General features: G+C 40.5%; 1 protein-coding gene across 1 annotated transcript; it reads right to left on the bottom strand.

Annotated features, from left to right (window-relative positions):
* Positions 1-4,998: 4,998 nt before the first annotated feature.
* SFMBT1 (Scm like with four mbt domains 1) lies at positions 4,999-39,053 on the bottom strand. Its single transcript, XM_010126115.2, has 20 exons — positions 38,918-39,053; positions 32,559-32,653; positions 27,428-27,668; positions 26,890-26,978; positions 25,710-25,956; positions 23,905-24,002; positions 22,967-23,068; positions 21,603-21,753; positions 19,686-19,768; positions 18,132-18,258; positions 17,314-17,427; positions 15,836-15,878; positions 14,507-14,571; positions 12,918-13,057; positions 10,911-11,020; positions 9,028-9,203; positions 8,102-8,280; positions 7,667-7,912; positions 7,021-7,149; positions 4,999-6,141 (listed from the first exon to the last, which is right to left on the bottom strand). Exons 1-20 carry the CDS (start codon positions 38,943-38,945, stop codon positions 6,001-6,003), a joined length of 2,604 nt encoding a protein of 867 aa, XP_010124417.1. The 5' UTR covers positions 38,946-39,053; the 3' UTR covers positions 4,999-6,000.
* Positions 39,054-64,982: the final 25,929 nt, after the last annotated feature.

Here is a 64,982-nt window from a genome sequence, read left to right as displayed (position 1 = left end):
CCCACTCCTATGCATTTTCTGCATCCGGTATCAAATCAGCTCAAGAGAAATGAAGTGTAGCCAAGAAACAAGTGCTGAGGAGCAGACGAGTACAACATGCTGGAACACCAAGGAAGGGAACAAGAACTTTGAAAGGCTGACCTGTTTCTGAAACATCCTGTGGGCCTTCATGTTATTCAGAGAAAGCAAAGCCAGCTCTTTTTAAAATTTCGACTTGCCAGGATAGTGTAAACCATTACCAAACCATCCAGAGGAGCAGCAGCATCTGCAAGGTTTGTTTTGGATTGTACCAAGCAGCTGCTTATGTTCAAAGAAAGCAATAAAAGCAAATTACCCGAACTCATAGGTTCTGTCCTCAGCTCCTGAATGTCAGCTTCAGCATCCTGTGAAACACAAAATCTGTTACCGCAGAAGGCAGCTTACAGAAATGGGATTCCTGCATTTGAGGGAACAGTATACAACCCAGTCAAGCTCTTAACATGAAGCCCGTGCAAGTGGCATTTACGTGGTCTGCATTTACTTTTTGTGCAAGTAACGGAACATACTACAGAGTTTTCCCCACACTTTTGCAAGACACACAAAAAAAATCGCTCATGGTAAGCAGCACTATTTATCATTATATTAACACCAAAGCCATCAGTAACAGTTTAAGTATCTTTTTTTTTTTTAATTTTCTTACAACCACTTAAAACTGTCATATACCACAAACTTATATACACTATTTACAGACAAAACAAGCAAAATATCAATCCAAAATATTTTTTAAAAAATCCTCTGATTAAATTGTTACACCTGCTCAAACAATGGTGGGACTTAATAGGCATATTTTCTTGTGCATGTTTCTCTTCCATGTAGTACTTCAGTCTCACTGCATATATATATATTTAAAAGTTAAAGAAAGATAAAACAACAAGCAGAAGGGACACAACACAATATGCATTTAAATCTTTGTTTAAGAACAAGCAGCTAATTAAAAAAGGCAAAATACAGGAAAAGTGCATCAGTTCCAATGAGTTAGTATAAGAAAGAGGCCCATAGGTGGAAAGCAGGTACCCTTTAGGGTAAAGTCTCCTAGAAGACCTCTGATTGTCTACAAAGATTATTTAAAATTTATTTTAAAAAGAAATTAAAAAAAAAAAAAGAAATTAAAGAGGAGGGGAGAAACACAACACCTCCAGAATTTTTTTTTTCCACAAGGTTTCTTGGAAACTGGTGCTCAACAACTTCCAGAGTGGGCAAGAATTGATTTGTGCCCGGACCTCACAGCTCATTCACGCAACTTGAGTGTCTCAAGCAGAAGGCCTGTTCCTCTTGAACTGTGCAAGGCTAGAGACTTCCACAGGCTCTGTGCCCACGGTTGTGCTACGTCAGTTAGACCTACCGCCTCTGAATTTTGTCAGCGCAAGACCTGCTCACTACCATGGCTTAAAGCTGAGCCAAACACTGCTGGCTTTGCACCTAATGGAGTAACTTTGTCTTCTCACCAAAAGTCCATTTATAAGTCTGGTGCATTTCAGAACAACAGAGGCGACACTGAGGAAGCTAGAAATTACCACGGAGACAAAGTGTCACTAACCTTAACTCATTTTTGCTATATTTCATACAGATTCTTATTATTATTATTTCTTTTTAGAAAAACACATAACAATAAAAGATACTTGTTGCATCTGGTGTTCCCAAGTCCCATTCTAACCCTTCACCCAAAAAGTTGCCTTTGAAAACAAGGCTACGTTTATGTTTGGGGAAGGCTGGCAGCACTCTGAAATGTGGGTTCAGCACACAATCCCTTTAAAATGGAGCCTTGAGCCAATATTTGAAGTCTCCTGACAGAGCCTATGTCTTTGTGCTTAGTTACTTTTAGATCATTTTTGCTCACAGTAGGCAGTAACCAGTCTGCCACTTTGTGACAGGACTGCTTAAGGAGTAGCTTTGTATAGGATCATCATATTTTTGGCTTTCTGCTAAGGCTACTTCATCTAGTAACTTCTCCTCTAACAATAGATTTGGTCCAAAGGTATCCAGTCTCCAATTTGAGCTTGATAGTTCCGAAGCCTATTCCATTACATTCAAAAATCTCGCAAGCCACTTTCCCTTTTGCTAACAGCGTACCAAGTCTTTGTACTTCACACAGAAGAATGGAGTGCTCAGTCCAATCCACTGTAAATATATTTACATTTCTGCGGACCTAGCAGCTAAATACTCCTTCCCTCCTTTAAAGCATCATTGGAGTAAAGAATAAACACTAGCAAAGCCTAAAACAACAACAAAATACTGGTAAAAGTTGTGACAAGAGAAAGTAATCTTAACCACCACTCACTCCCAAGCTCTGTATGTACTGTTTCCATTAATCCCAGGAGAGACTGCAAACGCTCCTGGAGTTCTATACAACACACAAGTGAATCTGCCTCTTATTTCATCCCTCAGAGTGCAACTTTCAGCAATGTCTAGCGTTAGAAAAAAGTAGTCTTCATTCACCAAGATCAGTGCTGTACCTCTCCTCTTCTGGAAGGACTGCTTTCAGTTTAGGACGGACTGCAAGCTGCTCGTGCTTTGGGGGATAATTCTATCACGTTAACCTTCTACGACATTTTTGGAGGTCAAATACTTCCCTATTATGGACTCCTTGTGTAGGTGCAGAAAGCATGCTACAGTAACTCAACAAAATCTTTCTGCCTAACAAGACTAAGCTTAGCACAGCATGAGCGCCATATGGAGGCACCACCAGGTTTCTAAAGCTATGATGTGCAAAACCAAGACTGTACAATGCAAATGAAAACAGGACAAGCAAGAATACAAACCCTCAATGGGTCACACCCAGGGGAAATCTCCTTTTACCATCCACATAAACAGTGCTCGAGCCCCAGCGGAGGCTTGTTTTCTTGTACTGAAGACATTTGTGCAAGACACCACCGCCTTTCTCTTGGACTCCAGCTTTGTTATATCTTATGGTGAATGAATGTGGTAGAGGATAGCACAAATCTCTGAAGCCTAAATTACTGCAGTCCCAGCAAGTCCTGCTGGTGAAACATTGCTATCGCCCAAAGCCAAGACTCAGCCATCACCTACCCAAAATCCAGTTTTGAAGAGACAGAGCAACTAAAGCAGCACGTGAGCTGATTTCAAGTCATGTTGGAATAAGATGAGCAAATATAAGTGCATTTTTTGTCATCTGCCACACATAGAGAAAGAAGAAGTTGAAACAGAGTCAAGTAGAAACACCATCCATCGAGACAAAGCCCCCATTTATCCCTTTTAAATCCAGCAATAAAACAGAGTGCATTTTTTTTTCCAGGAAACAGAGTGTACAGTACCTGCGTGCAGCATAAAAACATTACACAAATAATGAAAACATCCCTTTTGAAAATCTCAACAAAAACAGATCCCATTGGGACCAGACTGTCAGTGCCTCCCAAAACAAGGCAGAAAAATCCAGCCTATAAAACATGCCAAAGGGGACCAGTAAGAGTCCCACTAACCTCTGAAACTGCCGACTGCTTTAGTTACTCAGAAAAAGAAGTATGACACTTGTATTTGAAACCCTAAGCGCCATGTTATCAGGTTCACTAAATTACCCTTTAAGCTCTGTTCCCTCCTGACAACTACTTACAAAGACCTCTATCTGTCCACGTGGAGACGTGGAAGCAACATCTGTTGGCTATACCAGGTCAGTTCTGCTGGGCATCAGTGCAATAGAATTCTGGAAACCCTGAAGAATGATAAATATCCAAAAGCATCATCTTCCAGCCCATAAGTTCTCTGCTGGTCAAATTCTCAAGACAAGACGCAGACAGCAAAGCAGTAATGTTTCTTTCAAAAATTTTTTCAGGCCTAACAGCTTACCTCTGACCTTGCCCTACGGGAACGGAGTACAGGCAGATGACCTAAGCACAACATGAAGAGCCAAAAAGTCCCTTTATTGGCCACATATCTGGTGTGAGGAAGAAGAAGGGGCACTTTGATTTCAATTTAGTTATGTTTTCAGACAACCTCCTTGCTGAAACCTACAGCTCACAGCATCAGAACCACCGATCACACTATGCCTAAGGGACACCTGAATCAATCCATCTGACCCAAGTAACCAGTGTGTGTCAGAAACCAGCAAATGTGTCTTTCCTAAACAAATTCCTGCAGTAAGCACCTTCCTACCTTAAATGCCTCAGTATGCCACGGGCTTTCTGCAAAAATGTATTTGAGTAGGAGATCAAGGACCACAGCTGCACACAGAAAGCTCCTGCCTGTGCTCCTCCAAATACTCTAACACGCAGAGTGAATGAATGCAAGCATTTGAAACCAATGCTTATTTGATGCAGATCTTGAGCCTGATGCAAGTTTCCCACATCTTTAATGGAAAGTAAAGTAAGCCCTGTTACTTAAAGTGTAATGCACAGGTCTGCACCAAGTGGCTGATCGGGTTTTATAACCCTGGAAAATTAAAATCAGCAGTTCACCCTGCTGTGGGTTTACCAATGGAACTATATGTCCCTCTGTCCCCTTCCTTTTCTCTAAAAAAGCACAGAAACCCCTTCCCAACCCCCTACATCTTCATCAAGTCTGATCCTGAGCAGCTGTAAATAGTTAAAAATACAAATTCATGCTCATAAGATAGTTTCCAGTATGCAAACACCAGCAGAGCTAAGTTGCAGTCCTCGATAGGACGAGAGGTAATGGTTTTAAAATAGAGGGGGGTAGATTTAGATTGGAAATTAGGAAAAAATTTTTTTACGATGCGAGTTATAGAACACTGGAACAGGTTGCCCAGAAAGGTGGTGGAGGCCCCATCCCTGGAGACGTTCAAGGCCAGGCTGGATGAGGCTCTGAGCAACCTGACCTAGTCAGGGATGTCCCTGCTCCTTGCAGGGGGGTTGGTCCCTTCCAACCCTAACCATTCTATGATTCTATGATTCTACTGATTGCAGTTTCCTTAGTGTATTCTCTAAAAAGACATTCAGGTAGCAAAGCAGAAGTCTGCTGACAGGCTCTGTATACACGGCCCAATTGTTTGCTATAAGAAAAAGGAAGTAATTTCACACAATGAAAAAAAATATATCTGATAACCAAAATACAGAAAATGCAGAGGCACTTTCTCTTTCCTTCCTTTTTTTTCCTACAGCCCGTCTGTAAGAGAAGTGCAAAGTAATTGTTTTCTGGCATCTGAGGAAAAAGGTAACATCCAGGTTAAGCCTACACAGGTTTCAGCTAAAGCTTTGGATCGGAAGCTTTGTATGCTGATATTGGTTTGTACTCCTGACATGCCCACAGGAGAGAGACTGCCGTGCAGCTACAGACGATTTGTCCAGAAGTAGTTCCCTCCCTTTTTAGTTCATCACTTCTACTGTTCAGGCTACAGAGGTAGTAATAACAAAGCAAAAACCTAACAACAACAAAACAAAAAACCAAAACAAACAAACAAAAACCAAAAGGAACCACACTCTTGCTATACTGTACATTCAGAACCCTGTGGCCATGTTGTTGTCCCAACAATGAACAAATTCATTAAAAAACTCAATATAAACACACGAATGTGCAAAGAGCACATTCCAAAGCCAGTGCTGTGGGGGAAAGCAAGTGTTCGTCCACAGGGAGGGAAGGGGATTCTGTGAATCATCAGGAACAGAGAAAGGTTGTTTCTGGCAGCCTACATGCTAATGTAAACAGGATCCGTTCCTCCTTTTAAAGTTCCGTGCCAACAGAACTATTGAAATGTCATTTCCCACCAGAGGAGACTTTTCTGTAATCATTAAAAAATACATTAAAAAAGGGAACCATAGAGCAAGAGACTATTGTGTTCCCGCGCTGGCAGCTGGTAGAGTAGCCCCTGTGTTTGCATTGGCATTTTGCTCCAGATGTTGTCTTCCTTTTGTCAGAGTGAAAAACTGAGTCTGACAGATGCTCTTAGGTCACCAGGGCCTCAGTTTAATTTCATTTGGCTTTCCTTGCTAGAGAGAAAGGAGCATGTTTTCATAGTTGTGCTTCAAAGGTCCACTTCAATTTGGCTGCTCCTCAGTTAGCAAACTGCTGGTAAAAGGCAAGTTTGACCCTCTCAATGTGATGGCAAAGTTTAATAGCTGGTCCAAGCTTCAAGTCCATACACTCCTGAACGGTGGGCAGGGTCAGCAGCAGCAGTGCCTGGCCATCGATTTCCTGGCAGAAGACAAAAACCCTACAGTGAGTTTGCATTCTTATTTTCCCTGCTCCTCCAGCTTTCACTTACTGCAATTTCAGATTCATGACCAATTATGAATTAGACATTTCTTCTGTGCTACTTAAGGCAGCTTAAAATAATAATCTCTTTCTCATAACAAATTAGCTCCTTTCTTAAAATGTCTGCTCAAATTCACTGGCTAAGGGGCAGAACCTCATGAGATGCTATTTTTAAAAAATGAACCCAATAACAGAAACCAAGAAAATTTAATGCAGAAAGTCAGTTTCCCTAACCTCTCCATCTTTCTGGAGAACCAGAGGTTCTACAAGAAACACTACATCTTCTGAAACGTCTACCACAAACCATACTCATCATTAGTTCTAGCACTATAGTTTTGATTTTTTAATGGCAAATTTTAACCAAGATCCAAGAAAAATGTTAACTTGACTTATGTTTGTACTCTACTTGTCATATGTTAACACAAAAATGTTCACTTGTTGTGCAGCTGTACAACACACTGACACCTACAGTTAGTCTGCAGAATGGAAAACATTTATAATTTGGAAGAGTCAAAACAAGTGGCAAAACTGTATGTCCTAGAAAACAGGCTCTGGCCTTCATGGTGGTTGGCTGTAAGCATTCTCTACAGGTTTGGGATTTGGATGCTCCACAGATCAAAACATCCTTCACTGAGTACTAAGGAATCTGAAAAATTCTGGCCATTCCTTTAATTCTCCTCTCCCAAACTGCAAAAGGTTGTGCATGTGCTTGTTTCCTCAAAACCCTATTATAAAATTTAAACTAGCTTCTTTTTGTGATTATTAGAGGGTAAGAAGTGAAGTGTCAGATTCAACCTTTTAACAGACAAAAAATAATACCTGATCAAGGAAAATTCTCGCCAGTGGTGCACAGTCAGTGGATTTGAGGAATCGTACAACATCAGCCACGCTCCATTCCAGAGGGTTACTGTCCAGCTGCAGCTTTTCAGCAACTTCCAACTTTATGTCCTAGACAAACCACCCGGCACAAAAAGAATTCCCCAAATATTACATATGCAATGGACCAACACTCCTCTCTACTTCCCCACCCTCAAACATTCAGCTGCCATATAAGGCTCTAGTAAGAGGTCAAATTGTAGAGGTTTCTTGGTTAGCAGAGACGTGCAGAACAGCATTGTGCTGAGGGCGCAGGCTATAACATTGTTACAGCCAGTAAGCATGGATCTAAAACCAGGATTTGGTCAACACCACATCACTGCTCAGGTTGAACCAAGACGAGTGCTAACAGCTGGGAAATAGAAAGTTCACCACTCTGTCAACAGCCTCTGCTTAGTCTTTATTACAGTCCTGTAACATGACTGTAATAAAAATAATTACTTTTAATTCTTCTGTAGTGTCTTCACAGCACCCTTTATGGGGCAATGGAGTATTTTACGAGAACATATGTATGATGGTTAATATCCCAAGATATTCATGCTTGCCCAACAGTGAGCAAACTAGAATACAAATCCACATTCGAAGTTACCTTTGGCGAAGGAGGTTTATTTTCATCATCAGAAAAGGAAAAGGTCCTGAGCTTCCTCTTCCGCTTATCTCGGTCCTGAGCCAAGGAATGAGACAGTTCGCTCTGTGTAGGAGAGGATGACAGTGATTTCTTCTCTGAAACCTCTGATTCCTCAAGCATTTCGTCTTGGTGCTCTGAGGTACTATCCTCAGTCAGAGATTCTTCATCTACCTCATCCTGGTCATCCTCGTCCTCTCCACCACTGCCCTGAAGAGGCAGGAAAAGAAAATAGTTGGTGAAATTTAAAAAATGGGAAGTTGAGGACAAAAGCTACAAATTTGCCATGCATTTGTCAGCTGTAACCTGAAGTTACACAGAACAAACAGTTTACTGTTTCAAAAGAAGCCAGTTGAAGATCACATACCATATTTACTAGAGTTGTTGGCAGTCTCGTACCTGGGGAGATCCAGCTGGAGTGTTATCCACCGAAGTTGAAGCACGTTTTTTCTTATGAACAAAAAAATGTTTTCGTCTCTTCCGTCTTTTATTTGGTTTCTTCATGGCTACTTCCAGGTTACTGTGGCCACCAGGAGGCCTACCTATCCGCTTGTTTTTCCGCTTTCCATAATAGTGTGCTGCCAGGATAGAAGAAAAGAGCATCATGTTGAAATGCGCCTTCAATGTCACTAGTCATGTTTGTCCATCATCAGGACTGTAAAACCACTACAAGGGCATGTCTCAATAGAAATCCCAATTCTGCAAAACTTCAGAATGAGTATGTGCCTATATTTTCCTCTTCAATTTGGTTTAAAGAAGAAGAGTTACTAATACACTTGATTTGCCCTACAAAGATTTGCTTCCTCCATCTCTGAGAAGCCCCAAATTACCAGATTTTATACAAAAACCATCAGCTACAGACTTGGTCCAATTTAACAGTGCTTTCTGTGATGCTTTGTAGTATGTACTGTTTGTTCTCACAGTGTCAAATGATTAAAGTCAGTTAAAAAAAAACTAAAAAACCTAAAAGCTAAGAAAAGAGCTTGACATTATTTTGTTCCACAACAAAATGGTAAAAGCAATTACAATGCCACTTAAATTACAATATTAGAGTCAGTGCTTGTTCCAAAAGTTGTCTTAAGCAGATAAGAATTCTAAGCACACAGTAAGTTAATTCATGGTGTTACCACTTATAAAACTATTTTTTTTCTCCCCTGCATACTGGCACATGGATATTCTGTAGGCCTGAGCAGGTAGTGTTTGAGCACTTGTGTAAGCAAAAGCAATGTACTTTGGATCCCTTCTGCAGCCAGAGCCAGAAGAAAACCAAAACATAACACCCCACCCCAAGCCCCGCCTCAGCTGGCGATCAGCTGCCTACTCACTGTATTTAGTCTTTGTCAGGACAGAGCAGTTCTCTGAACACTTATCCAGCACCATCTGAGGGCCAAAGAGGTTTGGACAACATTCCAGCTTGATGCATGTTTTTCTACAGAAATCTGCCACTCGATCTGCCGTCCTCACAACTTCCACAGTTGCACGGTAGCTCTTCCCCTTGTACCTAACGTTAAAAAAAAGTGGTCATAATTCAGGAATCCCCCAATTACCACAATAAAAGTACTTCACTGAGAGACGCAAGAGAATATTGCTTTGAGATCAAACTCAGGGAAAATCTGAGCAATGAGCAACTTCATGGATTTACAAGTCTAGGAAACGGGTAGTCCTGTTTCTCACAACAGATACTCAAGCAAATTTAAAAATATAAGCACCAGAGAGACGCCTGCAGTACCAAACACAGCAACACTGCCCTGCCAGCGGCTATAAAATACCATCTGAGAGGAATATCCCAAAGTTCAGATGTTTTGTTTTCTTTCTTCACAGCTGGTTTGTTCTTTCTTTGTTTTTATGGGACTACAGAAGCGTCCACTGTGATGTGGACAGCTGGTCCCTAAAACCAAGATGGAGTGCACCAATTTAGCCAACAAAAGGTAACAGCAGACAGCTTCTAGCGAGCCATTCTATACACATACTATGGCAAACAAATAAACTACTGTCACATTTCCAATCAGCTTTCACCTAACTGCTGAATAATTTGTCAGGACAGTCGCTTGCCATGACACCACATATTGCTTCTGTTTGATTTAAATTAAGCAAAGATTTCTTTTTGTTCATCAGCCTTGCCATGACACAGACAGAGCCGCACTGTGAAATGTCTGCCTGAGTCATATATCATTTCTGCTTTGTTCTCCCAACACAGTTGCTGGCACATGCTGGTATCTGTTTGGGATGTCTCAGGCCTGCAAGTACCCAGTTAATGCACTGAAAGAAAGAGCAATATCATCACAGTCCAGATAGCCCTGCTCTCACTAATGTGACAAAAGAAAGCACGCAGCAACTGCAGTGAAATCAAACAAGGTATTTTTTCCCCCTCTATTTAGAAGGTACATTTTCTATTTACATTAACCTTTCATATGATCTTTCTATTGTGCAAATCCAGAGCAAACCTTCAATACACATGAAGGTGTCTTTTTACACAGGAAACTGATCCAACAAAAGAATTACTGACAAGTTCAAAACTGTGTAGGAAGTGTGCTATGGCACATCGGGAAAATCTAATCTCTAGGATGCAAACACAGGGACCTAATCACAAGACCATCACTAGACTATAAAGGAATATCTGGATTTATCAAATATACGTAAATATGATCACTGCTTTTTTTCCTTGCAAAGAAGCTCCAACCCGAAAAGCTCAGTGGGAAAACTAGGGAGTGCTTTAGGGTCGGCTGTTGTAGAAAGACTTCCATGCCAGGCCATTTCAGAGTACTGCTATAACGTAATTTCAGAGGAGTCGTCTTCCACTGAGAAATTTGTGTGCAAATGCCATGGAAGTCTGAGAAGCTTCCTAAGCAGTATGTGCTTTTGCTTTAAAATACTGACAATTAACTTCAGGTGAATTACTCTTAAATCTCACCTGCACATCTGCTAGTGTATATGCTACGTTGCACCAGTACTACACCATTCTTACTTCACCACTAGCTGCTTACATGCCAGTAGCAGAGCACACCTGGCATATTAAGGAGCATTAAAATCAGATGCACATCACCAGACCTTCATAAAGGAGTTTATAAATATTTGGAAGTTTAATCCCTCAGCATCTTCATATGCTATAAGCAATCCTTCCTTCTCTGAAATGTGAGAAGTTAAAGCATAGATTGCAGAGAACATTGCTACTGGGATCAAGCAAGTGGGGAACAGGACAAGAATTTACTTGGCTTTTAGGGTCTCTCCATGGCCATGCCATGCAGCCTCTTCATCCAACTGCAGCTCTCGCAGGACACGGCTAGGTTTGTAAGCTGCATTGATCAATAAAGTGAGAACCTATGGTGAGGAACCGAAGAGGAGAAAATACATTTAAGTTATCTGTACAATAAATCTGTTTTAAAGTGCTGCAGTAGAATAGGAAATTACTTCTATTCATCCAAATTATCTAGCATCAAAGCAGTAATTCACAGCAGGATTACAGATACTTTCTGATACTGCCAAAATGAAAACTGAGAGCAGTCGACACTTTGGACCTTGCCAAACCTTCAGAATTTATCTGCAGAGTCACGAGTGTATCTAGCAATTTCCAAGTCATTGCCCTTGAATTACATGCCACTAAATTAAACCCTGGGGCAGAATACTACAAAACTTGCATAACGTTGGATAAGTCTGAGTGATTATCTTAGAGACTGTTTGACACGTGAAGATGTGCCAAAAATGCTGCAGGATTTTGCTGCCTGCCAGCCTACTACTTCTTACAAAATCATACTGCAGAATCTTAAGCTCCCCTCTGTTTTGCTTTCGTGAACCATTATAAGGCCCACACTATAATAAAATCAGAATTTCTCTGCTGCTGTAAAGTAACTGAAAGTCGTGAGTAGCCTGAAGTTAGTGGGCGATAGCACAAAATGTGGATTCAAATGGTATTTCTTATTTCAGTACATGCTTCTTCAATTCCATTCCCAAACTGGGTGCATCAGAACACTGACAAAACAAACTCACAGCTTCAGTCCTACTAATGCAGCAGTCCAGAGGTCCCTATTTCAAAAGAAGCCTATTAAATGTAATGCAGGAACGAAACTCACTCTACGATTCATACATTGAGCAAGAGTAATCATTTAAATGAATACTACCAAGCATATTGGTTGAACTTTTAGTAACACTCAGCATCTTAACAGCAGCAGGATTTGTGCGTACTTTATGCTTTCAGGCAGCGAAGCAGGTTAAACCTTCAAGGTTAAATGAAACTGCCACAGAATTTCACACTTGCACTTTTGGAGTGCTTACATCAGAGTACTGAAACTTGCAGAAATAATGGGGTACTTTTCTGTATGCAAAACTGGAACTTTTTCAGTAATCAGTTTGACTCTTGTCCACTGGAGTCTTGTTTTACAGCATGTCTGCCAGAAAGTGTTTCTTAAGGTCTCTCCCAGTTATGATACATGGTAGGGAAGCCAAAAAATTCCAGAGATGTTGAGCCAATTTCTGCATTTAAAGTGATCGTTTCATGAGAGCTCATGTGTGCATATATAGCTAAGACTTGGGAGACTTTCAGACTCTCAGGTTAGATAATAAGCATCCCATGACCTTTCTGGAGACTTCAGAAAAATAATTATTGCATTAAAGTATCTGTATATTTGCTGTGAAACACCTTCTGGAAAAGAGGCTCTTTGGCATTAAAGAATGGCCTCTTCCTCCCCCCTTCCCCTCCCTCAGTTACGTTAGAAAGGAAAACCACAATTTCATCTGATCTTTGCAAATCATATGCAATTTACAAAACCCAGAGAATTCTTTTGATTTTCCAATTACTGAAAATAGTTTGTCATTTATACCAAGAAAATCTGTATTTCCTCTGTTCTAACATCAACAGCACAAACTGTAGAGGAATTTTGGGATTATCTGAAGCTAAATTCTGTTAATTAAAATTGAAGCATTCATTACAGCTATAAAAAGATATTAACTCCTTTGATTGCGGTAATTACAGGTTACTCTGTTTTAACCTAAAATAAAGTTTAGCAGTAGAAGGCTTACTGTAACTCAGATAAATGAGAGGCTTTTACCCTTTCCAGTCGTTCATAAACCAGTCCATGATTTATACCTGATTTTATACAAAAAAACCCCTCTTTACTTATTATCAGATTAAATTTATTAATTACCCATCTATAATTAGAGAGACACTCTAGAATTTAAGATATGCCGCTATACACAGATCCTCTATGTAAAACCACCTCACCTCTTTCAGAACAAGAACGCAGTTCCCGGGTCCCACAGATTGAGGAAGCTCTGCAATCCTGCCCTTGTTAAGGTAAGGCCCTGAGAAGCACCGGTGGTTGAAGTAGATCTTTGGGCAGCAGTACTTTCCATTAATTACCACTGAGAAATGAGAAAGCAAAGATTTAAATCACACGCTACAGCCTGTCCAGCAAAGAATGACTTCTTGCAATACGTAATATTTTGCCTGCTATAAAAAAGGAGGGGAAAGTCTTGCATGACATGAATTTGCAGCAGTTTCAGTGTCACATTTGCAATGACAGCACTGGTTATCCAATGTTGCCAAAGTATTTTTCATACTTCACAAGCATGCTTGCAAATTGTCAAACTACAGGAAATAACATTGGTCATTTATCAGAAAAGAAACATTTCTTCCTGGCTAGTCTGATGCTTCACGGTATTACACCAGTGCGAACAGGCGAGAAGATGAAAATCCCAACTTTCTGGTAGCAGAAGCACTTCCTACACAGCAATTGTGAATAAATTTTCCAGTCAAGTTGTTAACTCTCCCCAAAACCTCTGCCACTAGAGAAGCTGGCAAAGTTATTCTCCATTGAGAAGTTATTCTCCTAAACTGCAATATCACATTGCTTTGTGTTTTTAGACTCTTTCCCCTCAAACAGCAAACAGGAGATGCAGCAACTGAAGGAATGAAGGAACCTTTCATGAAGTGACAAAGTTTGCTAAACCTATTAAACAGTTAAACGCTCAAAATTAAAGTTATGTACAAAGCGTGTTGCAAAATACTTACGTATAAATAGAAAATTGTTTTACCCTAGCAGTGTTGTAGTTTTTCTTGATTGAGCAACACTATCACTTAAAGATCTTAAATTCAGTAGTAAAACTGGCAGATAAATAAACGAAGTCAAATTTACATTATGACTCCATTAAAAGCCAATTAAAATGCTAAGCAAGCACAAATAATTTCTATAAGGTGAAGCTTCAGATGTGAATTTCACTGTACAGAATACAACAGAAGAGGAATTTTGTTGCCAAACAGATAGATCTGTATGACTGTTTCACCAGCAGATGTACTTATTCATCATATTAATTCTTGCAACAGTTTAGAAAATTATTAGATTTCACCATCTGGCACACAAAGCAGTTTACTGTTTGAATTGTTTTGTTTATCATGATGATGAAATTATAAAAAACAGACAAACCTGTTTCCCCAAGCTAGAATGTAACAATTCAAGAGCACAGATGCAGTGCGCCTGCTATGTTTCTCCCAATATTCTTAAACATAACAGGTGCCAATAAAAAATCATGTGCATAGGTCACAGTATACATTTGGCTCCACAAATCCTCTGCTGCGGGTGGGATGTTCTGCTGTAAAAATCTAATTTCCAGGTTTAATGCACATATCAATTGCAGGCCAAAAGTAATTGCATGTTTTTGTTTGTTTCATTCTCTTTTGAAGTTCAACAAATCATCAAGGGATGAAAATCTTCAAACCCTTTCCTCCTTTTCCCTCTCCTAACAGAGGAGCGTTGAGGAAGCTGAACTGTCACAGAATTCTGTCTTTGTTAGCCTGCCCTCTCTGAGTAATACCTGAGTCAGAAGAGTTCAGTTCCTGGTTCTTTAGTCCATCATGAACTGTCCTTGAAGACAAAATTCTGAAATGAAAAGAAGATTGAGAGAAGGGACAGATGGTAAGGACAATCACCTCTCGGTTCCTAAAATCCAAACATTAGATTTTTTTCCTCTTTCTCCAGGTCCAGCCTTATTAATCTGCTTTCCATACTTCCCCTGTTTCACAATAACAATATGCAAGGAATATCAAATTGAATTTGGAAAGGACTACTGTCCTGCTACAGCTAGCAGCAATCCCTCCTGCTTGAAGTATATGGGCTACCATGCTGATAAACACCCCACACAAAGCTACCAACAATAGTTTACATTTTTTGCCTCCTTTTAACTTCATTTCATGGCACAAGGCAGTGCACAGTCTTACCTTACACATTTTGAAAAAGATAGATTTTAAACAAAACCCAACCAGAACGACCCAAGTACTCTGGTAAGAATTCCAATTACAAAACATGGAAGAACAGTCTGCTCAGTATTTTCGGAGCAATGAAAACATTGGCAGGACTACTGACAGATCTGGTGTTTGTAAAGCTGTAAGAGTCAATAAAACCAACTGTCGGGCATTTTACCGAGCATTTTTGAGCAGGCTCACATGAAGGAGTTTCATATGCATGACGGAGAGTTTATAAATGAATTTTAGATATTAGTAGAATTCTCCTTTTTGGCTAGTCTGGGCCAAATTTAATCTGAGAAGGAACTATCAAAAGTTCATCCACTAAATGACTCACACTACAGACATTTTCTGATCAGCTGTGCAGAATCACAGCTACGTGCTAAGGCAGCCACATTTTCTAAGCATGTTCACATTACAGAAACTGTATTATTTGAGAAGGGAACACAACCAAAAGGGAAGCCAGTAATTTTCCCTATCAATCACCACTGATAAAAAAGGTTCAAGCACAAACTTACAAACACAGTCTTAAGATCAGGCTAGTTTTTTCTTAAATGCACTCCAATAGTCACAGATCATGCAATCTTTTAAAAACGAAAGATGAACAATTTCAACCCCAGAATTTCAATGACTTGACCTATTCAATAATTCAGCTGAGTTGCACTAGCATTGTTAAAAAACAAATTCCCTGCTTTCTATCTCCTACGAAAGCAGTGCAAGAGGTCTTTTCCAACATCAACAGGAACTACTGGCATTAAGACAAATGGATTGTGGAATCTCAGCCCTCAGTACAGCACTTCTGTAAAGCTAAATCGCCCTTAAGACAACATGACTTACCAATCAGAAAAAGGAAAAAACCCCAAACCTTAACAAAAAATAAAAGTAAAAAACTTGTTACTTACTGTTTCTCTGGTTGAACTACTGCAATTTTTTTCTGCTTGTTTACTGAAAGGAAGAAGAAGGTATTATAAAGAGCAAAGTATGGAAACCAAACAAATGAAACTTCTAGTACAATAGGTATACTAGTCTCATTTCCTCTAAGTTATACACCAAAAAGAATCCATGTTTGAAGTCACCAGAATGGTAGACAGCCGACCCATCTGCCCTAGAGATACGCTGACCATGTAATTTGAAGTAACCCAAAAGGTTTACTTCAACTTTCACCAAAAGTTCATTAAATCAGGCATGCACAACCCAGTCTTCTAGGAAATCTCACCTTTTGTGCATCTTTGTTTGCATCATAGCCCCTAAACTACTTGTAGTATCAGACAAAAAGGAATGGGATGCTTTCCTTTTCAGCATGCAAAGGTGCTGAAACCTAACCAGGGGTTAGGTTCACAGGCCTAACTTGCCACTTTACTGGCACAGGGAACTTCAGCACTGTTTAACTTTAAAATGGAATTAAATTAGCTGTTTAGAAAATTGTACGACTTAAGCCAATTACTATGGAGAAAAACACCGTTGCAACTAAGAAAGTCAACTAGGTGATGGGTCCGCTTGCTAATTCTGCCTTTCACAACCAGGTTATAACATCAAACAAGGTAACGCAACACATGCCTTTTCAGCAATTTCAGGCTTTGTCCCCAGCAAACTTCTGGATTTTTTTTTTTAAAGCATCTTTTCTCTAACTAGGTTTTCTCCACTTCCTCCCCTGTCCTTGGCAGTACAGACACATCTCAGGTGAGTTTCTCTTGCTTTGACTTGCAGTAAATGAGAGCTCATTCCAATCTTACCATTTTACTATTTTTCTTAATAAACATTCAGGAAGTTCTTCAGTTTCTCCAACTCCCATTAAACTTTAATAAACAGAGGTCACTAACCAGTTGAGAGAAGAGACTATATTGTGCTACTTACTAGTGTAGTTAAAAGAGGCAGGATTTACTTTTCAACATTTTGTCATTAAAGGATCATAACCATCCGGCCCATTTAGAAAGCTAGTCTCCTTTATTTCAACCCCAAAACGTATACACACTCAACATTGCTCTGGTATGGCATTAATTTTACTTGCACAAGTGCAAGTGTAAAAATCAGTATCGGAGTCAGACACACAGCAAGAACAACTTAGACAAAAGTATATGCACAGCATGGGGGTGTGTGCATACACACAGGTACGATTTCTTTGTTGTGACTAACTGATCATTTCATACGCTCGTACATCGTGCAAGGGTCTCAAGCCAATACTGCCTGGTTTCGAGATGTTGCATGGATTCCAAGTGGACCTAAAAGCCAGAGGAACAGTTGCAGAGGCACGTGTTTTCTGTACATGGTGAATGCTTCCAAATTCAGTGATGCCAGCAATAATTCTGCGGTAGCCTGCTTTTGAAGGTCTTGCCATCTCTATCAACCCAGCCAACCACTGCAAACAGAACAGAACTGATACCTATTGCTTTGCGAGGAGGTCTGAGCTGATATCCATTCGTCTCACACCAACCTACTGGAAATATATTCATTGATTCCACGCTCACTATACATTCAGGGACGGGCTTCTTGGAGCCTGTTCAGTTTAGAGAAGCAAAAATTGAAACAATTCATAAAAATAAAAAACCTCATTTGGTTAATGCTTGCTATATGGTTGCCGGCGAAGCTGCTTTTACTTACGGCATATCTGGAACACAATATCAATTGTTTATTCATCCCCTTTTATTGACCAGATTCTTTCCTGACCTCATTTGCTTCCTCCTAAAGACTGGAGATAGGAATTTGCCGTCCACGGTTTAGCAGAGATGCATAGTGCATTGCAAGTGCATGCTGATGTACTGCTAATCAAGAAATGGGATTATAATGGAGAACAGCTGACACAGGCCTATTCTATCTTAATGAAGAACCTCTCTAAAAGTTTTCGTCCTAGGTTTGGTTAGAGCTTGCTCAGAATGCAAATCACTCATTTGTAAAAATGTTACAAGGCCCTTGCTTTCTAAAAGACACTGATCAGCACTTTGCACAGTGCACCAGCCTAGCACTGACACACTGCAATGCACAAACACCGTTTTTGCCTGGCTTAAATAAGCACTGTCATCCAAGGCTCAGTGAGAAACAGATAATGCAAATGCGATTTTGCTGTGTTTTCATTGAGGAAATGGTGATTTGCTGCCCATATTCAGCAGGCAGCAAGTTTACTCCAGACACTCTTCAAGTTTGATGACGATACTACAGAAGAATGAATGCAAGTGCTACTCTCCTCTCCCACATCAGGCTTACCCTCCAGCTGAAGCCAGAGGTAGGAATCTTTCAACTTGGTGACTGTAGCAATGCAGACTTCTTCAGGATCAACTGGGTTCACAGCCTCAAGTTTCATATTCTCCTTAAATCCATGGTCAGAAGTTAACTAGGATAAAGACAGAATACTTCAGTAAAATACCATCTGTCTATTCAGTATACGATATGAATAGCCATGAACAGGAGCAACACAAAATACCTCAGTGTTTGAGTAACATAGAACGATACTCATGCAGTCAGAGAAGATTTCCGATAATTAGCACATTGAATACAAGTAAGATACATTATGAACTACAAAGAATTTTAGTTAAAAAAGACTCTACAGACAGACCCAGAAAAGAACATCTTTCCATTCAAAAATAAGGATGCTGAGACTCACTGAAAGGATTGAGTGCATTTTTAAGCAACCAGGAATTCTCTGCTGCTTGCTACCTAAGTGATAAGTCTGACAAATAATCTGAGCAGGCTCTCTGTTCTATTATGTTAGCTTGGAAATCCATTTTACACATGCAAGTAACAATCCTGCCTCATCCAACTGAGTTCTGGCAGACAACAAAGGAATCTTTCTTTTCATTTCACATTTTTTGGTTAAGTAGAAATTTACTTTTTTCACCAATTTAGTCCTCATTTATTAAAAAAATCCTAAAATGTAAGAATGGGTATTTATCCAGCTCTGAAGCACCTGATTTAAAGATAAGAAGCTAACAACCAGACTGAGGAATCTTCCTCCCAGAGCCACTCTACAATATAATTACAGAATCAATCCACTACGATTTCTGGAACTAGCCTATAGTGATCAACTCTTCTCAGAAAAAGGATAATAAATTCAATGACCTGTTCTAAGATGCCACAGCTTACAAGACAGAACAAGGGCAACAAGAATTCATAGCCAGCAACACCCTCTTCAAAAAATGGTAATTATTCATTTTAATTTCTTCCCCTAAGCACTGCAATAGCCCAACTATTGTAAATGGAACTAGAAGGCAGTTAATAGTACCCTTTTCTGCTTGACAAGCTTTTCTGCTTTGGGAGACAGCAGTACTGTCACTGAACCAACAAAAGCCCAAAGTCTAGCAAGCACTCCAGGCAGTGATTAATGCAAAATGATTATCTGGTACTAATTTAAGATGACTTGGTATTGATTAATACAACGGAATGAATTTTTCAAGTTGAAAGGAAGGAAGATTGAAAGAGTATACTAAGTAAATTAAAGCAAGGTCTATTAAAAGGCCCTGTTTCCACAATTACAGGAGGGCTGTACCATTGCTGTGGACTCTTACACATTCCAGTTTTACAAAACACTCACTCCTTTTCAATCTGCTTTATCACAACGGAAGCATTTGGTCCACCACTTACTTATTTAGGAAGCTGGCATGCACCTACTACTGTTCACAAACATTTGCACTTCCTTAACTCTTCCATTTCCTCAATCACCACAGGCAATTCAACTAAAAAACATGCAAAAGGTTCTTCTCCCTGGAATCAAGAGTGTCATTCACCTACCAGAAGAAGAATTTTTCTGGAAGAGAACCTTACCAAAGGGAAGCAGCTTTGGGGAGCTGCCTCAGCACCACACTGTTTGAGGTAGTCTGCCCAATCGAAGTCCTGCCCAGGATAACCTAGGTGAAGAAAAGCACAGAGGTTAGTTTAACAGTGTAAGAACAAATGAGTCATTTCAAGGTGACATGAAGTACAGATCACCGAAATCGGTTTGGGTCACTCAACCTTGTCAGCTGACTAGGGCTTCACTGAGCCATGTGAGGTCAGCCCATAGCATGGTTCTCACATATTTGAGATATTCCCTCTATTTTCATTCCAGAGGGGCTTTTGATTCCCATTTTTGACTTGAAATGGCATCAAACTAGAAGTACTTCACAGAGAACAACCTGAAGTGTGAATCAAGTACACCTGCTAAGCAGACAAGGGCAGCAATTGAAATACAGCAAAGCGTTCGCACACTTTTCACAGGGTACAGATGAAATTCTGGCAAAGTTTCCACAAGATTACTTCATTAATGTCATGCCAGCTCTGAAACTCTTTTTTTTTTTTTATTTTTACCCAAATAAAGCACCCAAAATTTGGTCAATACCAACATATTACTCTCTCAAGCTTGTGTCAAATACCAACTCATTAATTGTTAGTTGTCCTAAAAGGCTCGTCAAGTCTGCTAACAGCTCTAAGTCTGCATACATGTTTGAAGGGAAGAGTCTTAAGGTGGAGTCCATCAGGAGACAGAGCACCTCTCCAAGAAAAAGACATATTAAGTTCTACTTAGAGATAATACTTCCCTTCCCTGTGATCTAATAAAAAGCAAATAACTGAAAGGAACAGGGTGCAGAAGCGTGCTGCCATTATAGTTCGAGGCTGGCAGTGCATTAGCAACAAGACAGCTGCAGCAGTTATTCCAGTGGCACCTTGGAAAGACTCCCCTACAAGTGATGCCTGTGGTAAGGGTTTAAGAAAACAAATAAAATTTTAAAATTAGTCTAAGAATATAGCACTAATGTGACAATCTAAAAACATTAACTTCAGCTACCCCTCAGTGAGGGCCTAACCACAGAAGAATCTATTTATTCTTCTGTTTTATCAGTGCCTGTAGGACTCTTGAGACAATTCAGAATGCCAAGCATTTCCAGGTGGCCTATGAGAAGAGAAGCTTAAAGTCTTTGTCAGCTCCAGTCACACGCCTAGAAAGTGAGTTTTCATCTTTCACATACAAAATTCTAGGTAATGCTGGGTCAGGCAAAGCTATTTTTTGCATCTTACCCAAGGAAATGCAAGAGACAAACATCTTATGCTCTTTGCTGCCCTGATGTCACATGTAGCTAAACCAAAACATTTTGAATTCTTTGGCAGTGAATAAGAGTACTGAGTCCCTGGTTTTACAATACCATTGACATTTCCATTTTGAGATAATGCATAAATACTTCAGTAGCTGAGGATCACTCCCTAATTCCCTTATGTCCTGAGGCAATGTTTCAGCAATCTGCTACCTTGCCTGATAGGTCCTTGGAAAAAAAGTACTTCATTAACTTCTAAGTGATAAGATATCCTAAAAATATTATAAGACATTGGATAACAATGTTCCATTTTGACTAGAAGCAAAAATTCAATAAAGAGACTACGGGCTTCTGCTATCATGTTAATTAATGCTGAAATAAATGTTGCCTTCAGCCTTGGAACACACACTCCATTCATCCAAGTGTTCTGGTTTTTATGCATGACCAGCATCCCCAGTCACTGCCATCTTCTCAAATCCAAGCACGTACCCAGGAAACTTCAGTTTCACTAACTCGGAACTCCTGTTTCTCCGAATTTGATCTTTCTTGTTCTTTGCTTCTGCTACTACTTGTAATTGTTTTGCAAAAGTGTTGTCCTAAACACAGCACTCTGGGGACTGGCAATCTACTGCCTTCAAAGAGGAGCGAGCATGACAAGCTTGCACAAACATACCTGGTGGGGGACTGAGATGCAAGCCGTTCTTCAGGCTCCACTGCACAGGGAAAATACCAGCACTGTTGACATGACAAATGTAAGTCTGGCTGATTGTACGCTCCGGTCTCAAGTCATCAATTTCTATCATGAAATACTTTTCATTGTATACCTGTAGTTAGCCAAAAGAGAATCATATGGTCTTATAAGTAGCAGATTCTGATCTGCTGCTCCCTCTCCACCATTTTGATAACTTTATTAAACACCAACACTGCACAATGAAAACCCTTTACTGTGAAATACTGTGAGGGAAAACAAACACACAAGCAATCTAGGGGATTCACAAACCAGCAGACTTCTCTGCATTATCTGGAAACTCAACAAAAATTAATAATAATAAAAGACAATGTACAAGTACTTTAAAAAATAAGGCAATCAAGTGCTATATGAAATTTTCTTATAAAAAATGCAGAGAAATTAGAGTTTGTGGTCTTATTACCACTCTGTAATAACAAAACTACTTATTTCAACAAGGCTGAACTGTGTCCTAGGATGGACTGTCATAAGTAAAATCACTACAGTCCTGAAATAACTACGAGTAGGACAAGAAAATGTCAAGAAAAGTAAATGATTTTGCTTTGCTTGGAACTGGTTGCACCTTTTTAGTAATAAGTGAGCGTCTTACTTGAAGAAACCGTACGTTAAGAGTTTAAAAGAGAGAGATCTGCAAAATATAAGACATATTGAGAGACTAAAGATAAACCAACAGCTCTTGGAAAATATACAAAAAAAAAAGATTTTAAAATATGTCTTAATTTTATGTTGTACAGCATCACTTCGATTTACTACATCAAAGTAACTCTTTAGAACCTTTCACCTGTTTACTAAAACAAGACAACAGAAACTGCTCAAAACCTGATTAAGTTGGGGAGTTTTCATTTCAACTTTAAAATCCCAGTATGGGCCCTTATTTGAAAACCAGGCTATTGAAATGTCACAGCGCATACATAGAAATTACATTAGCTTTTGCAAAAACAAAATCCCAAAAATCTATCTTCAAGGGGATAGTCAGATTATGAGGGTTTATACCCAATTTTTAAAAACTAGGTTTGACAACATCGTCAATTTGACCTTTTGAGCTTGTATCTTTATGGAACTTTTCCCCTACTTTCAAATCCAATATCTTCAACGTCAGCACTTCAGTTGTTTGTTTTTTTTTTTTTTCTCCTGACAACCTGTCTCCTAAGGGAGACATACAAAATATTTAATTTGAAAACTAGTTCAAGATTTTAAGATAATCAATTAATGCCAATTTCCTAAGCATTTGAGAATAGAAGTAGCAATTGAATCAAAACTCAGCAGGAGAAGTTAAAGAACCCTGGTACCTTGAGTACTGTAGCAGGAGAGATTACAAAAGGAGCCATTGGGTCCACAGCCTCTAACTTCATGCCTTCAGAGAATGAATGCACTCCAATCACAGGTTTATCCTGAAAAATGAAGTATCAGAGTGATTCAGCCTTTCTCCATCAAAAAGATGTGCCTTACATAATCCAGCTGAAGAGGATAACTTGAGTTTTTATCAGTTCATTCTAAGAAATAAACAAATCAGAGTAACAGCAATCTCTCTATAATGAAGAGAAAAGGCCAGCTATGCCCTCTGAGACTGACAGTTTTCTGTAAGTTCTAAAAAATTGAGTTCCAAAGACTTCCTCCTCTGACATTCACCACAAAGAAGCAAGATTTCACAATACAGGGTGGTCTGGTAAGGCAACAGATAACTTGGACTAAATTTACATTCGTACTTCTCAAACGTGTCAAGATTTTTTTTTTTAAATTAATTAATATATATTTAAATTCAGACTCATTAGTAACATTTGCTAACACTTAGGATACAACAGGACACCTTATACAGCATGTGTGACTTCATCAGGTTACAGATTTAAGTGTTACACGTTAAACTTTTCAATGTACTCACACAATTAGAGAAACTGCAGTAATCCTGCACTCCTCTAGAGGGACAGTAATTTGCAAGACCAGCTGGTGAACAACCAGAGATGCCATTATAAAGGATCAGAACCAGGGATTTTTCCCAGTATGACAACTAATGGCTCACACAGTTGTGATGGGTGCGTTGTCTAACTTAACAATAATTGTATCATAGTATGATTTTTTAAAATAGAGAAAGTAAAAAAAACCAAAACCCAAAACAAAACATCATAAAAAGTTTCAACAATAGTGACTGACTTCGCTGAATAGTTTCTCAGGAATACAGCATTTTCATGATATCATCCACAGCATTAAGCTACACATACTGTGTCTTCACCTTAAAGAGATCTGTAGGAACTGATGACTCCTCTTCCTCCTCTTTCACCTTCTTCAGGATCTCTTGCCAATCTGCTTCACTCTTCAAGGACCTAATGGCTTGAATAAAAAGAAAGGAAAACAGTGAATGGAGTAATCTTCTTTCTTCTCAGAAAACAGTTTGATTTGTGCTCCTCCAAGTGCTAAATTCACATCTGTTCAGAATCTGTGCAAACATCTTCTTTCTTAAACGCTTACTGTTTTCTTAGACAGTTGGATGTGTTACAAAAAGAGACTGAAGTCAAGCAGCAGTATCACCCGCGTGCTGCCCAGTCTAGTTTTTCTGAGAAAACGGAGGTCACATCAACACAGAGGAAAACTTCTGGAGAAACAGTACGCCCAGAAAACAAATCCTACCTAGATAACGCTAGTCTGTTTCATGCTTAAGCTCAATAAACGTTTCACAATTCTGTCCCAGTTGCATAATTTACTTTTAGCATCTCTAATTGCAGACCATACACACCTCTGATAGAGGGAAATAACTTGTATCAGTGCCATCACACACAAAGGATCCCTGAAGTCAAGCCTCTGAGTATATCAAAGGCTCTTACGGAAACATAAAAAGGAAACAAGTCTAGTAGCTACCCAGTATTTTTAAAAGCCATTATTCACTTAAATAGTGCTGTGAAATCCACTTATCTCATTTCTGTTAGTGATTTGGCATCTCCCTGTTCACAATCCTGGTTTCAGCAGCGATTGCTCATGCACTAGCTAAGGCGGTATGCTCAGTCATTTCAACAGAAATGGTTTTGTTTTCCTCAGTATGATTTCTTCTTGTCATAAGAAGAAAACATTTAAAAACTCCACAACAGAAACAACTGTTCTAAACAACCTGAACTTCCCAAACTAATAGTACAGAGTGTGCTAGAACTTTAGATGTATACCTGCCTTTGCAGAAAGGCTTTAGGGTAAACACTGAACATTTTCCAGTTTTAGCCCAAGGTTTCCCCTCATCAGGAAACATGTTACATCACCGCTCAGCTTATAAGCAATTCATTCGTGTTTCAGCCATTTTATGCCCCACTTCTCTGATGACCCACCCTGACATACACATGCCTGGAAAACATGGTAACCTGTCCCACCCTTGGCCTTCACTTTCCCACACTCATTCCCTGGGCACCCATTTTTAAGGACATTTTCATATCCCCGTAATATCTCTTTAGACAAGGCCTTAATTAGCCCAGTCGACTTCAAGCCCCAATTGCAAAAGCTCCCGTTGAGCAGTACTTCAAAAACAGATTATTTCCCCCCTGCCTAGGACGCAAACTTACCAAAAATAACCATGAAGGCAATCCCTTCCTCAGCTTCTCCCTTTCCACAAACAGGTAGAAAGTTTTTACAGTCAAAACCATCTAGCAACTTTTGAATGAGTCAGTGAAAAGTCTTGTTGGACTATTTACTGGTCTTTTCACTTACATTTCATTAAGCACAATATTTGTCAGATCACACGCTGACCATATACATAGAATCACAGAATGGTTTGGGTTGGAAGGGACCTTCAAAGGCCACCCAGTCCAACCCTCCTGCAAGGAGCAGGGACATCTCCAAACAGATCAGGTTGCTCAGAGCCTCATCCAACCTGAATGTTTCCAGGGATGAGGCATCAACCACCTCTCTGGGCAACCTGTTTCAGTGTTCCACCACCCTCAGCGTAAAAAAATTCTTCCTTATGTCTACTCTAAACCCAGAAGGCAGATTTAGAGCATCAAAGCAACAGGAGTACTCTAGCCTCTGGTCGCCATATAAGAGATACATATTTTGAAGTACCTAAAGGTGGTTGCAGGCTATATCCATGCTGATCTGCCCACCCCACTTGATGAAGGAAAGGATCCAAGTAGAACATCCATTGGTCAAATTTGTCAGAATCCTCCAGCCCTTCGTATCGCAATTTAAGTCTCCCACCAACATTTTCTACCACGTTGACTATCCAGGCTTCCAGGGAATCCCGGATGTTTTGCAGTTCTAGCCGTGAACCTGGTGCAATGAGATCCAACGGATTTTTCCCTCTGTGAAGCTACAAAAAGAACACAAATTATTCTGTACAAGAGACCAAAACAAATCCCATACTTCCACTTTTTATACACATTCTTTTTTTCATAACTAAAGTATGAATACAGAAGTAAAGAAATATAGGTCCCTTGCTAACACAGGACAACAGAAATGACAATTTTTAGAATTGTTGGTGCTCGCATCAGAGCTTCTGAACTGCTTGTAAATACAGCCATACATTTCACTTAAGTTCTCATCATCATTTTCAGAAGCATGATCACTTATATATTCAAGGTTTGAAGGAGACACGAAGAATCTCTTTCTAGAACTGAATCATCTAGCATACAAAGATGACTAGAAAGGAAAGATATGAAGATTAAAACGTTATTTGTAAAGAAGACGTCAATGGCATTTTTAAAAAAAACTATGGTCTGGACTTTACATCCAGATACTGATACAAGGTGCAAATATTGTTTTAAGTGCCAAGGAGGGGATAGAAATTTGGTTCTTCACCAGCAAAGATGCAAGATTTATGCAAAACAATAACCTGCCCATTAGTAAAAAAAAAAAAAAAAAAAAAAAAAAAAAAATTCAGTGAGTCAACTGAGAAAGGGGACAACACGAAAGCTAGATAAAGGATTATTTCCATAGAGCTGTATGAAGGAGGAGCAGAACAGGAGGAAGACTGAAACCTAAGGGAGTTTGAAAAAGGTCTTTCTTTTGATAGCATTAATGAACAGCTCAAACCTGCAGTGACAGATATGTTTCAGGATAACGCTACCAAAAGTAAATAGTGTAAACAGGAAACAGTAGAGAGTGGCATTTTAAGGTCAGCAGCATACTACAACACTCCCTAAACTTAAAAAAGGAATTGAACTGACCATCTGAGTAGCGGTTCCTTTAACAACAAATGGGAAAACCAAGACATATCCAAGATGCAGCATGCTGCAACACTTACCCCCTCCAGCAGGTTAGCAGGAGCGCTGCATGCTCCTTTCAGCACCCGCTGAAGGAATTCCTCCTGGTCAGGTATCTTGTCCTTGATACCTAAGTGAAAAGCAAAGAAGAAAGACTGTGATTCTTCCTGCCAGTTAAAGATTATTCAGACAAAAAGAAATTACCACACTCTTGTGCTGCCTAATTCACAAGAATCTGCCACACACTCGTGAGTAACACCTTAAAAGAAGAAACAAAACAACAAAAATCTTTAAAGGAAGTAACATAGCAGTAGAATTTGGTGGGTGATGATTAAGATAACCACAAGCCTCTGTACAAATAAGTCCTATTCTGAAATTAAGCTAACTCCTCTCTGGTGAAAGAGCAACCTTCTACTCTAAGTCACAGGATTTCAGAAAAACATGGCAGAAAACCTCAACTTGTCATCACAGCAATACCATCTGTGCATAATAGCAGTTATGAAGACTACCTGCCAGGCTTACAAAAGACAAAAGCATATTTTTGCACGTACTCCCCAATTCTGCATATAGAGCCAATACCTTCAGGCACTTTGAGAATCTTCTTGTTCTGCTCACACCAGCCGATGGGGTGTAAATCAGCTGTCATGATATCACACCAAAAGTCAGCCTTGCGGTCTTCCCCGTAACCATCGTAGCGCAAGAGGAGCAGCTGCCCACAGGTAGTGATGATGGTGGCTACCCAGTAGGTGTTCTGGTCGGATTTGACAGCAACTTCCAGCTTCATACCAGGGGCAAAACCATTCTGCAAACTTGTGTCCACCTGAAGAGGAGGAAGATCATCACATTTGAGCACCTCCCAGAAACTTCATGGAGCAACAGCGGGAACCATTTAGACATGTTCATTTGCAAAAACCCTCACGACAAATGCTAGCCAGCCTCTTCAGAGAAACAAGTTCATTACGTTATGTGACCCAAACTAGAACATACACAGAATCATCGTTAATGATTTACCCTTTGCATTTCAGGGTATCTTTTCAATCTTAAATCAGTATCTTGCAATTCATCTTCCTGCCCTGGACAATACCTCGCCCACCACTGAAAGGCTTTCCAACTCACAGCTGTCAAGCTAGGTAAAACTAAAGATCAAGCTCAGCAACACAACTTTGACTTTTTGGGCTAAACTATGTCTTTCAAACTGTTTGGACAAAGCACAAACACGTGCTTCAGATAACGGTGCCACTGTCTCTTCTGCCATGCTCATTTAAGAAGGCATGAATCTGCACAAATTGCAGAATAAGGAATTTTAATGTCTCTGTCCAAGAACCTAAATAATTCTGTATGTAACATTGTTACATAAATCACACAGAACACAAACAGTATGTGTTCTTTAGTGAACTCATGCTTTGACAACAATAAAGTACCCAATGCTGTATGCTGTGTGTGTGTGTGTTTTGTGTGGGTGAGGAATCTGACGGCACAGTACTCAGATACTGAAGCCTTAACATAAAAAGATAAACTAGAATATTAAGTTTCTCACATCCCTAACTTCCCAGCTCAAACACTCCTGACTCTGTTCTGCTCTCACTACAGAGAGAGCTGTTTCTGAGCTACATTTGATTCCATGGCCTCAGTCTCAACTACAAATCTAACATGTCAATTCCCTGTTCTTAGCTGAAGGTAACTGGTGTTTTCTTTCTTATCTGGTCCCAAGTTCCATTTCCTCTTTGAATCAACTGCAAGAAAGGTTTTCAGTATGATGCAGATGCAGTAGGTATTTCCTGGGTTATTTATTAGCAGTTCTGCACTGACGGTTCAGTAGCTGCTATAGCTATGATAGTCTCATCAGTCAGCACACACTGGTTTGCTAAAAATAAAACTAAGAGAACCACATCAGAAAGAAAAGCATATGCCTCTGCTAACTGTTCACATCCTTCAGGTTAATACCCTTCACTTAGAGAAAATCCTTCTTAAGAACAAAATCAGCAGGGCCCAAAACACGCAGATATTTCCAAGTGATATTACAGAGATCATCTCTTCGAAAAGACAGTTGTCTTGCTGAAGATATTACTAAAAACTTCATATTCTGATTCCTGAAAGAAAAGCCATGAGCTCGACACAAAGTCTGAGGAATTGGGGAATCTGTGCAGCTCTCCACGCCCGAACTTTCAGCAAAGCCCCTCGGTGGAGAGAGCTGCGTTGAAGGAAACCAACAGCAACAGATGGAGCCTTCCCCGAGTCAGGCGCATTTTTCAAACACTGTCATTTATGTTCCCCGGTGGATACAGCAGAGACCAAGAAGTTAGCACCCTCTCCTGGCAGCTGGGCAAGACGACACCACTAAGCAGTTTAAAGCACAAAACTTCGTTTCTTTAGGCTGGCTCACTGAGCAGACTGGCTAGCTGGAGATGCTGTGGAAGCTCTGAGAGTATTTTCCTTGGAGCAGTGGGTCTGAGAGCGGCAACCTCCTGCTGAACGTATGGCAAGCGGAGATGACCATGAGCGGTCAGTGACAGCACAGGTTGGGCAGCTCCCATGGAGCGTTATCTCCCCGCTTTGGGCCATGTCACAGGTCAGGACCGGGGATCTGGGTCAGCTCAGGAGATAATGATAAAGAACAGACAAAAGGTATTAAGAGCATGCAAGAACACACTGCTAATAGATGTGTTCAGGTGAGGTTAGTTTTAATATATATTTACACACATATATAAGTTGCAGAAAGGAATTTAAAAAGAGAATTAAGCAGTTCTAAGTAAAGTGTATTTAGACTTTGGGGGGGAGTGACAACACTGGCACCCAGTGCAACTCCAGGTACTTGGCAAGCTCTTTTTCTTCCTACACTGTATGCAAACCAGTTACTTGCATCTCAGTATTGTTTAATTTTTAAAATGCAAGCAAATTAAACATTAGAACATGTTTTGAGGAAGTAGCTTACATTTTCCAATCTGTCTTGCTTATAGTAAGAGCAAAAATTGCAGAATTAAGAAAAGCACACAAATATAAAAAGGACCTTCCTCCCATCAGCAGGTCTAGTTCTTTGCTATGACAGGCTGTGTAATCATGGATTACATTTTCCTAACCTCATCACGTACTCTCCTACAACATGAGTTAGGTATTTCTCATCCGCTACTCCTAATGGGAGGCTGGTCACAGTCTCACCACTCTAATATTTAAAAAGAACCAAACAAAAACCTTAAGCTTTCATCTAAAATGTATTTAAATTAATTAACTTAGTTATTTATACGCATCCATTTGCTCTTCTGCCAATACTATTTTTCAGCTTAGTTTTTTCCACTCTGTTTTTTCAAAGTAGTTCCCTCTTAGCTCTCCAGATGGCAGACGACAAAAATATGTCACTCCAAGTCAAGCAACTAGCACCGCAGACTCCAGCCGGAGAGACCACTAGATGCTAGCAGAGACATCAGTGCCTGTATGGTGTCCACTGAAAATCTCTCACCTGATAGATTCTGGAATCCCACTAACAATTTCTTAGGGCTTCGTCACATAGACAGGCTGTGAACTGTCCACTGGGAGGCACTGAGGTTCTCCTCCTCTACCTTTTCCAAACCACTACCTTCTAATGGACAGCAGAAATCCTGAGCATGTGACCGTGCACTATTGAATTTCTACTAACAGTGAGATCTAGGCAATGTGACGCTACTGTAAATATGCTCCTCTCTCTGCTTGTCAATTCAGTGTCAGCATTAACTTTCCAAAATTTTATGCCAAGCTCACTACAGAGAACAACAAAACTGGCTCGCAGACAAGGGAACTCTGCTAGCAAACGCCCAACGGTTCCCCTTCTGAACGTGCAGGCATCTACTTTCATGCTCACTTGTGACCCCCTGTGCAGTGCTCCTGGCATCCCGGGTCCCCCAGCCAGCTCCCCGAGGTGGGGTGCGGAGGGTGGCCAGCCCAGTATTTTTACTGATCATGACCACAGGATTCAGATCTCGTTTGACACAGACGAGTTGGCAAAGAGTGCAGTGCAGGGGTAACAAAGTCATTCAAAGTGTTTTTCCTGGCAATTAACAAAATAACAGCTGCAATGTTAATTCAGTCAGCCACCACTGGAAAGCCGGCATGACAATCAGTTTGTATAATGTTGAGCTATGATACCAAGCTTCTTTAACAGAGATTACGTGAGATAAACCACACCAGAGGAGTACTCCTCACACTACTGCCACTGCTGCGATTCCATACTGCTCTTCAATGTGGGCTGCGCGGGCACCACCACTCTGAGCAAGCTTGCTCTTGCTAGAGCCTTAGTACACTAAGGAGAAACAAAGCAAGCATAGGCCTCTCCCTTCCAGAAACGAGAAACATGCATGTTTACTCTGAACAAAAAGCTTACAATTACCTCCCACTGTATGGAAGAGCCTCTGTGAAGTCTATTGTGCATCTTTACTACTAACGCCATTACCATACTTTAATAGATTCTTTAAGGTTTTACACTTCTGCCGGTTACCTTTGGACTCAAAATGCTTTGTGATCCTTCATGAACAGACCTCAGTTTGTTTTCCTGCTGATTTAAGTCTCCTGTACTGAAAGTAGTGATACTGGGCCCCAAAGCCTGAGCACCATGGAGTGCTTCTTAAGCCACACACAAATCACCACCCTCACTGCCATGGTAAAAGACCCACAGCCAGACTTTGAAGGACTACTGAACAGTAACTTTAATAAAGTTGGTTATATTAGCCTTTCATAAGCCTCAGAGCTCAAAAAATTCAGAGCCTGAATATTACCATCACTTTTAGAGGATAATTTTTAACTTACTGAAGCGGCATTTTAACCTCAGTACACAAACCAAGAGGTTTGGAAACCAGCTCTATACAGCACACCTTCACTGATAACAGATACAAGGAAAAAATTTTTCACAATGAGGGTAGTGAAACACTGGAACAAGTTGCCTGGAGGGGTGACAGATGCCTCATCCCTGGAAACACTCAAGGGCTCTGATGGGGCTCTGAGCAACCTGATCTGTTGGAGATATTCCTGCTACTTGCAGGGGGCTGGATTAGACGGCCTTTAAAGGTCCCTTCCAACCCAAACTATTATACGACTCTATGACCCAGTACAAGAAGGCAGACTTCACATTCAGATCTCACTCAATGGGACAGTACACTCCAGGATTTTACCAACAAACATATGATTAAAGATATCCAAGCATAAAGACAAGGGCTTATCAAGACTTCATCCTATCCATTAAGCCTGCAACCAACAATTATCCTAATCAGTATTCTAACTTCTGCTTGGCAGAGCTCTAGTTTTCTCCTTGGCCTCCTTGAGAGTCACCATTAAAATCTTCTTTGAAAGCATATTTTAATTCTACTGTTCAAGAACTATACTACCAGCTTTCTAAAGCTAGCTCCTCCACAGCAGTTGCCCAGTAGCAATCACCAAATGAAGAAAGAAACTGGCCAGGTTGAGCTTTATGAGAAAAATCAAGCTTATCTTCTGGTGCAGAAAAGACCAGGAGCCCCTTAACTTTCAGCACTTGTGGATGGGATTACCCTGTGCTACGCAGAGAGAGGAAGATGAGAAACAGCAATAAAAAGGTGAAATTCCTCCTTTCTTGTTAGTCTAAGAAACATGATGCTAGTTAGTCTTCCAGATTTGAGAGCATCAACTCGTTCAAAGAAATCCAAAACACTCAGTGTATCAAAAAACACAGTGTAGGAGATGGTAAGCAAACACACACTCCCTTACTCACATGTTTAAAAGATCCATGGGGGGCTGCAGTTGCTCCTGTGTCTTCTAGATACTCATCCCAATTGAATTCCACTTCTTCCACACTGGAACCACCATCTGGAAGGGAAGCAAAAAACATTCTACTTCACAACCTGTTGGCTTAAGTTTTAGGCTCTAAGAATTACAGCAAAACCCATTTCAGTTCCAGATGACTGACAACACAAGTGCGCAGTGAACTTCAGTTATATGTTTCAACACACAGACAAAACTACTTAGCCTTTCTTTCTACGTGAAAGGCACTTTAAGTTGGATCTGGTCTGAAAAAATAGTGAGGTCCTAAGGATTTTGGCTAAGTATAAATTGTTTACAATTTGTGAGAAAAGAACATAAGCAGACGAGTTCTGTATTTGTATCAACGAATCTAAAAGACTCAAAACTCTGGGTACACCAGACCATCAGTGTATTAAATTAAAAACCATCCAGGAAACAGCAATACCGATAGTAAGAGGTTTGAAAAGACAGACTAAAAAAAAACTGAAATACAACTCTTCGCTCTTTTAAGTTAGATAATATTTATTTAGATGTTATAAATATACCACCAAAAGCACAGAGAAGGATTCAGGGTAGTTCTAAGGAAAACAGCTTGAGACACAACTGAAATCAAGAACACTTAAATTAATCATGTAAAAAAACCCAGCTCATAAGGTGTAACACCCTCTTTAGATGAGGAACATCTCATTTCTAGATGCAATTAAGGCAAAAATGTGCTAAAACCACTCAAGCCACAGTTCAGAACTCACTCAGGCTGTTAGGGAAGCAAGCAGCTGTAGTGAGCCACACTACCAATTAGTCACATTTTCTACTATTGTTGTCAACCCCGTCCCCCAGCCCCAGTCTCCCCTGCAGTTCTTGGCTCACTTCTCTGCTCCTCTTCTATTCCCGTTTTCTCCAAGCTGCTCTGCCGAAAAGATGTCACAACCAACACAGGTTGGATTTCTAGTCCCCTATTTAGTTCAGCACACAGCCACATTATATTTTTCCTGCAGGCACAGTGTGAGATGACCAGGGAGGGTCGCACCTCAGATAAGCGGCATTTTAACCTCGGTACACAAACTACAGCTTCAGGTTCAGCAGCAGAACAGGACAGCAGTGACACGACATAAAAGCAAAGCTGTTCATTTTCATTTTTAGCCCGATCCTACTATCTGCGCCATCATTGCCTTTATGAATGAACACAAGAGATTTCCATCTCTTAAGACCAGGAAACCTGATACCTTGTTTGTACTTGAAAACAGAAAAATCTCTGTGTATCACAAGCATGGAGAGAGCTCAGCAAAGGTTACAGGGACACCAACACTTCCTAACACTCAGCCTTTCCCAGGACAGGTGGCAACCGTTCTTTCAAGGAGTGGGAGCTGGAGTAGGAAACATTACATGTCCAAAAAAAATGAATGAAATACTATTACATGCCTTTATCAGACCCGTGGACATGCTGACAATCTGCTAAGTATGCTCCACAACAGTTCTTAGTCCTCAAGCAGAGAGGGGTAAATATTTGCCCAAAAGTCTGAGCTACGTTAAACAGTCTAAAAAACCTACAAGGCTTGAGTGTAAAGTATGTGCATTTTATCCTGAAACTGATTGCTAAGCTCATATTTGACTTTTCATTGTAATTCAAGGAATTATCATTTCCCAAAATTTAGAAATGTATATTCAGTTAGCTTTTTGTTTGCTGATGACAGTATCTCTTTTAAAGGCAGCTCTTATCTCTCCCAAACCCAATTTCATTTTGCTAGTTTTAAACAACCACAGTTGGTTATGTTAGCCTTTCATAAGCCTCACAGCTCAAAAAATTCAGAGCTTGAATATTACCATCACTTTTAGGGGATAATTTTTAACTTACTGAAGTACTATACCCAGAGAAGGACAGAACTAAGTAGTTTTATTTTTAAAATTTTGAGGGAATAAAGAGGTTAAGGTACAGACCACAGCTGTTTGCAAATTAGCGTGGAGTTGATCAAAGCTTTAGCTGCAAGTCATTCTAAGAAAAACATAATTTCATTGCAAAATGTTGTTAAAACAGATTAAGATTTCTTAACTCATTAAAACAACACTTTACGTTAATATAACCATTAAAATGTTTAAGTTCACAGCTGCAGAACCAAAGTGGGAAGAAATATCAGGTCGAAAACAACATTTATCAGTTAAAACCAAGAGCGAACTTTGGTTTTCCTCCTGCCCAGAGAAAGCAGCTCACCCTTTCCCACCGAAAAGCACCCAGCTGCTCAACAGCAGCAACAACCCCGCTTTCCCCCAGCTCCAAAAAGCACTTTGCGTGTAAAAAGAACTGCTTGCAACGCCTAATGCGTTCCTGTTCGAAGGGAAACATAAAGCAACGTGACTGCTCCGTGCTTTTTAACAAGTCTGAGAGCCAAGCAGCTCGACCTGGGAATACCAGGCAGATCTTGAGGCTTTCCAGCCATGCTCTTTACCAAGCTGCTTGCAGCCCCGAGTCTTCAATAACCTGTTATCATCAGATAACTGTCTAAGGGGTAGTTAAGCTCCTTAAATGAGGCACAGGTCACTTAACACACTGAAAGGGTCAATTAGTAACTTATGTTGCCACTTAATTGCTACAAGGAGCTCCTGAGAAAGTCAGTTTGCATGCTGCTCCAGCTACCCTTTCGCCTCTAACTACGGTTAAAACCAGTTCCCAACTGGATCAGCGTTACCACAGGTCCTTCGTCGCTCCACTAATCCGTGGGCTCTGCAGCCCGTATGTTTTCAAATCTAAAAAGAGCTGTTTCCCTCCTGGTCTGCGCTGCCGTGAGAAGGGCTCAGATTGCTTTGTTTTGTACAGCACCCAAATCTCTCCAGCACACCCAGAAGGTCTCTTGCAACTAATTTTTCATAGGAAAAAAATAGAATCAGAAATTCTTGTCCAACACTCATTGCAAATTTAATACTCTTCCTGCTCTATTTTGGAGAGTTTCGTTGAGTTAGAGGGATTATTTTAAAAACTTATTATAAAAAGCACCCAGAACTTTCACTGTTTCGTTCATTCAGCAAGAGGTCAACTCAGCCCAGCTTGCGTTTACACTTCGCTAAAGTTTTACAATCAAAACAGACCAGGTGATCAGCCTTGCACTTCAACCACCGAGCACACAGAGCTGGGGAGCTCAGGGCTCTCCTTCCTTCCTTCGGGAGGCTGACAGCCGATGGCTGTGCCGAGCTACAGGATTTAACAAATCTATCTGCTGCTTCTCACACACAGCCCTGCACAGCACCTACCAAACCAACGTGGGCATGAAAAGCTCATTGAATAAAGCTCCAAGCAAAAATGCTGTATGAGGTTTCACAGCGAGAGCAGTAAACTGCTTTTTTAATTGCAGGGTGTGGCAGGACTACAGAAACCATGAAAAATCTCAGAAATCAAGTATCTGTTTTTCAAGATTTGAATGCAGAAACACTCCAAGGTGAAGGACCATCTCTCTGGTAAGGCTCATGCTAGCTAGAAATAGTAGAGAGTCAGAACTCAATCGCTTTTCTGGTTTTATTGGCAGGATAGCTGCAGCAGAGCAGGGCCCTCTTTAAATCAAGCCTTTGATCTAGTCTGCTGGTATTTTTTGCAAGACCCTATTGCACAGCACCGTCCTCGTGGGTTAGCAGATCCTGGGCTACACACAGGACCAGTTTAATGAAGCTACATTCCTGAGGGGCCATATGTCTGTATTAAACGTCCTGATCAGCCTCAGCTCAAACTACTCAACAAAACCTCAGATATTTATACTAGAAACTCACTTGTACTGTGAGAAAACTCACAAATTAATATGACAGATGACAACAACCAAAACCTTATTTAATCCATTTAACCCCTAAGCACAACTTATTAATGTAATGCTGCCTGACTGTACATATGTATATATATATATATATATATATTCTCTCTTTTCTCCCCATATCCTTAATTCAATAGAACAAAATTGTTACAAGTCCTAAACGAATTAAACTTTTTACTACATGGAGATATATTTTTCTATATGAGACAAGATGCTTGAGCCACATCTGCTCAGTGGCAAAGCTCAACTTTGCCAAAGGCAGGGAAAGAAACCAGATGCGATTCTTATCTCTCTAGCCTCACTGCACAACTAGTTTTTGTCAGTAAAATTTTCAAGTCAAGCTAACAAAAATTTTCTCAAGAAAAGAGATCTGTGGTGAATGTTTATCCACTCTGGAGGTGAGACAACTGTCTGTAGAATGTTAGAAGTTTCTTAGGTAGCTACATCATTTCCCATTTATCACTATTTCTACTAGGATTACTCTCAACGCTAACTCCTCCTTTTTGGATTTTACCATCAATTCTGTCCTGGTGCTCTCTGCTAAATACAGGAAGAGAAAGAATACCAAATTACACCATTTGGATACAAGATGGAAGTGAAATATTAAGGATATTAGCCTTCAAAAACACCTGTAATGGAAACAGTCTATGTCAGACTGTTTTAATCTTTGGATTCGAGTTAAATTCTCACTGCAAATAATTTTCATGCATCTTTAATGTGATTTAGTTGAAGACTGTCATATTGGACATTTAAGTACATCACATTGAAGTCTGCAAGACCTTCAATTAAGGCTAAGCTAAAGGTTTCTCACCCCAAAACTTAGATATATTTCAATCTGATTTTAATAACAGTTAATCTTTTCCATCTACACCAGCTGCAAGACCATGAATAAATAAAGACAGGTTGAACTTCAGCAGCTGAGAAAGACTGTGACAAGAACGAAAGTTGTCTTTTCCCCTTGTAGTGCAGGAGAGCATCACAATCAACAACCCTGGCCACTGTCTGGGTTCTTGCAGGCAGAGAGCCAGTACATAAAAACGAAAAAGACAGAGGGGAATCTCCAAAACCTGCTAAAGGTCATCAAGTGGAAAAAATTACACCAGTCAAAGAAAATAAAGGGAATGTTCCAGTAGTGGTTGGGACTGGTCTAACTCAAAGCACTTCAGGAAATACTATTAGAGGGCACAACAAAACCAATGTGCTTATGCTTACACGGGTAGCATCTGCTGAAAAATATATTTGAACTCAGCAAGTAAAGCTCTCTTCAGTTATTGTTTGCTTTTCACAGCCACCTGTACTCAAACCAGGCACTAAAAGGATGCTCAAGAAAATAGCTGTTGAGTAATTTCAAGACAATATCAAACCCTTCCTAGTGATTCCAGAAGCACCCAGAGAAGACTGGGTGACCTCTGACACTTTTTGAGGAAGACGGAAAAATTTCAATATAGTTTTTAGTACAGAGGGAGGTACTATCAGACTGTGAACATCCCATCGCTGACCCTATATACATCTCCTTACTGTTCTCAGCTGCTCAAAGCCTTTTCTCTTTCTTACACTACGTGACAGAAGTTAGCAATTTCTACTAGGAAACAGTATTTGCATGTGCCCGGAGACATTCTGCGTACTTGTGCGCGCTGGTTTTTCTTGCTTATTTGAGGATATAATGTTGACAACAACTCGAGCGATTGGCTATAATTAATAATCAAAAAGCATATTTCAGCATCACAAAGCAGATCATAGCATTCTGCTAAAAGCACTGCAGATTAAAATAATCTTTAACATTTCTTGAGTAACACTGACAGCTTAGACTTCCATGAAGTAAAGGTACAAAAACCACCAATAGCAAATTGTGCTACGAGAAGAGCTGCTTGTGGGACAAGTACCAAAGGAAAGTAATACTCAGATAAAATCCTAACCCAACTGTTCACACTGTTAACTACAAAATAAAATTGACTTCATGTTAACCAGCACTATAAGTAGGGACCTCCTCAAGGAAAAGGAATAAACAATGCCAGGCAAGTCAGAAAAATGGATGGGCCTTAACCTCATTAAGAGTGTACAATCCCAGAACTGTTTGGGAAAGCTGTTAGCATCCCCAGCCACCCCAGACTGACACTCTTAGCCTGGTGTTTCAAGGTGAACCAAAATCTGAGCTAATTTATCATAATGCACCACTTTGCAGCAGGTTAGGAGTTGATATTCCAAAGGCATCAAAGCAGGCACACCAAGGCACCGCAGAAAACCAGGACAGATTACAAAGGCAGCAAATAGCTTCAGTTATCCAACTTTTTAAACTAGCAGCACAACCTTGTTGAAATATTAAGAACAAGATGAACACAAGGATAGAACAAGATAATATTAAGCACTTTAACAGACAAATGCCTTAAAATAATAGTGTTAAAGCCGCTGAGCTTTGAGTTTCTCCCCATAGACAGTATACAGCATCAGACACATGCACTATTCCCTGTGCTTATCTTTGTTCCATCTCATTTGCCAAGTGTTTTTGAGAGCTGCTAGCCACAGAGCTCAGCTAGGCTATTACCTGCATCATACTGCTGTTCTCCATTCATCTCCACAGTAGCCCAGTGGTTATTTCGAGCAGCCAGAAGCAGGGGAATCCCAGGCTGTCACGGTTTGGTGGTCATGAGTTGTCTCCCACCTTCAATCCTACTGGCAGCCAGAACATTCAAGAAGGGAACCTGAAAAAAAACCCAAAAGGAACAACTGGTAAGAAAATCTTTTATCAGATTTTAACTACTTTTAAGATATATTAAAAGTAAAAAGATATATTAAGATATATTAAAAACATTACTCCAGCAACAAGTCAAAACCAAGGGCATCTCTCTGCATTTATGTATGGTTAGCTATTCCACACTCATCTGCAGACCAAATAGATTCTAGCAAAAAAATAATATTTCCTAAGTCATTCAATTAGAAAGCTGATTTTCAACCCCCAAAAATTCCACCCCTCTCAAAAGCTCCTTCAACCCTTCACAAGGCCAAAGAGGCAGGGAACTAATCAAGTCATGGCTTAGGAACAAGGCAAAACAAGAATCAAGCTCCGTTGTCACCTGGACCAACGTAAGTGTCTGAAGTCAAGAAAGCCAACTGACACCGGCAAAGGAAAAGCACAACAAGGCTCACAAAACGTCTGCTCAGGCTGTGGGATTCTAATACTTTAGCCATTTGGTTTCCGCAAGCCTTCCAGTGATTTGCAACTCTGGTCTTGAATGGCTATAAGACAAATTTAAATATATGCATGCATTTTAAACTTACTCAATTCTTAACAGTTCAACCAAGGAGCCATCACTTCATCACTTTGGACTTGGAAGACACCAGTGAAACTGTTCTGCTATGACACAGTAGCTCATTTATTAGCAAAATGTTGTCTCATGTAAGTGGAAAAAAAAATTAACACTCTGTATGCCAAGATATTATCAAGAGATGTACTTTATTTTAATTTTATTTTATAGTATTTTGGCAGTCCTAAAATTTTCATTGGTTTTTATGGCAGTTCATAAGGCAAAACATATTTTGAGACATTCAACACAGGCAGTTACCTGTCATTCTGATACTTAGAAGATGTACTGACTTCACCCATGCCAATGGTTCTTCAAGAAGAAGCAGCCCTGTACAACAGCAGAGCACTGCTCCTAACTACATTACATTAAAATCATGATTCCGTGTTATGAGAAAAACAAGCAAGTGATAGAACTCCAGCCCACTCATAACACATAGTCCTTCCACTCTCCAAAGTCCTTGAGAATCACCTTCCTCTCCAAGTGACACCACTTCCCTTTACTCTTCTCAATACTCCTCTCTGTCAATAGAGCCCCAGATTGTTTTGGGGACAACAGGACAAGAAAATTTTGCAGTCTGTTTTGACAAACCCACCCTACAAATACAGAGGCTGTACAAATGCAGATGACTGAACTGTTTAATGTCTTATTCTGTTACCCCTAAACCAGAAAATATTGCCCTGTAGAATATCTGAGAATGGCAGGTGAAAAAATGCCCTGCAACTGGCTGGTTTTCACACTTTTACTACACACACACATGTGCACACACACAGTTTTTCTCTAGTTGTGCAAGCTGAAGGTATTCCCGCCTGGATGTGTATTCCCCCCCGCCCCCCCAATCGATCAGGTTTAAAAATAAAAGAAAAGAAAAAAGAAAAAAAAAGGTTTAAAAAAAGAGGAAAAAAAAAAGATAGTAGAAGTACACTCCAAAACATTTTGTGATGAGAAGCAGTAACTTCCAAAACTATTCCTATGAGCAACTAAATCATTATTTCATTATTAATGGTAGAAACCAAGGAAGCACAGGTCTAAAGGAAGCCGACTAGCTCACTGCACGTGCAAAGCACTGTGAGTATTTTTCCCTTACAAAATGCTCCACTACAGCAAAGTTGCATAGTAAAGCCTAGGTTACATATTTCTTTATTAATATCACACTTTGACTGACAACTTCATATGAATCAATGAGATGGAGCATGAGGGAACCCTGAAAACAAGATTATTGCCTTGAAAATTCCTGTAAAAAAAGAAAAAGATAGTCTTCAAATACCCTTTGCATTCTTGTTGAATGTCTGGGAAGCATCTGTTTGTTCTTTTTAAGGAAGATACCAGAAATCATGTAGAGGACTAAAAATCCAGTTTTAAAAAACACAGGCTGCACTTCTCGCCTAAACACATTCTGAATAACTATGGTTTTAAAAAAGGAAGTCCTACACATCTGAAAATTCTTAATTTTTTTTTTTGTTTTGTATATCCGTAGTGTCTATGGAGACTATCCAACAGAGGGTAGAGAGGTTTGGTGGTGGTGGGGGGTGTTATGGTTAAAAAGATCAACCTATTTTAAGTGGGGGGTTTTTCTACTACAGCATGGAAAAATCCATAAGAAATACAAGTTGCGTAGCAGATGGAAACACAAAAATCTTACCTCAGAATGAATATCACAAATGAGAGATATTCCAAGATGATATCACTTTTAAAGGTGCAAACCTGATTTCACTTTTGAAGGTATAACTGGACTGGACACCCGGTAACTACAAATGACTAAGCCACTATCCAGCCCCTCTCTCTCTGAAAGAGCACCTTCCACCCACCACAACTGCAAGCGGAGCTGAAGCAGCTTTAGGCAGTTGCATTTGTATTGTCATTCAAATAAGTGGCTTCTGAATTGCAGCTGGTCTGAAAAATTGTAACAAAATATTTTTTTCCTTTGAAAATTTGTCTATTTGTTAAAAATTCAAGTATTTTGAAGAAGTAGTTTTATTACAGTGAAGTTTAAGTGGGAGAGCAACCGCTTCTTCCCAGCTTCCCTGCCCAGTTCCTCAGCAGTCTGTCAGAGTCAGCTCCTGTAACCCCAGGCACACGGCAGGGACCAGGCGGACGCCCACAGCTGGGACCAGAAAGGGCAGTGTCCCTGTCCCTGTTGATAGCAGTATCTCTAGGCTCCCGTGGTCTGTGTGCAAAGCAAGTTTATCAAGATGTGTTTCCACCATTTAGACACAGAGAACTTGTAAAGAAGAAAAAACAAAAAAAAGTTAAAAAAACCCCAACTCTTCCCAAAGCACCCTAATTCCATTTTGTGAAGGATTTCTATGGTTCAACTGAAAATGCTAAGTGTAGCAGGCTGCAAATGTCCTGAGCACATCTGTGGAGCATCCAGGCTTGCTAGCTGGCAATACCACACAGGTCAAACCAAACTCAAGTTCTACTTCAACTGAAAGGGAGATGCCAAAGTTGTGCTGCAGACTAAACTGAAGTTCTTGGCATGAATTTTAGGGAACTGCAGTGCAAAGCACTGAAAAGCCTGCCTGAAGTCTCCTGCACACACCACCGGTAGCTTCACTCACATACAAATAAGACAACAAATCTGAACAGAATTAAAGAAACATCCATCAACAGTACTCAGCAGTGTTCTCAAGTACAACCAAAAAGATAACAAACTTAAAAAAATCCATGACATGTGAGAATAAAAATCTGTATGAGTGGCAAGAGGTAAGAGCTCATTAAAACCCCCTGTTGAACGGTAGCTAACACCACAAAAATCTACTGCGTAGAAGATATTAACACAGTTTTATTCATTACAGGTTCAGGAATGCATTTGGAAGGGAACTCAGCTGCCAACTGCTTCTAACCTACTCTTCTCCAGCTCAAAAAGACTGTGCTCCACATACACCTACAAGGTCACAAGCTAACACCCAATTCAGCTCTGTTCCAATGAGAAATTTACCAAGAAACCAAGCACACGCACCAATCTCTATCAATCAGCCTCCACTGGTTCCTCATGTACCTCTTCCACGCTCTCGGACAAAGCCATGCAGGGTAAGCTAAGGCACGTTCCCAGCCAACCCCTTCTGATGGCTTTCCTCCTGTAGACTGACAGTCTAAGTTTCCGTGCACTCCATCCTTTAGGAAATCATGTTGGAACACGACGTCACTGGCAACCCGCATGATGCTTGGCACACAGCAAAGACCTAACCAGCAAAGTACCTTTTAATCATTAATCAAAATATTTCTTGGTAATGGCCTATCGTAAGCCTATCAGCTGTCACACTGCTAAGCCAAACCATGGCAATGCTGTGAAAAACACCGAGCGAAGCATGTAGTCCAACAAATCGGGGGATAAGCCTCTGGTTTCTAACAGTGTAGCCCTGGCAAAGTACCCTCAAAATTTAATTGCAGTTAAGATATTTTCATTTTATGGGATCCAGCTCCAAATTAACTTCTACAACTGAACTAGCTGATGTAAAACTAACTTTACCTTTTTTTGCAGCATGGAAATATTTAAGACATCCCCCCATGCCCCCCCCCCCCCCCCCCAAAACAAAACCCCAAAAGAGTCTGTTTATTTAAAAGTTGCCAAATACTGGCAGCTTCTGTTGAAGTTGATCAATATTCTCCCCAAGTGAAGCTGGGTAGTTATGCAGGGTTTCATAAGCAGCTCTGGTGTTTTATGTACACAAAATGGAGAGCACTTGTAATTAGCACCCGCCATGGCTGATGCGGACAATCTGCAATCTGGCACCCCAAAGATTACCTTTTGATAAATCCTGAGGGGAGGGGACCACAAGTGCTGCCGGAACAGAGCTGATTTGGAAACAGTTTGGACTCTTCAGTCTCACTTCTGCATTTCAAACCTCCTTTCAGCACATGAAATATTCAGATGTTAGCAACTGGAGGCAGCATTGAAAACAGTTACAGTTCATTAAAGCCAGATGGCTCACTTGAATATGAAATCAAACATAAGTTGGATGTTGAATTAAAGTAAATCAGCTGGTGTCTGAAGCTTAATATTATTTTAAAACAAAAGCGCATGAGACAATGGGGACAAGAGACACCCCTACAGACTGGGGAAGAAGCTACAGAAAGGATCAGATTTCAACAAATTCCTTCATGCAAAGGCATCCAGTAAAATCTATTTCAAGATCCTGTGTCTACCATACAGAGCTTCACTCTGCACAGGCAGGCAGAAAACCTGTTGCAGGGAAGAGGTTTTTCAGTGCCTGAAACCTATAACTCTGCCGTTGAATACCAAGCTAAACCTACTGCTAACACCAACAAGGAAAGGTAAAGGTCCTCTTTGCTATTCTTGGACATACCCTGGAGGCAGGAGGAGAGGGAGTAAATGTCCCCTTGGTCCCTATGCCCATTCACACATATACCTGTGCTTTTCCACTTCAAAGAAATACAAACTGCGTGTTCCCTATGAGGTGAGACAGCACATGTAGTTCATCTAAAAACCTTCTGCAACAAATTCCTTGTTGTAGGACTCACAGCTACAGCACAAACAGTGCGCTGTTCAGCACATCTTCCAGTTAGGTCCAGTATTTGCAGTGGAGATTCTTGTTTGCATTTCATAAAGAAAAACTATTCAGGACAAAAGCACCCCTCTGCTACACACTTCAGTCTGAAAAATATTCAGAAAGAATAATGCAAACTACAAAACAGGTACAGACAAGTGCCCAGCAGCAGCAACCCTTTCCCAGTGAACAGTTATAAATAGGAAACAACCAGTCATTCCTGTGCTTCCTTGCACATTTTAACTTGGTGATCCTTTCAGTGAATATTCCCCATTCATCTTACTAACGCACAAGTTCATCACAAAAGCTCTTCTGCGGTTAAGATCTAGAAGAAGGGGGGCATTTTACAAATCAAGATTTGTATGTGACTGGGTACTTACAGGACACACACCTTACCAACGTGTAAGCAGATCTAAGCTTGCTGAATGCAGTTGCCTGGGGTCCTTTACTCTAGCACGTAAGCCAGGCGGAGAACATCAAGCCTTCTGAAAACACATTTGCACCCTCTCCAAGGACACAGAGGCTCCACCTGGCCTGAGTCTCTGTGAACTCCTCACTGGCAGTAGAAAGTCAAAAAATGAACAGAACCATCTAGGATGACAACTTAAGTTGAAACGTCTTAAATTCTAGTCGAATTTATTTCTTTTAAAAAAAAATCTAGAGCACAAACAGAACGCAATGTAATAAACTATTCGGGTAGGGCCAACTTCATTTAGGTCCACTTACAATTTGTAGTACTTGATTCCTCATAAACATTTCAATGAAATCCATTACAGGTACATCCGTGAGTTTTGTATCACAGTAGTTTGGCGTACCATTACTCAGTATTTTCTGCACAAAACTAGTAAGATACCTAGCAAGCAAATTTCTCAATCAGAACCAAAATCAACAGCACTGGAGAAAATTAACTTTCAAGCTATTCAGTGCAAGTTTCATTCACTCTTCTGTAGCAACGCACTTTCAGTACAGAAACACCCAACACCTCCATGTTAGGGGAAGCACATTTCCTTAGAACAGCCACATCCTTTTGGGGGAAAATGTCGGAGACTCTGGCTAGACACTGCTGCCAGCTCAGTGGAAGGATACAGCTGATCACCCGCCGTAACAAATCAGCAACCATCTCCATCAGGGCGCAATGGCAGATATTTGCCTCCTTTAAAAAAATCTTGCCCTTGAAATCAGGACTGAGATTTCAAAAGCAAACACTCAGAATAGCATTCAGTGTAAGAAATCTTTAATATCTGTGATGGTAAGGAACTGTTTAAAATTCACAGATCAGCAAATGTCTGCATGATCACTTCTACGACGCTTGGATAAGCAACTCACCAAAACCCCACTACGTCGTGATGCTGCAGGAGCGTGCAAGCCGCCAATGCTTTGCCCGCTCCCCTCTCCCCCACTCAAGGACTTTTTAACTCCATTCTCACTGTGCAAGAGTGGGGCAGGCATAAAACCAGCCTCTGTCTGATCTGCCACATGGAATATGACTCTCGCTTCTCGTGTTTTGTGATTCAACAACCACATCACTGCTTCTCTAAAGGCCCATTAATTGTTCTTCCATACCCACAGCACCAGAAGGACAGTACACAGCTGTACTAATAATTCCAATTATTTTATTGGGAAGCAAAGTATTTCACATGCCTACTTCTATGCTCTGCCCTCTTGCCCCATCCCCCTGTCATTCTCCCTGCTGGAGCCCTTGGCAGAGGTCCTGCTTGTCCAAGAAAGTCTCCAGAGTCCCATACTTCATGTAAGTTCTCTAAGCCTTTCAGAGTCAAAATAAGCTTCAAGACCTTTCTTGTAATTTTGTCTTCTCTTTAGTCACTAACAGTTGGAAGCTTGGATAACACTTAAGATATTTTCTAACTTTGTATAAACAAAGTAAGTATTTCACAAGTATATGCCTTCTTAGTATCTCAGTCTCCACAAACAAAAGACAAAGTGGAAGACTTCTCACAATCTCCAATTTGTGCTGGAATTCCTTTTTTTTCCAAGCCATTTTAATTCCTGTTCCGGGAGGGGCAAAAATAAATTTTAGTTCCTTCTGTAGGAAAGAAAACTACACGAGACCTTGGCTCAGCACTGTTAGCATTCTCCAAATCTTTCCAAGACTGCCCTGCAAGGTCCAGAAAGTAGACTACAGATAGGCAAAATAAAGTCTGATGTTTCTATAATAAAGTAATAAAAATACTACCAATTTCATTAAAGTCACAGCTGCCAAAGGAATTATCCTGTCCAATGTGAAGAACAGAAACCTTTGGCTGACTTGCAGTTCTTTAAAGCATTATTTTTACACGCACATATGGAACAGCGGGTCTGTAAACAGGAGGTTATTTGCTTGCTTCTGAAAGGATTTATCAAAGATAAACAGATCATTGAATTGCCCTTTATTGTTGGTATGATCACCAACATTTTCTTTAGGCCATCTTGATAGCATATTGGGTGCTCCAGAACTAAAGCAAAACCTTCCTGTATTATTCCTATATTCAAAAAATAAATAACAGGGCAGCCATGTTTCCACATTTTGCGCAGTTGCTAGACCAACTGTAACCAAACCTAGCCTGAGTTTACCACCTTCCCCCATCACTCCTCTAAGCTGTCCCTTACAATCACGTTGCACAATTTTGTTCTTTTGTAACAGGCCGCAGGTGCACGGTCCTGGTCACCAACCCTTTTTCAGCAGCTCTGGCTGCAGACTTCACCTTACAGAGTTACATTCTGACGAAGGACCACAGCAGGAACCAACAACCTGCTATCCTTCACGAGAAACTGTTATTTCATCAAAAGCGGTCACAATTTCTGAAGCTTCAAACCCCCAATATCTCTTCACCCAGTCTCTACTTTTGTCAACTTGTTCAGGCTTTGTCCTTGCAAGGACAAAAATTGTGCTCAGCTTAACACTCGACTCTCGCTCTTTGCAAAGAAAGCTTTCCTGAAGACACGGCACAGGATTCCTGCAGTCCCTTTCATCTTTTTGCCTGCTAAGAGTGTGCTCGAGTATCCTTATCTGAACAGCTTCTGTATGGCCTCTGAGAACAAAACCTGTTGAACACGGAGATTATATATGTATATATATGCAAATAGGAACTAGTATCACCAGAGCTGGATTAATTATTAAAATTTACTATATTCCTCTATGACATTTGCACCACAACCTCTGTTCACTGACCATTAGTCATAACACTTACACTCTTCAATTTCCCTGCTACCTCCATTAAATCTATTTTAGCAGAAGAGAACTCCAAGCTGTTCATCCCTCCCATTGCAACAGCAACACTGAGACTCCCCAAGAGAACTGCATTTAAAGAACACACCTTGAGTTCTTACATTTCCAAAGAAATTATCAGAAAATACAAAAGGGGCAAAGGATATAACAGGGCCCTTGCCCTGCTCGCAGCAAAGCAAACCCATCAGTGGCACCCCAGCCTGCACCAGGGACCGAGGCGGCTGGGACACCCCAGGCAGCTGCAGGACAGGCACGGGGTGCCCAGCACGCAGCCCGGGCAGACACAGCCTGCCTCGCTAGCAAACCTACGTCCGAGCCCCTCATGCCAGGTTAAATACAGCAAGTGGCTGGCACTGTACAGACAAATAAATAAAAACCTTGCAGCAGATTGAAAGGTTACAGCCTGGCAATTCTTTCTGCCTTGAACATGTGGAAATGTTGTCTGTGAACATGCGTTTTTATTAGCATTAAAATATTTACCAGAAAAAGGAGAGTCTGTTTTGTCACAAAATGAGACCAATGCTCATACCTTTAACTCAAGCTTTTATTAGAGCTCTCTGTACAACATCGAAAACAAATAATAATCTATTTAACACAATTCTGCTGATACAGTATGTGGTGTTTATTTTCTTTCACTTACGTTATGACAATTTATGCCAGTTTTCCAACCCCAAACCTGAAGTCCAGTTGCTTCCAGGATCCGACTTCCCACCTGCATATACACGTAACACACCTAAAACTGGAAAGCCTGGTTAATAAATGTTAAAAGAGTCAGGTCTAGCTCAACAAATTAGGAGATCTGTCTTTACAACCTGTGCTGTGCTACCCAGCTGCTAAAGCAATTTCCATGAGACGACATGTTAAATCCAGGTGAGAATGTAAAAGTCACAGCTCCATTCCCAGCCTATTCAGATGCCACCAGACAGCCGGACCGTTGACTTGGCAGGGGAAGAACACACAACAGGGTGTCCCAAAAAGTTCCTTTGTATTTATAACTGGTTGCAAACAGAAGCTATTAAGAATTGCTTATTTTACTCTTCAACATTTAAGACAGTGGGGTTTTTTTTGCCAAGTCATTCAGGTTTGGTTTTGGTTTTTAAATGCAAGATCTTGAGCATTATCCTGCTTTCTCCATCTACTATCTACAGCACACAGACTACAAGAATATTGGGCATTATCAGCCAAATAAAGAAACCAGACAGAACAGATTGTTGACTCTTTATTACTTCTGCTATAGCATGAACACAGCTGCCTAAAGTCACAAGCTGGATAAGAAGATGAAGGAAGAATGTGAAGATCCTGCGGCTCCCAAGTCCCAGACAACAGTTTGGCAACTTCCTATCCTCTGTACAAAGACAGGCAGCATGAGCAAGTAAATATTCTGCCAGTAACATATAGTGTTCATGGTGAGATAAAATAGAGTGCTCAAATGGAAAGAAAATGACTAAATGACTCCTACCTCTACTTCTGAATCCTTAGGGCATTTAAGTATTAGATCTCACACGACACGACACGACACGATACGGTGGCTGCTCAACAGAAGGTGATATGCAAGAGTTAAACTGCCAGCAGCAATGTAGCAGCCACCAGATTAAGGGACCCTTCACATTCTGAGTAGCCTTTAAGTTGAAATGTACCACCAGCACTATGAAATAACTGGTTTCTCAGCTTCCCCATAGTAACTATATTATAGAAATGGTACAGTATCCTGGTTTAGACTTTTTAAGTGAAACTACTACATTTTTTGTCAGAGTCACCACCAGTCTCGTTCTCTGGCTTGAAAAAAAAAGAACAACGCAGAACTCTCAGATGTCGTCCAAGAGACAACCCTGAGCCAATGCCAAGATTTGAGATGCACAGAATAGAGCCCTAGACAGCAACCTGTCGAGAGCCAGAGGGGGCAAAGCGGACTGCATAAGTGCTTAGCAACTACTAGCTCCAAAAGAAAAAAGAAAATCACACCATTTCCATGGTCTCAAGGAAGAGTACTTCCATTGCTAAGCGGTACAAGACAAAGCACCTGTGGATGAACATAATTAAGGACACAATACTCAGCTACCCGCCATGGGAGAGAAAGGTGTTTTAAACCAAAAGGTACACTCACTGCATATGTATCTTAGGCAATTAACAAAGATTAAAAAAAATCATCTGTAAGTATCTGTATCAGGAAAATTACTGGAGAAATCTGCAAAGATTCATCTGTTAGAACACCAGATTTGGAAACTAATTTCAATGCATGAAGGATGTCACTCCTGGAGATAAAGTCTGAAAGTCAATGCAGTCTTAACAAAGTTACAATAAATACTTCCATAATATTGCTAAGAGGCTTGATTTATTCAAACAAGTCCTCTTTGCCGACTCATATTCCATGCATAAGTTATAGGAAAGTCTTTGAATAAAATCTGAGCGGGACACTCAAACTGGCTGAGCACTTAAGTCAGGTAAAGGGGAAAAACCTCGCACTATCTTCCAAACTCTTTTTTGAAACTGAACTCCTATTCCAGAGAACCACCACTGCAGGCAATACAACAATTAAAGCGGAAGTAGTGGAGGGGGGACAAAGGTACTTCACAAATATAACATTTTTTTTAAGTTAATAATATAAAATGCTTTTAATACGTAAAAGCATACTCCTACTTATTTCCTTCCTTTGTCATGTCATTGAAATTGTACACAATACAGGAAAAGGTAACATATTACACCCATTCTCAGAAGAGCTCCTATACGACAAGCTACACACAGAAAGGGCAGCTCTCTCTCGAATGCCAACACAAGCATAGGACAAACTCAGACCCCATCAGCCAGTGAGGGCCCACACCACCTCCAGACGTTAGAGATTTACAATAAAGCCCAGCTTAACACCAAGGACATTTATTTCCAAGGACACTCTCCACCCCACCAATGCAGAAGTTTAAAGGTTAGGAGCTAAACCTATTTATCAGCACATCAACGCCTAGTTATAGATCACATTTTCCTGGAGCAAGCAGGAACTCCAACACATCTCCAACTCAACCAGTGCTCTTCAGTGCACATCACTTGTGAAACTTTAGCCAATCTCCTAGATTTAGGATTAAAAATAGACTTGCTGGTCTAACCTTAGGTTCCTATTTTTAAAATGCAAAGAGAGTGGCATCTCATTCATACTTCTTACAGACACAGAGTGTCAGGCTTCCTTCCATGAGCAAACAAACCCCTGCTAGTCAAATTGTCAACGGCAGGCTAGAGCGAACATTAAGAAGGAAAATGCCCGATTTCAAAATTTGTAGTTTTGATACTACGCAATTTCAATTTAAATAATTCCAGGGTTTTTTAAAAAATCAAACTTAAAGAATCTGTATTTGTTTCTATGCACACTAATGATACTTGAACATATAGTCTATGTACATGGATGCAACCGCCAATCAAACTGCTGTCCAACAGACAGAAAAACTATTTTAACAAGCAGTAGCACTAAAAAAAAAAAAGTATGATTGCAAATAAAAGCTTCAGAAGCAAACAGGACACAGTTTTATCAAAAGCACTCATCACAACACATCAAGTTGGATCAAATCAGACTTGGAATTAATAATTTTCCTTATGAATAAATTAACTTGCTCCTGGGTAGCCAGTGCAGGTCACAGAAGTGGGAAATAAAACAGGGAAAGCCTGTGGCTGCAGAAGTTGTCTTTGACAAGTGAAACCAAGTATCATCTTCCCCAGCAAGGACCCTGTGCTAGGTACTACCAAGAAGTAAGCCTCAACATACCAAGTGAATTTCAGTGCTGGAGCTAACACATTTAGAAAGTGATAAACCGAAGGAGGATTTTTAAAAGCGACAACCACACCCAACACAGATCGAATATGCTCTACAAAGCCACCTTAGCATCAAGACCATCAGCAGAAATGCTGTTCTCAGAAATGGTCACAAGCAGTTTTACATTTCAGCTGAAACCTGAGAGTAAATGAGACTACAAAATTTCCAGAGTCAGGACTCCAGGCCTGTTGTGTCATTTTCTTCACAAAACCACGGTTCAGAGCTCAGCATTGCTTCAGGACTTCTATGCCTCAGGTTTTTATTTTCATAGCTTAATCTCACAGTTTCATTACCGTGAAAGGCAATGTCTCATTACCACAGAAGATCTGGAATGCTACCAAACAGCACTGCAGATGGCAGGTGCCGGCACTATCACAGCATCTGCAACAGCCCTGCTCCACACTCCTCTCTCCCGACCCGCTCTTCGGAGCCAGCAGCGTGCATGTACCCCTCCTGTCCCACTGCGCAAGGCTCCAAGCAGGGGCTGCACCTCCTCTCCTCCTTCCAGCCGCTGCTGTTCCTGGGGCCCAGCAAAGCACGCACTGCTCCTCTGCAGCGTCACCAATTTCATGACGGTACCACGCAAGGAGAAAGAGGATCCACATCTCAGGATGGAGCGGACGTTTGTAGCAGCTGATACACGAAGGTATTTTCCCCTGCCAACAGTCCACCCCACAGAGCTCTCAGTGCCCTGCACTAAGTTAACTTGGGGCCAAGGAGCAGTGAGGAGATGCCCTTCCTCCTCCTCGCAGCTCCTGCAGCTTGTGTCTGACCAACTCTTCACAAAGTCCGCTACTAGCACAGTACAGAAACACCAGTAACACAGAAAATTAACTAACAGCAGGTTTCATTTCTTCTGTAAGGACATGTTCTCTTCTCTTTCCCCCAGCAGACCTGCTCAAGCACCATTTTAAAGCATGCTACCTGTATACCATCCAATGTTGGACCCTGACAGGACTACAGTGATTTCCTACTCTCATGTACGCCCTAATTTAAAAGCAAAAACATGACTGTAGTTGCCATCTTAAAACAGAGGAGAAGCCTAAAACAAAACCACGATTCCACCATGCATGGGAGCCAGCAAGGAACAGATCTCAAAGGCCATGTCCCTTTGCTCAAGTCTCCAAATGAGAACATAATAACTTCTGATTCCATTTTTATTAAATATATTCACTTTCCATCTCAACCATTTGAGTAAAAATTGCTACCTCAAGCCAGAAATCCTAGATGAGGCAAAATTCAACTTCCTACAATGCATATTTAAAGATCCCTTAACAAAAAGTTTTGGGGCAGGTTATTCTACATCCTAACCTCCACCAACTGCTCAAAAAAAGCCCTCTGCCATTTGAGTCTGGTAGTCGGATCTTTACTTTGATCCCTAACTTGTTTTACAGGTTTCCCATGCACTCTTAAACAACTACAGGGCTGTTACCACGAGAGGCATTCTGAGCTATGCATCTTCTAAAGGTAGTGTTGCTGATGAAATGTCATGGTCCCTGCAGAAGTAGGAAGTCTTGAGTATAATCACCTCAAACTAATCTAATAGAAGTTACTTTAAAACTGATTCAACAAGATTCATCAGCCCAGTGCAGGATCTATCACTCCCACGAGACATGATAAAAGACAATATTACACGATTTCCCTGCAGGTGCAGGAAAGCCCATGGTGGAACCAGGATCAGAAGCAGCTCAGCAGTCCAGTGTGTGGCTGTATAAGCTGCTTAGGTGGTCCACCTGTCAGATATTAACAGTGTTTCAGACTGTAACAGCAAAAATAAGTATATTTTTCCCAATGGTGACAAATACGGCTTTACTGACACTGCTCAAATGCTAACAGCAAAGCCAGTGATACTGAATAAGCAGACAGAAACATCTGAATTATTTAGCAGACAGTGTTGAAGCAAAAGCACAAACATGATCTGACCAAAAAAAAAAGAAAAACAAGAGAGAAAAAAAAACCAAAACAACTCACAATAGCAATTAGTCTTCTGTTGAAGGAAGAAACAGCTGAGCACAGGATTAGGACAGCAGTCACGGCAGAGAGGAGGGTGCGACTGCATGGCCAAGGACAGTGAGAAGCAGCACTGCTCCTTTCTGAGAGCCAACCACTACACTGACTGAGCTGCAACATGAAATAACATTCAGAGACTTTTCATTTCTTTTAAACAAACTTTCTGAAACACTACCCAAAAAACTAAAGTACTCCTTGACCAGCACCAGGGAAGAAGGGGAATGGAAAATGTACATTTCAATCACTCCTTTTAATAATCCTGTAGAGAAAATCCTGACCAACCGATCACAGCTAACATTTCTTCAAAGGAAACACTTCTTTCTCATTTAACTTACAAAACTCTGTCTCCTGCAAATGACATTTTATTTATAGCAGTGGTATTTGCTGTATAACTGATTGGGGAAGGCAGTAAATGAGCATCATTGCATATATATGGAAAACAATGATAAAGCAGTCATCAAAAAGCTACAGAAGATTTAAATATTCAAATAAGGCAATCTGCATAACCCCCACCTGAATTTTAATTTTGCAGGACTTATTTAATAGCTTTGTGTTGTAGATGATCTGTGCAAGCTATTTCTTTTCCACAGAAAAATGGTATCTTGCTCTTTAAGAAGGGTCCACCAATTCCCACCAATTTTAATTCTCGGACTGAAGGTAAAGGAGGCTTTGCTATAGAGGGACATGTTATTTTTTCAAAGTCTAAGTGCTAAGCCAAGAAGGCAAAGGTGAAGACACTGATGAGCCACAGTAAGGTTCCAGTGGGAGAGAACTCACCTGCAAGCAAAACAAGACCATAACTTGTACCTCTCTAAAATGCAAGCTATCAAAACAGGAAGGAGAGGAAAACAGTGCTGCAGAGGTAAGGGACATCAGGCGTCACAGCAAGCCAGCCTTTACATGGCAGCAAGGATTTCCAAAGGAGAAAGAGGACCAGCTTATGGAGGGCCCCACAAAGAACAGGTTTGTACCAAGCAGGTCAAAAAGATGTATTCACAAACTGCAAGGCTAAAGCCTGCCCATATGGCAGCTTCAGACCTGGTATTACTATGAAAGTACTTTACTTAAAAAAACTCAATGCTCTTGCAGCCTTGCAGAGCAATGCAATGCTGAAGGCCAGAACACACAAAACCATACGTTTGCACTTCACATACTGCAAACACAACAGGTAAGGGAGATCAGGAGCTTTTCGTCTTCAAACTTTACTCTGAAATCTTGAGCAAGGCAGATTCTTAGCAGTCTTTCTTTCCAGACCATGGGATTTTAAATGTTATCTTCTGCATGTGTTCATTTAGTCATACTAGTTACTTTTTCAACATTTTTGATTGTGGAAATTGACTTTTGCTTTGGAAATAGCACTGTTTCATCCTTAGTTTTGCTTGGATTTGGAAGTGGGAACATCAGAATGTTCCTCAGACAACAAGAAAAAAAATAATTTTCAGCACCACTCAATTCCTTGACTGAAGAAGCATTATATCATATTTAAAAAGTATCATGCCTGAAAAGCTTAGATTTGATAAGAAAAGCCTCAGAAGGAAAAGGTGTTAGGCTCTTTCCCAAGGTACACACAAAACTGGGGAGAGGAGAGCCAAAGAAGGGAGAGGGAAAACAAGAGGTCAGTAAAAGCAATCACTGCAATGTTATCCTAAGGATCAGAGAAACAAATGGTGAAAGAATAAGCATCTAGAAAATATTCAGTTGCTTCAGAAACAAAATTTACTCTTACAAAAATTAAGTAGTTGGTTCAGAGATTCCCATGAAGGAGCTGGGAACCAAGCAAATCAAATGCTTTAGCAAAAGACTGGGCAATTTATTTTACTGACCTACAACACACTGTTGTGGTAAATCTGTTCTACACTTAAAATTCCTGCCCTATAGGGCCTACTGCCTGAGTAGGTGAAAGTGAGTATCCTAGAGCTAAAGAATGCAAGGGAAAAATAAAATAAAATAAGGCTTGCCTACACAGATGTAATGCTGTAAAACTCTGTCAAAACAAAGAGCAAACAAAAGCTCCTGCTCCTCCCCATGTGACAGCCACCCCAGGTCCACATATCCAGGTTCTTTCAGGACGAGAAGCTTCTTCACTTCAGCCAAACAAATCCATCGCACTGTACCTCGATGATGTGAGACAAGGCTCTGAGATCAAGGTCCCAAAGAGCTTATTCATTTCCTGCATCCATGGCTCTACAGCATTCACTGCTATAATAAACACTGTAAATATTTCTCACAGCCCCCTAAATTGGCAGCTTTCAATGATTTTTACTGTTTTATCTTTAACTTTCTACACTCTGATTTCACTACATGATGGCACGAAACCCCACACATGCTGCTACCGAGATTGTTGCATTATTTAAATAACAACTGAATTAAATTTTCATTGCTGTTAATTACAAGTTGGTTCATTAGTATGTCAGTTACTGTGATAAAATTCAGTTACTGTGAAGAAAAAAAAAAAAAAATCTGCTAGCTGTTTCTGGCCCAAATTGGTTGTACGCATTGTGGCTTTATGCTGGCTTAGGGCAACCCACGAGGCTGGGAACGTGCTCAGTGCGACGCATGCTTTCAGCTCTTGAGCAGCAGCACTCAAAAAGGACGGCTTCTGAAGAGGAGAAAAGGGGAAAAGAGCAGGAGAAGGAGTTTGCCTCTTAGAAATCAGCAAGAAGGAGAAAACTGGAAAAAATGTAAATTTTTCAGAGCTGTCCTTTTCCCCTCCAGAATTTTATTTCAGTCTAGGACTCACTTTAAGATGAAGATGAGACAGAGAGTTTAGATTTGCAGCATATGAAGGGAAATGAAAATGCAACGCTGTCTCACGCTTCCATTTCAAACTACCCCGGCACAAACAGGGAGACTCGTGTAATTGCTTTGTTCATCTCTGTACCTGGAATTCAGCGAAGAAACAGTGGACATCCTGCTGATCCTGGGCCTCTACTAGAAAAAATCTTCCATCTGCACCATGCCTCCACAAACAACTGAGTAACAATGAAGAGAGCAAAAATCAAAGCGCTAACAGTTAATGTCCAAATAAGTTCTTGCCTCAACATGTGCCATGAGAACCTTTGATGTTACGCAGAGGAGGAACCTGGAAGAAAAGGTCAGGCTTTCCCCGAGAATGACAGCTCCTCAGGGCTCAGCCTCAACATGGAACACGCAAACGAATTTCAAAAAGATGTTTGCTTCTAGACTGTACCCCTTACCTCTTTCTAAAAGACTCATCAGCATTCTTTACAACTTGCCTATACTTCCACACATAACTAAACCAAAATAAGGCTGCACTGCTCCCAAAAAGGCAGCTCCACACCCACTCATTCATGCCTACCCCAACACCAAACTTTTCACTGGAACAAACTCACGCAGCAAAACCAAGCCAGAGACTGTGCCCAGGACAAAATTCCCCCTGTTTACAGGATTTATAAGAAACTACTACTCCCTTCATCTTCCCAGTCAGGTACAGCACTCAATTCTAGCAGCAAAGATGAATGAGATTTCATAACTTCAGTTATTTATAAACCTGTTAGTGTCACATCATCCTGGCTATCATACAACGCGCACTGTTTCTGCGATCTACTGAGGCAATGCGATCTATTGAGGCAATACTCGCTTTGCATGATACAGGATGATGGAACAAAGGCTCCATTCTGACAGAGCTTTAAGAAATATTTAAGCACAGACCAGAAACTATGGAGTTTGGAATAACAAAACGTTTACTTTCTTCACTTAGATGAACTCCCAAAACTTTTCAAGCAGGAGTTAACTTGCAACACCAGCACCTGAAGCAGCACAGTGCACAGCTCAACGACCCCGGTTTTGCTGAGACGGGATGTGCACAGAGGTTTAAATGAGACCTTGTTCTGCAGCCACTGAGGAGAGTTTCAGGTGGTTGCCACTGAGCATTACAGCAGACTGGCAGAGTGTTCTGTAGCACCTACATTCTGTAAATCTCCCCCTGCACCATGGCAAGAGAAGCCACGGGAAGACAGTATATCCTGGTCAGACTATGACTTCGCCGATCAATGCAGTTTGACTTACAAACAACACAGTTGCTTTTAATAAGTTTCAAAGCGCAAACCAGCAGCTTGAATCATACTCTCAGGTTAAAGGCACTTTCAGCAATAACTGATTTTTTTAAGCAGCAGTCCCAAATAATGTTCAGAAAGCCCTGAAAATGGTTTTTCCCCTTGTAATTGTTGGCTCTCAGCAGCAACGCTTCCCACCCGCAAGAGCACGCACTGAGCAACGTCCCACTGCCACCCAGCAGCCATCTACCCCTGCTCCTTTCCACCCGCTAGCTCTACATGCGCATGTAATACATTGTGGCCTGAAGAGAACAGCAGTGCTGCTACAGATAGCTTTAGGAGATTGACACATGACAGTCTTAAACAAATACATCACAATCAGCACAAAGGAAGTCAATCTTGTTAAATATTGATATTTGACTAGCTCTACATAATCATTGTACAGTCGCATACACCAAGTTGAGCTGTTTTAGTTAAATTATATTTAAGTTATTGTAAGGATGGAATTCCACTGTGTACTTTTACTTTTTTAATCCAAAAACTTGTGGGACTGAGACACATCCATTTACGGAACGAGTCTCCTTAAAGCCGGTTCTGACGAGAGAGCCATTATGCCGAGATTATGTGAAATACACACAGCCGTGCGGGGGTTTGCATTTATCAGCTAAGTTGCATCATTATGCCGTTTAACTTATGTATTATGTAACTAGTCCTTGACAACCTAAAAAGTAAAAATAAAGAAAAATTATATCAATCATGAAAAGATCCATGAGAAATAAAAGCGTTCATACAGCAACACAAAAAATAATTAGAAGTTCTGTACAGATGACAGTTACCTCTGCTTCCCTGATGACAGCAGCACTGACAAGCACTTGGAGGGGGTATGTCTATCTGCATTCACTAGCACTCAATTAATTGCTCCTGACCAGTTTCCCATTTGGTGCTGAACACCAGATGACCTTATCTGCGCTGGTATTCAAAGCACAGGCGACTGTACCCAACATTCAGGCATGATAAATAAACTAACTTTGCCAGCATAAATAATGTGGCTCACACATCATTACATGCACTCTTTCCACAGTACAGTCTGAGGAAGGAAGCCTTCTATTCATTCCTCTGGGTGACCAGAAGATGTAGGTTTTCTGCATTGAGCTACAGCGGTACTCTCTGTGTGCACCCTTTATCAACTAATGGAAGGCCAGGCATATGGTGTACTCCATCATTTTAGTTTGCCAAGAAAGCCAACAGGCAGACTAACAGTTAATAAAATAAGCATCTATTATTGCACTAACATTGAACTTGTATACTTTAGAGAAGACTGAAGCTATTTTACTCCACAGCAGCTGTGTTTACACTACAGCACAGTCTGGTACCTCCGAAACTCAAGTGAACTTGTATCTGACAGTAACTATGCTGGTTCCAAGGGAAAAAAAAAAAATCTGTTAAGAGGAGAAATACATTTCAGCTTCTTGTGTTAAATTAAAATTTTTACTTTGGTTGCTTTTAAAGGTACCACAACTTCATTTACCATGGATCAGGAATAGAAACTGAAAACAAAATATACTGAAAAGAGTTGTTTCAATCATACAGTAGCATCATAGCAAAATGTATCTGTGCTCACCAGATCAAACTTCTCCCTTCTTCCCCAGCAAAGTACACAAATACATTTTAATCAATACAAGACACAGTTTACAGTTTAGAGTCTGAGCCACATCCATCAGTCACTGTCAGGAACAGAGTGCCTCTCCTCTAAAGTTTTCTTCAGATGAATAAAAAAAAAAAAAGTCCATTGTCAAGATAATTCAGCATTACTTTATATTTATTTAGGTTTGCTGGATATCTTCTTTTCTCCTTTTAGCACCTGCTGAACAGACTGGGAAATAACACTTTATCTAGAACTATCAAAAGCTTTGGACATGTATTCTGCACGATGCAGTCATCTGGACCAGATCCTCCAAGCTCATTATTCAGAAAAGGAAAAATCTACTTGCTTTTACCTGAAAACCATGGTATACGTTATGTTTAAGATGCCAGATCCATCACAACAGGACCACCACAGCAGTAAGCCCCCAACAGGGGAATGCCATCAGCCTTTAAGCACCATCTCTGAGCCTTCTGCTGCAGCTAAGCAGACAAACCATTTGGTAAATCATAGCACTGCCACGGACGCAGCGATCCGGGCTCTCAATCTGTGAGGCCACGCAGCAGCCACAGCCAGGTTGCCTCCCAGCTCCTGGCACCAACAGCACCAGTTGTTCAACCCGAGAAAGCTGACAGCTCTTCAGCCTGGCCATTTCACTCATTGCTAAGGATACAAGACAAAAGTTGTTTTGTGGGTTTTACTTAATATTTCTTCTTGGCCAACTGCTCTTTTATTTTAATTGAGGCTTACTCCATTCGCCTTTGGTTTACAATGCTAAATCTGCTTTGGACTGGCAAACATGGATGATTTCTCCTGGGCTTGGATTAACACAGGTAGAACCGAGAGCTGAGCTCAAAGGTCTCCCACGGCCCAGCATATCACCCTCTAGAGAGCAGCAAGATGACGGCTGCCTGCCAGCTGCAGCCAGGCTCTAGAGATGGGAGCGCAACACTCCTGTATCTGGATGGGAGTATCTCTAGATACACACACGCTTTCCTGCAGAGTGCTGCTTTCCTAGCACTATTCTCCTCTAACAGAAAGGAAGCAAAACTGCACAGTGTATCAGCCACTTTGTCTACTTTGTTTTGGCTTCCTTCTTACCCAGGAAAAAAGACAAAAATAATACAAAACAGAAAGGTCAGAGAGAATGCTGTATCTAAATACAGACGGATGCAATCCTCCCTCCCAAGTAGGGGACATCACAATGGGAAAAATGAGAGAATCTGGAACTTATTGCTGGCCTTTCTCTCAGGCTGGCTGTTTTCAGGTTGTACAACTGCCTGCAGATATACAGGTGAGGCTGATCAGAAAAACCTTCCCAAAAGGCCACTGCCTTCCTAGGAGGCAGCTGGGGACCAAGGATGTCAGAGCCAAATTCTGCTTTAAGTTAAAATTCAGAGCTGGTCTTACGTTGCCTGGCCTCCCTGCTCCAGAGTCACGTTCATTACTGTCACCACAAACACAAATAAAACTTAACAAGTAGTGGCAATGTCATGAGCCTAACACCATCAATGCCTGAGCACTGTGCGTACGACCAGCTTTCATTTAACTGATTTACAAGCCAGAGTATGATGAAGAGCAGTCAGGTGGTTACATCTAGCACTGCCACAGAACTGCTCAGCAGACATAAAATCTTCTCATTCTTCTAATTCAAATTACTGAAAGTGTAATGAGTTCTGGTTTTACTTGTCACTGAACACAGAAAACTTAGATGAGCTCAGCAATACTGCAGGACATTGGGCATGCTCTCGATTTGAGTACACCACACACTGGCTGACTGGCTCTTCCCTCTGGCTGACTGGCTCTTCCCTCAGTACATTTTCTTGTAATGCAAAACTCCAAGTTAATTTTTTCATAGCTGGTGCATTTACAGTCAGTTAAGATAGAGAGATCACATCATAAACATCTATAACCACGAATTCATAACTACCTAAAAGGCACAGAAATGACAGTGTCTTTCAGAAACATCCTCTTGATCTTACATAGATGTTTAGAAAAAAAATCCCAGTTCTGTTACAGTGATTTTTAGTCATCACTACGGCACAGCCTGTAGTACTTTGCCATCAAGAGATGGTGGGCAGAGGACACACAAAATTAGTTTCCACAATAGCAGCACTGACATTAAAGACAATAAATGCAACAGGAATAAATAAAGTAGGAGTTAAGTTAAATGCCATGAGGGCTTATTAATGTACAATATAACTAAATTAATCCACTATCAGTATCTAAAGAAAAACTACTAAAATAAAATGCTCTTGGGGAGTTGTTAGGAGGAAATGAGAAATCTGGTTTACTCTTCACTGCCACCTCACTGTTTCAGTGATATGGGATTCCAGGCTCCCATTCCTGATCTTCTGACTTAAACAGTAAACCTGAAAATAACCTCCTACTCTAACAGCATGTACTTTTCTTCTCTGATACACCAAGCTAAAGACTTAATATGGGAGTGTTGTCTGCAGACAGCAAAACAACATCTGGCAGCTTTCCGAGCATCCCAATTGAAGGCACTCTTTACACCGCGTACCGGCAAACTGTGAGACAAGTCAAATCATCTGGTGGCAGACCTAGGTAACGCCCCAGGTACAATCGGAGTCTTCACATCAAATTTGTACATTAGAGACTCAGACTATTTGCTGAACAACTGTATCAGAAGTCCCAAGAGAGGACAGGTGCCTACCACCGGTTTGTATTGTACCTGCACTTCACAACAGCCTTCTCTTTCTAACAGAAACAGAAAACAGAGAATTCCGCTCAGGTGTGCTCACGTGGGACTGCTGTGATAATACCTGAAGTGATGCTGCTCTATAACACTGCTGTAATTTGCAGTACCAGCCTTTTACTGAAAAAGGGTATTCTTGCAAAGAAACAATAATAAGGGTCATTTTTTTTAAAAAGGAAAGCTAAGAGATTAACATGCATTTTAAAAGCATCTCCATCTACAGCGCAGACTCCCAGGACCAAAGCTAATCCATACAGGCCACTTCTGCCACAGAGTGAATGAGACTTTGCAAGAGAAGCCCAGCAGCATCACATCATAATGATGTAATATCACACAGGAAATAAAAATTTAATCAAAAGTTGAAGGAATTGCAGATCTCGGGTCGGTCAAAACAGTCAGATTTCGGCACAGCTTAAAGCATGTGGAACATGTCAGCACTTCTTAGAGATCTTACTATAATAACTTGTACCACACCTTCCTTATTCAAAATTTCTACTCAATTTTTCTATATGACCTCCAGGGAGGACTTACGGCAACAGCAAGTTCAGATTGCCATCTCAGCTATTAAAATGTACTAAGCAATAAACCTTAAAATGTTTATTAAATTATTAAAGCATATTTATCAACAGCTTTACCTCAGATATCAGATTAAACAAGACCTAATATCTAGCTTTTCATTTGCTCAGTGGCTTTTTATATATATATAATGACCACATTGGAGAAATAGATTAGATACATTTAGGAGGAGAATCAGACACCACCAGAAGAACAGGAAACCTCACGGTTAGGGAGAAATTGTAATCAAGTAAAGAGAAGACAGAAATTTTGCACAGCATACAAGTTTCTGCACACTAATAATCAGTCACGGTCAAGTAGCTGAAAAGGCCATCTGACACGTTTATGTTGAGAAAGCTGGATGGCTCAAGGGATTTGCAAGACATTAAAGCTCATCTAGGAACTGGTCCACAATTTGATCAGCATAAGTATCTCGCATGCACACTTAAGGTAAGTTAAGAACACCCCTTGCTGCTGCTGAACTGCACTGTAAGCAAGGGTGAGCAGAGATGAGGTGTAAGGAGGAAACCTGTTGCTGAATCAGTTTTGACAGAGAAAAATCATTGCATGTAAAGATGCTCCAGGCCACCAGCATGATGGCAGCTCAGGCTGGAAGGTCAAAAGCCACTGCTGTGATAGCTGTAAAATGGCATAATATGAAGTAAGGCAAGTACCATGAGGCAGTAACAATGAGCACATGCGAGCTATTGTGTTCTTCATATTGGCCAGAAACCAGGCTTAACAGGCATGAATGAAAAAAATAGATATGCTCCCATTCTGCTTTAACTGACAGAGGTAAATATGTCTGCTGCAATTACATACACGTAGTAATGACTGAAAAGCTGCAACAACTGAAAACAAGACTTTTTCTTAACCTTATTCTTTTTTTGTCCTCACAAGGAAAAGGTTGTTATGCAAGGTCTTCAAGCAACAAAGAGCTGTCAGGTAACAAAAATGAATCATTACATTTGTTGCATTACATGCACATTAAACCACGGCTTCTCCATTCCACGTCTTCTCACTCTGGCATGTTGTTATCTCTGGGACACAAGACTCCCCAACACAACTCCTGACAAGTTGGAGATAGAGCCGGGGTCCTTCCACGCACTAGTACCTCCCCTTCCTCTGATCAAGATTCAAAATCTTTCTTCCAGCCACTCTATTCACTGTAACGCTCTTCATCTTTTGCCCAAAAGCATACTGATAACGTGAATGAGCAAATATGAATTCTCTAATTTTCCTCACGTCAATATGAATAACTTTAAGGGGTTCTTGTATTCAGGTAGGTAAGTTCTTGTTTCTAGTCTAACACAATATTCCATTTCAGTTTTTAAAACCTGATAGGCAACCCACAAAAACCCAGAAGGCATGTTACACCTCTTATCTGCTGCAACTCTGAACTAACATTACTGCAAACTCTGTGGTTTTTTCATGACAGGACAGATGGTTTCAGCCTTTTTTAATTTATATGAAGTCTGCAAAGGCTTTGTCATTTTGTAGGGGAGAGGGTGGTTAAGAGGATGAAGAGGTAAACCAGCAAAGGCTTGGTTTTCCAATGTTAAATTTTATCTATCTAGCAAGATTATAGTGTCTATGTCGACAGCAAGAGTTTTAGCCTAAGCTCACTCTGCTTTTTAAATAAAAGTTAACAAATATATAACATAAAATGATCAGAAAATGTTAATTATCACCACAACCTCCTATAGAGGACTATCAAAATGATATTTTTAGGCTTAAAACAATTTATAAAACGGGATTATTTTGAAAAAATCAGGTTAAGGAACAGCTGCACATGAAGCCTTACTGCCTGATGTAAGGGGAAAACAATACAGAGAAGTTTAAATAAAGTCAAAGTTAAAATAATCTTGCTAAAAGATATTGGTTTACAGTTGATTGGTTATTGAAGGGAACAGGATAACAAGTGACAAGGATCAACTCTGTATTAGAGTATTTGCAGCAGGGTTAAGGCAATGGCTTTGCAGTTCATAACTTTAAAAAAAAAAAAAAACTTTTCTTGAGCACCTACAGCATGTAAAAAATGTTGAGGCCTGTAGCTTTTTGTAAAAGGAGGCAGCAGAAACATCTAGAATATATTTGTACAATACAATAGTACACTATAGCAACATCCCAAGCTATTACCATGATTCACAAAGATTTTCAACATTCAGCATTAAACGAGACTTGCTAAAAACTCAGTGGAAGTTTGTTCTATATTTTATTTTTAGAAGTCTCTATCTTCCTCCTGCTGTGGTTCTCTGCCAATACTCAAATTTCTAAGATAGTTAATGAAATTCACGGAAGTCACTCTTACAGTCTTCAAGACCCAAATATTTGCACTCCAGTTCCAGTATTAATTCAATCCATCCCCAAAGCTGGTTTAGCCACCAGAAGGACCTTCCCCCCAGCCCCAGCTCCATTCCCCAGCATGACCATCACACTGTCAACAGCCAATTATCAAACCCATCACAGATGAAGTTCCTCAAAGGACTACAGTTGCTTTAAGTCATTTAAAAGCTACTGTGAAACCTTCAATGCAAGACATACGCTTGGGAAATGTCAGCTTCAAACTGAAGCCCGGGACGTCTCTGTCCAACAGGAGCTGCCAGGAAACATCCTCAGCGAAGGATCTGAGTCACACACAAGTATCTCAATTCATAAAAAATACTACTAACATGTTTAGGTTCCTCCACTTGTATTTCCTACCAGATCAGGAGAAAACAAGCATGCTCATCTCATGGAGAAACAAGGTTTCCAGTAACTTTTTCTGAAAGGTTTGTGCCTTTTTAATAGATTCAAAATGCAAATGCACTGGCTGCAACCTGATTCCAGGAACCTG

The sequence above is a fragment of the Chlamydotis macqueenii genome, chromosome 10 (genome assembly GCF_036417535.1).
Source record: "Chlamydotis macqueenii isolate bChlMac1 chromosome 10, bChlMac1.mat, whole genome shotgun sequence".
Classification (NCBI taxonomy): domain Eukaryota; kingdom Metazoa; phylum Chordata; class Aves; order Otidiformes; family Otididae; genus Chlamydotis; species Chlamydotis macqueenii.
Note: the sequence above shows the minus strand (reverse complement) of the source record. Positions and strands in the feature narration are given on the sequence as shown.

Bases quoted from the DNA above. Each gene is read 5' to 3' on its own strand.
- SFMBT1 (XM_010126115.2), bottom strand. From the start codon at position 38,945: ATGAATGGAGAACAGCAGTATGATGCAG. The intron at 32,654-38,917 runs GTAATAGCCTAG...CTTCCCTTCCAG, and splicing joins AGAACAGCAGTATGATGCAG to ATGGTGGTTCCAGTGTGGAA. The intron at 7,913-8,101 runs GTACGAGACTGC...CTGCCTCTTCAG, and splicing joins CTCCAGCTGGATCTCCCCAG to GGCAGTGGTGGAGAGGACGA.